Source organism: Megalobrama amblycephala, linkage group LG22 (genome assembly GCF_018812025.1).
Source record: "Megalobrama amblycephala isolate DHTTF-2021 linkage group LG22, ASM1881202v1, whole genome shotgun sequence".
NCBI classification, from domain to species: Eukaryota; Metazoa; Chordata; class Actinopteri; order Cypriniformes; family Xenocyprididae; genus Megalobrama; species Megalobrama amblycephala.
The window spans coordinates 31440702-31512790 of record NC_063065.1 but is presented as its reverse complement, the minus strand read 5'-3'; the positions used below and the strand labels follow the sequence as shown (position 1 = coordinate 31512790).

At 36.4% G+C, this 72089-nt stretch overlaps 2 protein-coding genes across 2 annotated transcripts in view; both read left to right on the top strand.

Moving 5' to 3' along the window:
• The window catches only part of tgfbr1b (transforming growth factor, beta receptor 1 b), a 75148-nt gene extending 72660 nt beyond the window's left edge, over positions 1-2488 (top strand). The window contains exon 9 of the mRNA XM_048174144.1: positions 1-2488. This exon is cut by the window's left edge and continues 1013 nt beyond it. The gene's annotated coding sequence lies outside the window, so the exon portion shown is untranslated.
• Positions 2489-30299: 27811 nt separating this feature from the next.
• On the top strand, positions 30300-70460 carry lancl2 (LanC lantibiotic synthetase component C-like 2 (bacterial)). The gene is made up of 10 exons (XM_048174699.1): positions 30300-30495; positions 33237-33558; positions 46595-46712; positions 47053-47260; positions 48884-49031; positions 54715-54861; positions 62325-62507; positions 63751-63927; positions 65600-65672; positions 69797-70460. The coding sequence occupies exons 2-10, from the start codon at positions 33388-33390 to the stop codon at positions 69871-69873; spliced, it is 1302 nt and encodes a 433-aa protein (XP_048030656.1). The 5' UTR covers positions 30300-30495; positions 33237-33387; the 3' UTR covers positions 69874-70460.
• The last annotated feature ends 1629 nt before the right edge of the window (positions 70461-72089 follow it).

The window sequence follows — 72089 nt, the reverse complement described above, 5'->3', positions numbered from 1 at the left end:
ACATTGTGCGTTTTCGCGGGACGCCCGTATGCTGGGAATCCAGTGTCTGAATCGTTGGTGCTGTGATCATATGCCCGCCTTCGGTCGGAGGAAACTTTACAAAGTTACAAAGGACTGAAGAAAATGTATAGCAGGCCAACGACTAGCTATGGACACAACTGAAAGCAAAATAATGAAAGTTGCCCAATGAAAACATATGATTACTTCGTTCTCGGTCCGTGAAGATGGCGAGGTAGATTAATATAGCAAATGGATATTTACTAAGCCATAGGTTTTCCAACATTTTGTGGCAACTTTTTCTAATAGAATGTAAATGAGGAAAAAAAAAAAATCAAGGACTGCTTTAAAAGAGCAAGCCTTAAGGGACCAATTGATTATGTCGAGGTTGTTTGTGTTTTGTTTGCGTTCGAACTGACTATAATAACGTGGTAGGATCAGTACTGTATGTAACTGAATACATAAATGTAGCAGTTGTGTGTCGGTGGATGTGAACCGTATCGCCACCCAAACAAGCTTTGCTGTCTCGAGTATCAAAGCTGCAGGATATTTGATCGCATTGTTTCCCATAGCTGTGCTCATGAATGAAGACTGAAACGGCACGCTGAACTTGGCTGAACAAGTTTCTGTTGACTATTTTCTCAAGGTATCAGTTTCTGGTGCTTATTTAAGCATGTAACTTCAGAGTTTTTTTTTTTTTTTTCTTTGGACACCTTTTATCATGGACAAACATCACCAGTGACTTTTCAGTGATCTTTATAGTCAGATTAGGCACCCTTCATTGAAGGAATATTACAGATTCAATGCAGGTTGAGCTCAATCAATTGATCAAACATTGATTACCATAAAAACTATAGATTTTTTCTCTTGTTTTCTTTAATAAAAGCAAAAATGGAGGTTAGGATGAGTTACTTGAAATGGAAGTGAATGTTTTGAGGATTTAAAAGCAAAAATATAAAGTTTAGAATTTTATAAAAGCACTTAGATGAATTCATCTGTACTATTTAAGTTGTTAATGGTTGTGCACTCTAAAAAATGCTGGGTTAAAAACAACCCAAGTTGGGTTGAAAATGGACAAACCCAGCGATTGTGTTAAATGTTTGATATTGAGCATGTTTACATTCACGCCAATACACTGACAATGACCAAAAATCAGGTTATTTAATAATGGGCGATCAGATTATGCTAAAGTGTTTATGACCTTATGCCAATAAAAGATTAGGGTTTATGCATATTAAGCATGATTGGTTTAAGAAGGCGCATGTAAACGCTTCATCGTCTTTTAATGTTTATGGATTGGCTTCATTCATTTCCATTGGTAGCGTCTCACGGTTTTTAAAGTGGGAAATTCATTTCTTGTGGTTATCATGCTGTCGATTGAGTGCAACTTGCATTGGATCTGGAATATTCCTTTTTAAAAAATGGAAATATGTTGATCTGTTCAGCAATAACTGCGGTTTTAGCATGTTGATTGCTCAGGCAATAGGGATTTCTCTCTTCTGATGGTCAAACGTCGCTGCTATGCATTACAAGTCTCTCTGCTGGAGCACGTAAAGGACACGGTAGTTATTAGTATCACATTTAGTGCCCGAATTACATTCTTAAGACTGGTTATGGCTGCTCCATAACATTTGCAGGCTGCCTGCTGAAGGGAAAGAACTATACGAAATATGACACATTCAACATTTCCTTTTAACCGGATTGATTTTTACAGTGTATTTTAAAATGATCAGTTATGCTGAGCTTGTTTGAGATGGCATTAGTGCAAGGAAACCGTGCCAGTCATTGGATGGACAGTAGAGTATTAATGAATGAATGAATGAATGAATGAATGAATCCTGCTACACGCTGAAATGCAAAATTTGTGTGTAGGAGCTCTATAAATAATGTGTAAATGTATATAAATATGTATGTATAATGTTAGTCCGGCTGATGTACAGTTTGTTAATGGAAAATCTGGAAGGAAAAAGTGTAAATTAAACCCAAAAAAGCAATGGAGAGTGCAGTCAGAGGAGGAGAAGAGCTCAAAGGGAATGATTGAGGGAAAGCTTTCTTCAACAAACTTAAAGGAATAGTTCAGCCAAAAATGAAAATGATCATCATTTATTCAATCTCATGTAGTTCCAAACCTGTATGACCTTGTAAGATGAATTCAGGGAATATTGCTGAAGGTAGATCTTTTACGTGCAATTCAAGTGATCCGGGATTGTAGCTTTCAAGAACTTTATTGTAAAAGCATCATGAAAGTCATTCGTACGAGACGTGCATACGGAGCCCCGCATGTGACATGCAGGAAAAAAATAGTAGGCTAAATCTTGCACACGATTTACTATTTCGTTCCCTTGAATTGCTAAATCATGTACACGCAATAGTAAATCATGCACACAAGTTAGCAATCCGATTAAACGAAATAGTAAATAGTGCACACAATTTAGCAAATCGAGAGAACTAAATAGTAAATAGTGCACACAATTTAGCAAATGGAGGGAACGAAAAAGTTAATAGTGCACACAATTTAGCAAATGGAGGGAACGAAGTAGTAAATAGTGCACACAATTTAGCAAATGGAGGGACCGAAATAGTAAATAGTGCACACAATTTGGCAAATGGAGGGACCGAAATAGTAAATAGTTCACACAATTTGGCAAATTGATGGAATGAAATAGTAAATAGTGCACACAATTTAGCAAATCGAGGGAACGAAGTAGTAAATAGTGCACACAATTTAGCAAATGGAGGGACCGAAATAGTAAATAGTTCACACAATTTGGCAAATTGATGGAATGAAATAGTAAATAGTGCACACAATTTGGCAAATCGAGGGAACGAAATAGTAAATAGTGCACACAATTTGGCAAATCGAGGGAACGAAATAGTAACTAGTGCACACAATTTAGCAAATGGAGGGAACGAAAAAGTAAATCGTGCACACAATTTAGCAAATCGAGGGAACGAAATAGTAAATAGTGCACACAATTTGGCAAATCGAGGGAACGAAATAGTAAATAGTGCACACAATTTGGCAAATCGAGGGAACGAAATAGTAACTAGTGCACACAATTTAGCAAATGGAGGGAACGAAAAAGTAAATTGTGCACACAATTTATCAAATCAAGGGAACGAAGTAGTAAATAGTGCACACAATTTGGCAAATCGAGGGAACGAAATAGTAAATAGTGCACACAATTTGGCAAATCGAGGGAATGAAATAGTAAATAGTGCACACAATTTGGCAAATCGAGGGAACGAAATAGTAAATAGTGCACACAATTTGGCAAATCGAGGGAACGAAATAGTAACTAGTGCACACAATTTGGCAAATTGATGGAATGAAATAGTAAATAGTGCACACAATTTAGCAAATCGAGGGAACGAAGTAGTAAATAGTGCACACAATTTAGCAAATGGAGGGACCGAAATAGTAAATAGTTCACACAATTTGGCAAATTGATGGAATGAAATAGTAAATAGTGCACACAATTTGGCAAATCGAGGGAACGAAATAGTAAATAGTGCACACAATTTGGCAAATCGAGGGAACGAAATAGTAACTAGTGCACACAATTTAGCAAATGGAGGGAACGAAAAAGTAAATCGTGCACACAATTTAGCAAATCGAGGGAACGAAATAGTAAATAGTGCACACAATTTGGCAAATCGAGGGAACGAAATAGTAAATAGTGCACACAATTTGGCAAATCGAGGGAACGAAATAGTAACTAGTGCACACAATTTAGCAAATGGAGGGAACGAAAAAGTAAATTGTGCACACAATTTATCAAATCAAGGGAACGAAGTAGTAAATAGTGCACACAATTTGGCAAATCGAGGGAACGAAATAGTAAATAGTGCACACAATTTGGCAAATCGAGGGAATGAAATAGTAAATAGTGCACACAATTTGGCAAATCGAGGGAACGAAATAGTAAATAGTGCACACAATTTGGCAAATCGAGGGAACGAAATAGTAACTAGTGCACACAATTTGGCAAATTGATGGAATGAAATAGTAAATAGTGCACACAATTTAGCAAATCGAGGGAACGAAGTAGTAAATAGTGCACACAATTTAGCAAATGGAGGGACCGAAATAGTAAATAGTTCACACAATTTGGCAAATTGATGGAATGAAATAGTAAATAGTGCACACAATTTGGCAAATCGAGGGAACGAAATAGTAAATAGTGCACACAATTTGGCAAATCGAGGGAACGAAATAGTAACTAGTGCACACAATTTAGCAAATGGAGGGAACGAAAAAGTAAATCGTGCACACAATTTAGCAAATCGAGGGAACGAAATAGTAAATAGTGCACACAATTTGGCAAATCGAGGGAACGAAATAGTAAATAGTGCACACAATTTGGCAAATCGAGGGAACGAAATAGTAACTAGTGCACACAATTTAGCAAATGGAGGGAACGAAAAAGTAAATTGTGCACACAATTTATCAAATCAAGGGAACGAAGTAGTAAATAGTGCACACAATTTAGCAAATCGAGGGAACGAAATAGTAAATAGTGCACACAATTTGGCAAATCGAGGGAATGAAATAGTAAATAGTGCACACAATTTGGCAAATCGAGGGAACGAAATAGTAACTAGTGCACACAATTTAGCAAATGGAGGGAACGAAAAAGTAAATCGTGCACACAATTTATCAAATCAAGGGAACAAAGTAGTAAATAGTGCACACAATTTGGCAAATCGAGGGAACGAAATAGTAAATAGTGCACACAATTTAGCAAATCGAGGGAACAAAATAGTAAATAGTGCACACAATTTAGCAAATCGAGGGAACGAAATAGTAAATAGTGCACACAATTTAGCAAATCGAGGGAACAAAATAGTAAATAGTGCACACAATTTGGCAAATCGAGGGAACGAAATAGTAAATAGTGCACACAATTTGGCAAATCGAGGGAACGAAATAGTAAATAGTGCACACAATTTGGCAAATCGAGGGAACAAAATAGTAAATAGTGCACACAATTTAGCAAATCGAGGGAACGAAATAGTAAATAGTGCACACAATTTGGCAAATCGAGGGAACGAAATAGTAACTAGTGCACACAATTTAGCAAATGGAGGGAACGAAAAAGTAAATCGTGCACACAATTTAGCAAATCGAGGGAACGAAATAGTAAATAGTGCACACAATTTGGCAAATCGAGGGAATGAAATAGTAAATAGTGCACACAATTTATCAAATCAAGGGAACGAAGTAGTAAATAGTGCACACAATTTAGCAAATGGAGGGACCGAAATAGTAAATAGTTCACACAATTTGGCAAATTGATGGAATGAAATAGTAAATAGTGCACACAATTTTTAGCAAATCGAGGGAACGAAATAGTAAATAGTGCACACAATTTGGCAAATCGAGGGAATGAAATAGTAAATAGTGCACACAATTTAGCAAATTGAGGGAACGAAAAAGTAAATAGTTCACACAATTTAGCAAATCGAGGGAATTAAATAGTAAATAGTGCTCACAATTTAGCAAATCGAGGCAACAAAATAGTAAATAGTGCACACAATTTAGCAAATCGAGGCAACAAAATTGTAAATAGTGCACACAATTTGGCAAATCGAGGGAATGAAATAGTAAATAGTGCACACAATTTAGCAAATTGAGGGAACGAAAAAGTAAATAGTTCACACAATTTAGCAAATCGAGGGAATTAAATAGTAAATAGTGCTCACAATTTAGCAAATCGAGGGAACGAAAAAGAAAATCGTGCACACAATTTGGCAAATCGAGGGAATGAAATAGTAAATAGTGCACACAATTTAGCAAATCGAGGGAACGAAGTAGTAAATAGTGCACACAATTTAGCAAATGGAGGGAATGAAATAGTAAATAGTGCACACAATTTGGCAAATCGAGGGAACGAAATAGTAAATAGTGCACACAATTTAGCAAATCGAGGGAACGAAATAGTAAATAGTGTACACAATTTGGCAAATCGAGGGAACGAAATAGTAACTAGTGCACACAATTTAGCAAATCGAGGGAACGAAATAGTAAATAGTGCACACAATTTGGCAAATCGAGGGAACGAAATAGTAAATAGTGCACACAATTTAGCAAATCGAGGGAACGAAATAGTAAATAGTGCACACAGTTTAGCAAATCGAGGGAACGAAATAGTAAATAGTGCACACAATTTGGCAAATCGAGGGAACGAAATAGTAAATAGTGCACACAATTTAGCAAATCGAGGGAACGAAATAGTAAATAGTGCACACAATTTAGCAAATCGAGGGAACGAAATAGTAAATAGTGCACACAATTTAGCAAATCGAGGGAACGAAATAGTAAATAGTGCACACAATTTGGCAAATCGAGGGAACGAAATAGTAAATAGTGCACACAATTTGGCAAATCGAGGGAACGAAATAGTAAATAGTGCACACAATTTAGCAAATCGAGGGAACGAAAAAGTAAATAGTGCACACAATTTAGCAAATCGAGGGAACGAAATAGTAAATAGTGCACACAATTTGGCAAATCGAGGGAACGAAATAGTAAATAGTGCACACAATTTAGCAAATCGAGGGAACGAAATAGTAAATAGTGCACACAATTTGGCAAATCGAGGGAACGAAATAGTAACTAGTGCACACAATTTAGCAAATCGAGGGAACGAAATAGTAAATAGTGCACACAATTTGGCAAATCGAGGGAACGAAATAGTAAATAGTGCACACAATTTAGCAAATCGAGGGAACGAAATAGTAAATAGTGCACACAATTTGGCAAATCGAGGGAACGAAATAGTAACTAGTGCACACAATTTAGCAAATGGAGGGAACGAAAAAGTAAATCGTGCACACAATTTATCAAATCAAGGGAACGAAGTAGTAAATAGTGCACACAATTTAGCAAATGGAGGGACCGAAATAGTAAATAGTTCACACAATTTGGCAAATTGATGGAATGAAATAGTAAATAGTGCACACAATTTTTAGCAAATCGAGGGAACGAAATAGTAAATAGTGCACTCAATTTAGCAAATCAAGGCAACAAAATTGTAAATAGTGCACACAATTTGGCAAATCGAGGGAATGAAATAGTAAATAGTGCACACAATTTAGCAAATTGAGGGAACGAAAAAGTAAATAGTTCACACAATTTAGCAAATCGAGGGAATTAAATAGTAAATAGTGCTCACAATTTAGCAAATCGAGGGAACGAAAAAGAAAATCGTGCACACAATTTGGCAAATCGAGGGAATGAAATAGTAAATAGTGCACACAATTTAGCAAATCGAGGGAACGAAAAAGTAAATAGTGCACACAATTTAGCAAATCGAGGGAACGAAAAAGTAAATAGTTCACACAATTTAGCAAATCGAGGGAATTAAATAGTAAATAGTGCTCACAATTTAGCAAATCGAGGGAACGAAAAAGAAAATCGTGCACACAATTTAGCAAATCGAGGGAACGAAAAAGTAAATAGTGCACACAATTTAGCAAATTGAGGGAACGAAAAAGTAAATAGTTCACACAATTTAGCAAATCGAGGGAATTAAATAGTAAATAGTGCTTACAATTTAGCAAATCGAGGGAACGAAAAAGTAAATCGTGCACACAATTTAGCAAATCGAGGGAACGAAATAGTAAATCGTGCACACAATTTAGCAAATCGAGGGAACGAAATAGTAAATAGTGCACACAATTTGGCAAATCGAGGGAACGAAGTAGTAAATAGTGCACACAATTTAGCAAATCGAGGGAACGAAATAGTAAATAGTTCACACAATTTAGCAAATCGAGGGAACGAAAAAGAAAATCGTGCACACAATTTAGCAAATCGAGGGAACGAAAAAGTAAATAGTGCACACAATTTAGCAAATCGAGGGAACGAAATAGTAAATCGTGCACACAATTTAGCAAATCGAGGGAACGAAGTAGTAAATAGTTCACACAATTTGGCAAATTGATGGAATGAAATAGTAAATAGTGCACACAATTTTTAGCAAATCGAGGGAACGAAATAGTAAATAGTGCACTCAATTTAGCAAATCGAGGCAACAAAATTGTAAATAGTGCACACAATTTGGCAAATCGAGGGAATGAAATAGTAAATAGTGCACACAATTTAGCAAATTGAGGGAACGAAAAAGTAAATAGTTCACACAATTTAGCAAATCGAGGGAATTAAATAGTAAATAGTGCTCACAATTTAGCAAATCGAGGGAACGAAAAAGAAAATCGTGCACACAATTTGGCAAATCGAGGGAATGAAATAGTAAATAGTGCACACAATTTAGCAAATCGAGGGAACGAAAAAGTAAATAGTGCACACAATTTAGCAAATCGAGGGAACGAAAAAGTAAATAGTTCACACAATTTAGCAAATCGAGGGAATTAAATAGTAAATAGTGCTCATAATTTAGCAAATCGAGGGAACGAAAAAGAAAATCGTGCACACAATTTAGCAAATCGAGGGAACGAAAAAGTAAATAGTGCACACAATTTAGCAAATTGAGGGAACGAAAAAGTAAATAGTTCACACAATTTAGCAAATCGAGGGAATTAAATAGTAAATAGTGCTCACAATTTAGCAAATCGAGGGAACGAAAAAGTAAATCGTGCACACAATTTAGCAAATCGAGGGAACGAAATAGTAAATCGTGCACACAATTTAGCAAATCGAGGGAACGAAATAGTAAATAGTGCACACAATTTGGCAAATCGAGGGAACGAAGTAGTAAATAGTGCACACAATTTAGCAAATCGAGGGAACGAAATAGTAAATAGTTCACACAATTTAGCAAATCGAGGGAACGAAAAAGAAAATCGTGCACACAATTTAGCAAATCGAGGGAACGAAAAAGTAAATAGTGCACACAATTTAGCAAATCGAGGGAACGAAATAGTAAATCGTGCACACAATTTAGCAAATCGAGGGAACGAAGTAGTAAATAGTTCACACAATTTGGCAAATTGATGGAATGAAATAGTAAATAGTGCACACAATTTTTAGCAAATCGAGGGAACGAAATAGTAAATAGTGCACTCAATTTAGCAAATCGAGGCAACAAAATTGTAAATAGTGCACACAATTTGGCAAATCGAGGGAATGAAATAGTAAATAGTGCACACAATTTAGCAAATTGAGGGAACGAAAAAGTAAATAGTTCACACAATTTAGCAAATCGAGGGAATTAAATAGTAAATAGTGCTCACAATTTAGCAAATCGAGGGAACGAAAAAGAAAATCGTGCACACAATTTGGCAAATCGAGGGAATGAAATAGTAAATAGTGCACACAATTTAGCAAATCGAGGGAACGAAAAAGTAAATAGTGCACACAATTTAGCAAATCGAGGGAACGAAAAAGTAAATAGTTCACACAATTTAGCAAATCGAGGGAATTAAATAGTAAATAGTGCTCACAATTTAGCAAATCGAGGGAACGAAAAAGAAAATCGTGCACACAATTTAGCAAATCGAGGGAACGAAAAAGTAAATAGTGCACACAATTTAGCAAATTGAGGGAACGAAAAAGTAAATAGTTCACACAATTTAGCAAATCGAGGGAATTAAATAGTAAATAGTGCTCACAATTTAGCAAATCGAGGGAACGAAAAAGTAAATAGTGCACACAATTTAGCAAATCGAGGGAACGAAATAGTAAATCGTGCACACAATTTAGCAAATCGAGGGAACGAAATAGTAAATAGTGCACACAATTTGGCAAATCGAGGGAACGAAGTAGTAAATAGTGCACACAATTTAGCAAATCGATGGAACGAAATAGTAAATAGTGCACACAATTTGGCAAATCGAGGGAACGAAGTAGTAAATAGTGCACACAATTTAGCAAATCGAGGGAACGAAAAAGTAAATAGTGCACACAATTTAGCAAATCGAGGGAACGAGATAGTAAATCGTGCACACAATTTAGCAAATCGAGGGAACGAAGTAGTAAATAGTGCACACAATTTAGCAAATCGAGGGAACAAAATAGTAAATTGTGCACACAATTTAGCAAATTCTTTTCTGTGTGTCCTGTGCGGGACTCGGTACGTGAACGATATTCCAAGTAGGATTTTTTTCTTTCAACAAACCCAAGCTTAGCTTGGAGAAGTAGTGATGCTCAGGGTTCCTACACAGTTTGGAAAAGTGTGGAATTTGATTTGTGTCATTTCCAGGTCTGGATAAGTATGGAAAATATTTGTGTTTCCAGACTATTGACCTTATTCAGTTTTCTAAAATATAAAATTAAGAATTTCTAATCATACCAGCAGAATGTTTTCATGGCAAAAGTTTAGTGATCCTTTCTTTCATCATGCAAGCGCATGTTATCACTTTGGGAAAACCAATAAAAAAAACCTGAGAATATTTACAGATGACTGTACTATATACCTAATGTATATAGGTATATAGAAATAAAATCTACAGCGAGGTATGCAAATTTCAGTATGGAAAAATATATTTGATCCAGTTCACAAAACTGGTGGTTAATCTGAGCGATTAGGTTCAGTTTCAGCAGTTCACTGGATCACTATAACTGCACAGAAAAGAGCAGCCGGCACATTCTCCAAAATATCTCTTTTTGGTTTGGAACAACCAGTGATCATTTCCATTACTGGCGAAACAGTTTTTACTCGCTCACGCCACGTCAGTTGTTACAGATGTCAGGTTTCGCATCTTAAATCACCAGCATTACGTTTCAGACTCACACATTTGCATCCAGGTGTTCCTTTAGTGACATGCAGGAATCCCGCTGGCCGCACCAGCGACAACTTGACATAAAAACCGTACCGTTGCACCTCTGGTTCCACACGGCAAGCGCCTCTCAAACGCTCCGCTCCCTTTCACTGTAGCTCAGAGTTTTCTATGTCAAATTCAGGAGCGAGCCGTTGGAGATGAATCTACGCAGCCGACATCCCTCTCCATGAACTTCTGTGCCTCCTCGATGGAGAGGCGTTCATTCAAGGAGATTTTAATTGACCGCGGCCATATTTCCAGCAGCCAGACGCTTGAAATGTTGTGCCCTTAAATGACCCAGACTTCAAAACCTGCGGCTTTTCTTTAATAAGCCTGTGATTCTTTAAAGGCAGATGCAGTTTCACACTATAATGCACACAATAATGTCAGTACATTTACTAATTAACGTAACCACGACAGCTTTTTATGTGATCCAGCTGAGGCCGTGGATGTACCTGTCTAAATGTGACGGATGTGAATGTTAATTTGCATAATTTCGCTAAAGGTCACCCTTACGCCATTTTTAAGGGGGTGTCATGAAAATACACGGGTCTTTTACTCATTTATGCAAATGTATTTGGTCACACAGACCTCAAGCTCTTCGCTAGCAATCGTTGTGCTGTTTAATTATACAGCTATTATACGGACACTGTGAAAAAGACCCATGAGGGACGGTGGCCCGGCAGCACCAAAAATCCTGGAGAATTCTGGGTGGTTTAAGGGCTGAAGAGTTGTTTCACCTGTATGGCTGCTGATTGTGAGGACGGTAGTGGAAAGCTTTATTGTGTTTTATTTGGTGCCTATGTTTGATTATATTTAGTTTTTTTTATTCCACTTAGAATGATGCACTGCATGGGACTTATTTCTAATGTTTGCATCACTTGCTTTTTTAAAAAACATATTAAATGAATTACAAAAAAAAAACAAAAAAAAAAACAATAACGAGTTTTGAAAAGGTCAAAAAGTCATGAGAAAAAATACCTCCTCCTCCTCCGAAGACCAATGTGTTTATACCTCACTGTATATATTTGATTTGTTTACTCCAAGTTTGCAGTTTCGTTTCTTTTGAAATGCTAAATGACATTTTATGTCGCTGGTACTTGTCAATGGCATTGTGTTATTGTATTATTGTCCAGACAGTATATTCCTTCTTTAAACCATTATTTGGTTTTGTTATTTTCTCTCTTTTTTTTTTTTTTTTTTGTTCTGTATGAATTACAAGTGCTTTACTGATGTCATACTGTCCTTTAATGCCTCCTCAGCTGTATAGAAATGCCTTGTACTGTTTCTTTTCCAAAAAAAAAAAAAAAAAAAAAAAAAAGAAAGAAGAAAAAAACAAAAAGAAATGAGAAGTGTGTGGGACGTCATCGATGCCCCGCTCCATTTCTAAAGCATTATGTATTGACTTTTTCTAGCGTGTACAGACGTACAGATGAACTGCATAGGATCATAGCAGAGTGAAGATCATGTTGCTTTCTAACATAGTGGATAGAGATGGGTGTGAATAAAACAAGATGTTGAAACTCTTATGTTTTTTTTTTGTCTTTATTTGCCTGTTTCTGAAAGACATGACAAATGTCTCAACCATATATGAGAGATCATCTTAGTCACAATATACAGCCATGGCAAGAATTATTGGTAAATATGATCAAAGGTGGCTGTTAAAATAGCAAAAAAATGATTCTTTCATTCAAAATATTTACAAAAATCTAATCTTTCATTGAAGTAAAAGTATTGAAAGTGGATGGAAGATCTCATTATGAAAATATAGCTGCAAGCAACAATTACGGGGTCAAGCCGAATAAGGGCAGGAAAAAGAAAATATTTGTGGACATCTGTGATCATGAGGTTAGGATAAAGCTGTTTAAATTACATCAGTTAAAGCACTTATAACATGATTTATAACTTCTGAGCAGTAGGTGGCGATATGACGAAACTCTGCATGCACCCTCAAGTCATGCCTGTGATCACATGTACCAAGTTTCTTGTCAATACACAAAACTTTTACAAACATATCCATTTTGGTGTGCTTGCAGTCAGATTTGTTGACGCAGTATAAAACAACGGTTAGGTCTATCAAAAATCTTTTAATATCTTTTTGTCATGAGTGTCTGTAGATGCTACATACCAAATTTCGTAGGAGGAGTTCGAAAAAGTAGGTTTTGAATAAAATTCAATATGGCGGACAGTATGTATGGCAGAATATGGCAAGTTTGGTATCGTAGGACTCGGCATAAACCAACAAATCTAATGATGTAAGTTAAATGACAATATGTTGAATTGTTCATAAGTTATAAGCATATTCATAAATTTCATTATATCTCTTGACCACTGACATAAAATTTTACAGGTCCTCTCAGAACATGGCCTTGATGAATCGTACTGAGTTTTGTAACGATACATTAATGCATTGATAAAACACAGCATTTTATGACAAAACACCCAAAATTGTATATCCTTCAACTCGGCATGCCTTCAGGAATCTAAGGAGACCATCTTCATCCTTTAGGACAAGGCATTCAAAAGTTATAAGCAAAAATACCCATTTTCATATCTCGGCACCATTAGGTGGCACTGTGACGATATTGTGCATGTACCCCCAAGTCATGCCTGTAATGACATGTACCAAGTTTGGTGTCAATACACCAAATCATTGTGAAGATACAGCATCAAATCCATTTTTGCGTGCTCTCCATCAAATTCATTGACGCGCTATACGAGAACAGATTGGCAGATCAAAAATTATTTAATAACTTTTTGCCTGGAGTCTGAGTAGATGCTACGTACCAAATTTCGTGCACATTGGACAAATGCTCTAGGAGGAGTTTGAAAAAGTAGGTTTTTCGGAAAATTCAAAATGGCAGAAAAATGTTCATTTTGCATTCGATCAGCATGAACCATGGAATCAGAGGAAAAAATTATTTTATTTCTAGGGCTTGCGCATCAAAGGTTATGAGCATAAACATGAGTGAATCTTTGAACTGTCGGTGGTGCTAGAGGGTTTGAGGTAGAGACTCCAAATTTGCTATGGTAACATTTCAGACTGTCCTCTATCTGTGTGCTAAACTTTTTCCCATACGGTTTTATAGACTGCCATAGACTCGAGCGGAAGAAGAATTGTAAGAAAACTAATGATTTCAATAAGGGGTCTTCGGCACTCCGGGGCTTGACCCCTAATGAATGTTTTTTGCTATTTCACATTGGCCACAATTATTGGCACCCAATTATTACAACCTCCTTTTCCCAAGATAACAGTCTTCCTCTATAATGCCTGATGAGTTTGGAGATCAGAGATCATTCCTCCATACAGAATCATTCCAGATCCTTCAGATTCCAGCTCCATGTTAATGCTTCTTCTCTTCAGTTTTCTTTAGGGTTCAGGTCAGGGGACTAGGACGGTCATGGCAGAAGCTTCATTTTGTGCTCAGAGACACATTTTAGTTTTGATTTTGATGTTTATTTTGGATCATTATACTGTTAGAAGATCCAAACCTGATTTCTACCAGAGAAGGTCAGGTTTTGATTTTTTTATCTGTTGGTATTTGACAGAATCCATGATACCATGTATCTAAATAAGATATCCAGAACCTCCGGCAGAAAAATAGGCCCACAACATTAAAGATCCAGCAGTATATTTAACCGTGGACATGGGCTACTTTTTATCCATGTGTGCACCACACCCATCTGGTGGGTTTGCTGCCAAAAAATTATTTTTTTAGTTTTATCTGACCAAAAAACCCAGTCCTGTTTAATTCCAGACATGTCTGACAGCTGAATATGTTGGAGATTGTTTATGGATGAGGGAAGAGGATTTTTCTTGAAACTCTCCCAAACAACTTGTGGGGATGTAGGTGCTGTTTGATTTTTTAGGCTTTCTGACCCAGAGACTCAACAAATCTCTGCAATTCTCCAGCTGTGATCCTCAGAGAGTCTTTGGCCACTCAAACTCTCCTCCTCACTGCGCATTAGGATGATTTAGACACATGTCCTCTTCCAGGCAGATTCATAACATCTTTAGTTGATTTTAGCTTCTTAATTATTGCCCTGATAGTGGAAATGGGGATTTTCAATGCTTTAGCTCTTTTCTTACAGCCATTTTCTATTTTGTGAAGCTCGACAATCTTTCGCTGCACATCAGAACTATATTCTTTGGTTTTGCTCTTTGTAATGGATGATTAAGGGGGTTTAGCCTTTATGTTTCCTCATATTTATATTCCTTTGAAACAGAATTAAAAGATGTGTTGTGCTAGTTGTGCTTTTACAAATGTTGGCCTTTCACATTTTTAATGTCAGTACTCTCTAGAAATGGGCACCAAACATAAGAAGAAGTCAAGTGAGGACACTAATGATTCATTGTATCTCAGAGATAAAATATTCATTAATTGCTCTCTGATTGGAAAGCTTGTTTAGCCCTTTGGTATTGACATCTCAAGCATAAACTCTCTCCCTTCCTCCAGTTTCTAATTTATGGGGCAATTGATCATGAAGTGTTTTAGGAATGGCTCTGAAAGGCCAGCAGCTCCGATCGATGCTTGTGACTCTGCCAGATACACTTCAGCAAACTCAAACGATGAAAATGTTTTATTTCTCTCTCCCTCCAACTCTTTTAAAGGTTTCCTTGTAACCATTTCCTTCATTTAGAGAAAATTAGACACACACCGGCATGCTTGATCAGGACAGCCGTTAACAAACACGCTTCAGAAATACACAGACCAGATTCAGATGAATCTCTTTCACTACATTCTCAGCCTAACTCTCGTCTCTTTGATGGCATTACACGGACATGCAACTGACAAACAACTGCAGTTTTGGTTTATTAAAATAAAATGTTATTCAATTGCTCTTTAATTGGTTAGTGAGAATGATCACTGTGTGATGAGTTCATGCAAAAATGTCCTACCCTGAAAGCATCTCATATATAGATATGGATACAGAATTCAAATTCATAAGTTTCTGCATCAGAGTCAAAACAAAAGTTATGAGAATTTTATATCTTACAGTTGTGACTATATTTCACAACTGTGATATTTCTTTATATCTGACAATGTGAATTCATTTCTCATAACTGACTTAATATTTCACAACTGTGACTTTATTTCTCATAATTGAGACTTTATTTTTCAGAACTGTGACTTTATTTCTCATAATTGTGACTTTCACAACTATGACTATTTCTCGTAATTGTGACTTTATATTTCACAACTGTGACTTTATATTTCATATTTCATAACTGTGACGTGAAACAGGTGCATCGTAATCAGGCCAGGTATGTGGGCACTTGGGATTTGTAGTCCAGTTAGTACTCGGGAGAGTGAGACCTCCGGTGGCCGATCGAGGGAGCTTCGCTGGCATTCGTGACATTATTTCTCGTAATTGCAATTTTATATTTCACAACTGTGACTTTATTTCTCATAATTGCAACTTTATTTTTTTATTGGGACTTTTTATTTCACAATTGTGACTTTATTTTTCATAATTTTAACTTTGTATTTCACAACTGTGACTTTATTTCTCGTAATTGCAATTTTATATTTTACAACTGTGACTTTATTTCTCATAATTGCAACTTTATTTTTTCATTGCGACTTTATATTTCACAATTGTGACTTTATTTTTCATAATTTTAACTTTATATTTCACAACTGTGACTTTCTCATAATTGCAACTTTATATTTGACAACTGTGACTTTATTTCTGATAATTGCAACTTTATATTTCACAACTGTAACTGTATTTCTCATAATTGCAACTTTATATTTTACAACTGTGACTTTATTTCTCATAATTGCAACTTTATATTTTACAACTGTGACTTTATTTCTCATAATTGTGACTTTCACAACTGACTATTTCTCGTAATTGTGACTTTATATTTTACAACTGACTTTATTTCTGATAATTGCGACTTTGTATTTCACAACTGTGACTTTATTTCTCATAATTGCAACTTTATATTTCACAACTGTGACTTTATTTCTCATAATTACAACTTTATATTTCACAACTGTGACTTTATTTTTCAAAATTGCAAACTTTATATTTCACAACTGTGACTTTATTTCTGATAATTGCAACTTTATATTTCACAACTGTGACTTTATTTCTTTATATCTGACAATATGAAATTACTTCTCATAATTTTATTTCTCATAATTGTGACTATATCTCACAATGGGACTTTATTTCTTTTAATTGTGACCTTATATTTCACATTGGGACTATTTCTCATAATTGCAACCTTATGTTTTACATTGTGACATTGTTTCTTGTAATTGCATCATATTTGTGTTATTTTAAACCTCAGCTCCTAGCCCCTCTTTTTTTTTTTTTTAACTGTGAGACAGAAAGGGTCTTCCATAGCAACCAGACCTGTTTTTCACTATTGCCCAGTCTATGACATTTCATTCGATCAACAGACACATCAGATCCTCGGGTATTCCTGTGAATAGCTGATGTAACTTAGACCAGTTATTGTATTTGAATCAGAGTTGAAATATGCCTTGTAAAACCAATGGAAATGGCTTGCAATGTTTATTATGTAGGAAACTTTTCTGCTCGTCACAAATGTGAATGTCTTGTTTTCTTCTGTTGAATAGAATGTTATTTAAAAAGTTACAATAATGTTACTACAACTTGATTTTTTTTTTATTTTTTTTTTTACTCACAATAAAACATTCTTTCAATGTTTATTTGTAACATTCCAAGACAGTTATACAGATACAAATAACATCATAAAAATGTTCAGAGAATGTTCAGATAAAAACGTTATAAAGACGTTGTTCTAAGAACATTTCTCTCAACGTAATGACATCAGATATTAATAATGTTATAAACATGTTCTATAAATGTTATTTTAAGAACATTTTTATCTTAACATTTACAAAAAACTTCATGAAAGTTGTGAGAGTTTTTTCTGTTAGCTTTGGAGCAATTGTTTAATGTATTGAATTAAAGCTGACAGGCTTTTCAAAGGAAGGAAGCAATAACAATAAATGCAATAGACTATATTTATAAGCTATAAATGTCATAGTGCCTTGAGTGGGTGTGATAGACGCTTTATAGAAGTTTATTTGCCATGTTAGCTGTCAGCTGGAAGCCAGAAATAGCTCGCGCCCGCTCGCGTCCAGCTGCTGCTGACAGTGATGCATCTCTCCTCTGTTTGCTTTTCTCTCCAAACGCAGGAGTTTGTTGAAAAAGCTGCTGACGAACAGAATATGCAATTGCGTGGAGGAATTGATTTTGGGTGCTTTTGTGATTTAAAGGTCAGTCACCAAGCTTTTTTGGGGTTGCAGAATGATTTCTCAGGCACTTGATATTTTTGTAGAAATGTAAGCACTGAAAGCTCTTCAGAGAAACTTCACTGGATGATTTCAGTGTCAAGCCAAAGGAACACAGACACAGATTCCTCCAGCAGGGGACACTGTTACCTTTCAAATCTCATCGGCTTTTAAGCTGCATATGCTTTTGAGGCTCAGACGGTTAATATTTAATGCATTTTGAGATTTCATTTTTACATGCATTTGTAATATGATGGATGGGTTTCGTGAGTTACTGCAGCATCATATCATATATGCAGTGGCATCCAAAATCTGAGACCACACTGAAAATCTGGGATTTTTAAATCCAATTTAAAACCTGGAAAAATATTTTAGTGTCCTGCTTTTACATTTAAAAACAAAGGAATGTTATGATGTAAAAAATAATAAATATTCAAGACTTTGCACCTGAAAATAACCAGACAAATTCTTCTGACACCAAAACAAATTCCTTGTGTGTGCAAACATACTCTTTCAGATTTAAATTTGCATTGTTTTTTTTTTTTTTTTTTTTTTTTTTTTTTTTTTTTTTCATTACATATTACATCTGAAAGGTGTAGTTATTATTCCTTCTGTCTGGGAATTTGAATACAGAACAGAATCCGAGTTTTGCCACTATCTGTAAAAGCCAATAATTGGATGTTTGAAGAGCCGTTTCTCATCACTGTTTCTCTGAAGTGCTGTTGTGAGATTAGATATTGGAAATGAATTAAGAAAGCAATTACCTGCATGTTTCATTTCTTCAGGATACAGTATGTGGTGTATGTCTGGTTCTTCACTTAAATAATGACCTTTACCTCTTTTGAACTTGCATTGTCTAAGCATGCAGATTGAGCACTTGCACTTAAAACAGGCTGACCATTTACTAAAATACATCTGTAGCCTCATATTGATGTTATATATTTATACACAAATGCCAGTTCTCACCCTATATGCTATATTCTAAGTCTTCTATGTGATTCCACACTGAAATTCAAGTTGTTGTATGTGAACTGACATTTTCTCATCCACAGAGATTGACTTCATAAGAGATATTTGGATGTATAATTCAGCTGTATTTTGGGAGATGTCCTGGGCCTTGTTTACATAATCTCTGAAACTGCCAGTTTAATCAAATTCAGTCTAATTAACAGCCCACTCTTTGAATTATACTTAACAAAGTGCATTGAGTTAAACAGAATACATTAAGTCTCCAAAACCCAGTTATGATAATGTGAATCTCCATGTTTCCCCACCGCGACTCTTCGCCTTTTTATACCCCGTTAATTAAACGAAGACAAGATCAAGAGCGGGGTCGCACATCTGGATTTTAACATGCTTTAGTTTCAGCCAGCATGCAATGAGAAATGTATGAATCTGTCATCAGACAAGTTTAAATTAAATTGCATGTAACAGTGCAATTTTAATTTTGTGTACACTTACTGAAATCACTGTTTATGGGTAGTGGCTGTATAATTAATGGAGTTTAAAGCAAGCATCACTATTATTATATTATGGAAAATGTAAATAAATGTGTGTGTGTATATAAACCCGATTCCAAAAAAGTTGGGACACTTTACAATGTGAATAAAAAAGGAATGCAATAATTTACAAATCTCATAAACTTATATTTTATTCACAATAGAATATAGATAACATATCAAATGTTGAAAGTGAGACATTTTGAAATGTCATGCCAAATATTGGCTCATTTTGGATTTCATGAGAGCTACACATTCCAAAAAAGTTGGGACAGGTAGCAATAAGAGGCCGGAAAAGTTAAATGTACATATAAGGAACAGCTGGAGGACCAATTTGCAACTTATTAGGTCAATTGGCAACATGATTGGGTATAAAAAGAGCCTCTCAGAGTGGCAGTGTCTCTCAGAAGTCAAGATGGGCAGAGGATCACCAATTCCCCCAATGCTGCGGCGAAAAATAGTGAAGCAATATCAGAAAGGAGTTTCTCAGAGAAAAACTGCAAAGAGTTTGAAGTTATCTTCATCTACAGTGCATAATATCATCCAAAGTTTCAGAGAATCTGGAACAATCTCTGTGCGTAAGGGTCAAGGCCAGAAAACCATACTGGATGCCCGTGATCTTCGGGCCCTTAGACGGCACTGCATCACATACAGGAATGCTACTGTAATGGAAATCACAACATGGGCTCAGGAAAACGCGCAGGCATTTTCTCTGGGCCAAGGCTCATTTAAAATGGACTGTGACAAAGTGGAAAACTGTTCTGTGGTCAGACGAATCAAAATTTGAAGTTCTTTTTGGAAAACCGGGACGCCATGTCATCCGGACTAAAGAGGACAAGGACAATCCAAGTTGTTATCAGCGCTCAGTTCAGAAGCCTGCATCTCTGATGGTATGGGGTTGCATGAGTGCGTGTGGCATGGGCAGCTTACACATCTGGAAAGGCACCATCAATGCTGAAAGGTATATCCAAGTTCTAGAACAACATATGCTCCCATCCAGACGTCGTCTCTTTCAGGGAAGACCTTGCATTTTCCAACATGACAATGCATCAATTACAACATCATGGCTGCGTAGAAGAAGGATCCGGGTACTGAAATGGCCGACCTGCAGTCCAGATCTTTCACCCATAGAAAACATTTGGCGCATCATAAAGAGGAAGATGCGACAAAGAAGACCTAAGACAGTTGAGCAACTAGAAGCCTGTATTAGACAAGAATGGGACAACATTCCTATTCCTAAACTTGAGCAACTTGTCTCCTCAGTCCCCAGACGTTTGCGGACTGTTATAAAAAGAAGAGCGGATGCCACACAGTGGTAAACATGGCCTTGTCCCAACTTTTTTGAGATGTGCTAATGCCATGAAATTTAAAATCAACTTATTTTTCCCTTAAAATTATACATTTTCTCAGTTTAAACATTTGATATGTCATCTATGTTGTATTCTGAATAAAATATTGAAATTTGAAACTTCCACATCATTGCATTATATATGAATAATGAATAAATATGAATAATAAGAAAATTAATATTAATTGTTAATTCCACTTTAAGTCTGATCAGAAAGCACAATTTTAACACTTTAGGCTTATATATCTAACAACCTGAATCCATTTTAGAGTTTTTATATAAAGCAAATTAAAAACCTTTTTTTATTGCTATTTTATAGGGGGTTTTTTTCTTTTCTTTTTTTTTTAACTTGCTACTCAGCATGAAAATAACCAAGGAAGCTTATCAACCACCAACCATACTCTAATGGTAGTAAAAAGCAAATATTTAGTTATATAGATATATATATAGAATATATAACGGCTTTATATTTTAGGAACAGGGAATCATCATATCTGCAAGTCCGTGGAATCAGAAACTTTGAAACCCCAGTTTTAGACAAATATATACATCATCAAAATGCCATCTTCCAGCGCAGTGCATCAGATCCCTCAGAATCACAACTGTTGACTTTCTGTTTGGACTCGAGCCCAAATGAAGCCATTTTCGGGGCACTTGGAGCCGTGCCACTGATTTGATCATATGCTGAATGCTGCTTCTTGATTAATGGCTTTTGTTCACTGTCTGGCTGTTGTCCCATAATCCTCTCCTGCAGGAGCTATTACATTTCTCTGCTGATTCTTTCATCCTAAAGGCCACCCTGTTTACACAGATAATCTCTGCTATCAGCTTTGACATGCACACTGTGTGTAAATGGCACTTTCATGACATATGCCATTTCCTTGTGGATTTCTACTGCACACTGAGCTATAAGGAGGATTTGAACAAACCCCTAACCCCTATTATTAATCTTTAATATATGTCACCATGCTTATTATACAGACATGAACCACTAGAACTGGTTTTCCTGCTTGAATGTTTGTTGATTATTTTCCTCATATTCTCCATTGTTGCAGCTCCTCTCTTCCCAGTCTGTCAGTAACGCTCTGTTTAGTTCCTGTCTCTATGAAGCCCCTCCTTCTGAAAAGCACAATGTGCTCTGATTGGTCGGCTGGAGCAGTGTGTTGTGATTGGTGTTTGGGAAATGTCCCGCCCCTTACCATAACCGCCAGTTTCAACACACTACTAACTAACTCAACCAGGCCCCGCCCCTTTATTCTGCGTATGAATTATTTAAATGAGGAATATTGTGACGCGTTCATTCCCAGAAGAAATTGATACTGATGATGTTCTTGAGGCCTTGATCACCATTAATAGCAACAGGATTCATTAATCAAACTAAATTCAGCCCCCTGGTGTTTTGCAAATGAACGTGCCGTTCAAGAGCTGTGCTGGAATTAATGGCAGTGCCCTTTAAGAGCCTCTGGCCAATCAGCAGCAGAGCTGAAGTCTGTGTTCATGATCATGTCACTGGTGTATTGGAGCAAAGCAACCAATCTATATAATGACGTGCTGTTCCTGCCCCACTTAAAGGCACAGTTCACCCAAAAACATTCCCATTTACTCATCCTCATGTTGTTACAAACCTGTCTGACTTTCTTTCTTCTGTGGAACTGGAAAGAAGACATTTTGAGAAATCTCTCAGTAACATCTAATCCTCATGACAGCATCACTAATGGGAGATAATGATTTATGTGGCATATTATGGATGCAGATGGAAAAAAACACTCCAGCTTGAGGAGGTAGAGTCGATAGAGGATATTAATGGAAGCCATAAATAGCAGTGTTATTAAAAACCACATAACTGAGAAATCATCATGGTCCTGCGTGGCTGAGATTTCTCTTTTTGAATTTTCTTTTCTCAGTATATTTATATTTAAAGATAAAAGGTAAATGAAAATAAATGAAAGGTTTTGTTTTTTTACAAAGAACTGCAAAATGTTTGTTTTCAAACAGTTTTCCTGAACATTCCCCCTGCCTGCCATTGGTCAGTCAAATGGATAACCCCTCCCCCACAATCACTCCATTGGATGAGCTGTTGCTGTGCTAACTGAAAGAAATCAAGTAAACAAAAATATTTAATCCAATATTTGGTGATAATATAGCAAAATGACAGATTTTGAATGACAATTCTGAATTGTGTGATATAAACTTGCAATTGCAAGATATAGTCAGAATTGCGAGACATAAAGTCTGAATTGCGAGACATAAAGTCTGAATTGCGAGACATAAAGTCTGAATTGTGAGATATAAAGTCTGAATTGCGAGATATAAAGTCAGAATTGCGAGACATAAAGTCTGAATTGTGAGATATAAAGTCTGAATTGAGAGACATAAAGTCAGAATTGCGAGATATAAAGTCAGAATTGCGAGTTATAAAGTCAGAATTGCGAGATATAAAGTCAGAATTGCGAGATATAGTCTGAATTGCGAGATATAAAGTCAGAATTGTGAGTTATAAAGTCAGAATTGTGAGTTATAAAGTCAGAATTGCGATTTATAAAGTCAGAATTGCGAGATATAAAGTCAGAATTGCGAGATATAAAGTCAGAATTGCGAGATATAAAGTCAGAATTGCGAGATATAAAGTCAGAATTGAGAGATATAAAGTCAGAATTGCGAGATATAAAGTCAGAATTGCGAGTTATAAAGTCAGAATTGCGAGATATAAAGTCAGAATTGCGAGATATAGTCTGAATTGCGAGATATAAAGTCTGAATTGAGAGATATAAAGTCAGAATTGCGAGATATAAAGTCAGAATTGCGTGATATAAAGTCAGAATTGCGAGATATAAAGTCAGAATTGCGAGTTATAAAGTCAGAATTGCGAGATATAAAGTCAGAATTGCGAGATATAGTCTGAATTGCGAGATATAAAGTCTGAATTGAGAGATATAAAGTCAGAATTGAGAGATATAAAGTCAGAATTGAGAGATATAAAGTCAGAATTGCGAGTTATAAAGTCAGAATTGCGAGATATAAAGTCAGAATTGCGAGATATAGTCTGAATTGCGAGATATAAAGTCAGAATTGCGAGTTATAAAGTCAGAATTGTGAGTTATAAAGTCAGAATTGCAAGATATAAAGTCTGAATTGCGAGATATAAAGTCAGAATTGCGAGATATAAAGTCAGAATTGCGAGATATAGTCTGAATTGCGAGATATAAAGTCAGAATTGTGAGTTATAAAGTCAGAATTGTGAGTTATAAAGTCAGAATTGCGAGATATAAAGTCAGAATTGCGAGATATAGTCTGAATTGCGAGATATAAAGTCAGAATTGTGAGTTATAAAGTCAGAATTGTGAGTTATAAAGTCAGAATTGTGAGTTATAAAGTCAGAATTGTGAGTTATAAAGTCAGAATTGTGAGTTATAAAGTCAGAATTGTGAGTTATAAAGTCTGAATTGCGAGATATAAAGTCAGAATTGTGAGTTATAAAGTCTGAATTGTGAGTTATAAAGTCAGAATTGCGAGATATAAAGTCTGAATTGCGAGATATAAAGTCAGAATTGTGAGATATAAAGTCTGAATTGAGAGATATAAAGTCAGAATTGCGAGATATAAAGTCAGAATTGCGAGTTATAAAGTCAGAATTGTGAGATATAAAGTCTGAATTGAGAGATATAAAGTCAGAATTGCGAGATATAAAGTCAGAATTGTGAGATATAAAGTCAGAATTGCGAGATATAAAGTCTGAATTGAGAGATATAAAGTCAGAATTGAGAGATATAAAATCAGAATTGCGAGATATAAAGTCTGAATTGTGAGTTATAAAGTCAGAATTGCGAGATATAAAGTCTGAATTGCGAGATATAAAGTCAGAATTGTGAGATATAAAGTCTGAATTGAGAGATATAAAGTCAGAATTGCGAGATATAAAGTCAGAATTGTGAGTTATAAAGTCAGAATTGTGAGTTATAAAGTCAGAATTGTGAGTTATAAAGTCAGAATTGCGAGATATAGTCTGAATTGCGAGATATAAAGTCAGAATTGTGAGTTATAAAGTCTGAATTGTGAGTTATAAAGTCAGAATTGCGAGATATAAAGTCTGAATTGCGAGATATAAAGTCAGAATTGTGAGATATAAAGTCTGAATTGAGAGATATAAAGTCTGAATTGCGAGATATAAAGTCAGAATTGTGAGTTATAAAGTCAGAATTGTGAGTTATAAAGTCAGAATTGTGAGTTATAAAGTCAGAATTGCGAGATATAGTCTGAATTGCGAGATATAAAGTCAGAATTGTGAGTTATAAAGTCTGAATTGTGAGTTATAAAGTCAGAATTGCGAGATATAAAGTCTGAATTGCGAGATATAAAGTCAGAATTGTGAGATATAAAGTCTGAATTGAGAGATATAAAGTCAGAATTGCGAGATATAAAGTCAGAATTGCGAGTTATAAAGTCAGAATTGTGAGATATAAAGTCTGAATTGAGAGATATAAAGTCAGAATTGCGAGATATAAAGTCAGAATTGTGAGATATAAAGTCAGAATTGCGAGATATAAAGTCTGAATTGAGAGATATAAAGTCAGAATTGAGAGATATAAAGTCAGAATTGCGAGATATAAAGTCTGAATTGTGAGTTATAAAGTCAGAATTGCGAGATATAAAGTCTGAATTGCGAGATATAAAGTCAGAATTGTGAGATATAAAGTCTGAATTGAGAGATATAAAGTCAGAATTGCGAGATATAAAGTCAGAATTGCGAGATATAGTCTGAATTGCGAGATATAAAGTCTGAATTGAGAGATATAAAGTCAGAATTGAGAGATATAAAGTCAGAATTGAGAGATATAAAGTCAGAATTGCGAGTTATAAAGTCAGAATTGCGAGATATAAAGTCAGAATTGCGAGATATAGTCTGAATTGCGAGATATAAAGTCAGAATTGTGAGTTATAAAGTCAGAATTGTGAGTTATAAAGTCAGAATTGCGATTTATAAAGTCAGAATTGCGAGATATAAAGTCAGAATTGCGAGATATAAAGTCAGAATTGCGAGATATAAAGTCAGAGTTGCAATTTATAAAGTCATACTTATCTGACTGTTATCAGTTTGTAGTAGTAAATGAAGAGATGTCATATCGATCACAAGTTCAGTATGGAGTACCGCAAGGCTCAGTACTAGGACTGTTGCTTTTCACTCTGTACATGCTACCCTTGGGAGATATCATTAGGAAGCATGGCGTTAGTTTTCACTGTTACGCTGATTATACTCAGCTCTATATTTCTTCACAAAATTAACGGAATGCATAGCTAATATAAAAAATTGGATGACTAGCAATTTCCTGCTACTTAATTATTAAATCAGAATTGCGAGAAATAAACTTACAATTGTGAGTTATAGAGTCAGAATTGTGAGAAAAAAGTCACAATTTCTTTTATTTTTTTTATTCTGTGGTGGAAACAAGCTTCCATAGTTTCCAGCACTGCAAACTGAAAAAAAAAAGAAGAAGAAAAACAAAAACATTTGAATACATTCTATGACTGATTACCATCCTTTCTCCAGTTTTCTTCCAGTAATCATACATGCTTAAACACAAGTATGGCAAGGTTTCAAGGTCACTGAGTTAAAGCTGCCATCTGCACCTCTTAGTCATCACACTGTATGCCAATGCCAGTCTTTTCTACTGTATTAATTCCACTTTGGCACTAACTCATCGCTCACAAAAAGCAGGGTTGTCAGCATTGGCTTGTTCTGTTAACTAGGTTTTACTGATTATACCGAAGGTGCTAGTTTATCACACTACACACAGCCAGCTGGAACACTGATGCAATGCGCAACATGAGCACCAACAAAACGATCCAAAGAGTTGGTCCTGCAGCTAGATTCATGTTTATTACTTAGACTTTCTCTCTCTCCTGTATATTGTGCGTTTGGAAGATAGTAAGACCAAAGCATGTAATATGGACTCAAACTGGACGTGTCAAAGCAATCGTTCTTTCAGTCTTTCATTTGTCGGCAGATGTCAGAAATTGAACATCTGTATACTGTATCAGTGTAGACAGCATCAGTCATTATAATGACTTCTATTTGCTTTTGACGTGACGCTCACATCCAGTGTAGACAAATGACAACTGTTATGTCAGCCATTAAGCAATTTAATGCAAATGGGCGTGGCCTATGATAAATGTGGGCGGGGCCTGTTGTGCGATGATGTAAAACTATTAGTTGATGTCTTGCTCTGGAGGCGGGCATATGCAAATGTATTTGCCAGTGTGACGTCACAGATCCCACAATATCAAAACAAAACATTTTGGAGCTTGATTAAATAAATGCTTTGTTTATAATCAGGAGGACATTATAAGATATGAAACTTACAGGATGTTTTAATGGTACAAAGACCTCTTATGTGTCAAAAGATTAAAGCAAATTTGATTTCTCATGTCAGGACCCCTTTAAATCTCTTACACTCTCAATGATCTGACTTGACAGCCATATATCTCATTTACTAATTTGGTCTTTAAAGTGTATATATAACCCAAAAACGTGACACACCTGCACCATGAGATTCCATGGATAACCCATTAGTATCCAGCGGTATGAAAGAGTTCTTTGTCACACACTCACAGTGCAATGCATGTGGTCCTGTCTGCAAACACTCACACATGTGTGCCATCCATCATACATGTGTGAGCATCTGTTGCATGTGCTGCCACTCCTTCCCTTCATGATTAATTAAACAGGATTTCATGTTCAATCATCCATCCAGAAACCAGACGTTTACTGTCCCTCATTCCGGAATACATCAAATGGAGATGTCAAGAATTCATATTTTGTAAAGACAGACAGCTGACCTTTGAGGTAAGGTCAATTCCCCAGTGCTGCAGTACGCCGTTTCTGTCTACCACTTTTAGGTTTGTACTTAGGAAGCTTTTCACATAACATCAGATACTAATCCAACGCTTAAAAGGAAATAAACAGCAGAAGCTCCACTGAGGATGTCTTGCTAAGAAGCACAGATGGAGTCTATATTTAGGAGCCTATATTCACTGTTAATTTGGCCAAAACAGAAGCAGCCTGTGTATAAGGTCTCAATGCAAACTCTTTCATCTCTTTAAAAGGCTTACAGTACAAGACTAATGAGTTTTTCCCTCCTGGTGATGGAATTTGACAGCAGAATGAGATTCTTGAAATTTTCACTTGTGCTTCATGTTTTTACAATATTATCCATCGGCAATGCATTAATGCAGTTGACCAGTGTCACTTTGTTTATGGATTTATTTAAGCCTCTTTTTAAAAGATATCACAAGATATCAGTAAAAATATTGATAGCACCTGCAATGGAAATGGGCTACACAGTAAAATCTCCAGAGTTAAATCAGCTCTGCTCAGAGTACATATGGTCCCTCTCTATATAGTGTTAAAGTAACACTGAAGCAGAGTTAAAGTTAATGAGATAATTAAGCAATTAATAAGGCTGTGACTGAAGTCAGTTGTAGTTCTTGTGTTTCTCTTTTCTTCAGTGATTCTGCTTGTTAACAGCAGGCGTTCATCACTAATGCACAATCATCATTTAATTAATTGCTTAATTATCTCATTAACTTTAACTCTGCTTTAGTGTTATTTTAACACTATTTAGAGAGGGACCATATGTACTCTGAGCAGAACTGATTTAACTTTGGAGATTTTGCTGTGTATATATGCTTAAATAAAAGATCCCATCAGTATGCTGATAGGATTATTTCAATTTTTTTTTTTTTTTACAGTTTTTTTATTAAAGGTAAAATTATGGTTACCATGGTACATTTTTGTAGGGGGGACAATATTGTCCAGCAAAAGTGGGAGAAATATGTTGGCAATCAGAAGACAATAAAATATAGCCCAGTCATTAATAATTGTCTTTTACATTGTGAAAATATTTTAATTTGCCTGACATCCTCATAATATCATCATGTCACCAAGCAAATCCAGGCTGCGTTCCACTCCAAATTTTTATGCCCTTCGTTCGGAAACTTCCCTCCGTCTGATGTGCGTCGTTGCCCACTACTGGTGGACCTCATGCATAACGTTGAAATGAAACCCTTGATCAATTGGAATTCACTATAGAGCTGATTTATTATTTAAACCCCCTTTTTTACTTATTGTCGGAAAAATCCTATAGGTATATATGAGCTGTTGGAGAAAAATATATCAATAGTATAAACTTTGACTGTGAACATAAGCTAGCTACAAGTATTATGCAACTAAATCTCAACATGATTAATATATTATACACCATTATGCGATTAATTCTCAAAATAATTAATACACTTCGGTTAAGCGCGACCTGCTGTGTCACAATAGAGTTGAATTGTGGGATATAGAGCTACTTGAAGTGTACATCAGAGTAGACTCGCTCCCTCAGTCGAAATCGAGGGGACGAGGGTCTGTCCATATAAACTTCCCTCGTCCACTTCATGAAGTGGAACACACTTCAAAATGGCGTTGAGGATTCCCCTGAGGGGATGCATGTCTAAAAAGTGGAGTGGAACGCCGCCATAGGCCCTGTCCCAAATGGCACACTTTATGACACTTTTGGTCTTGTGGACCTACAATGGTTCCTGCGTGTGCGTGTCTGTTAAGTACCACGAGACCGTAGGGTGTCCCATTCATCATTTTAGGTTTCAGAATGGTGCTCGTGAGCGCCCCCTTTGCGGCCGCTATGCGCACTTCAGCTGAGCCCGCAACTTCGCACGCTACGCAGAGGATTTTACCCGGCAGTCAAAGTGGCATTACGTCACGAAAGTGCGGATTCAGAGGAAGACCGAGAGTGTTTAGGGTGCCATTTGGGACAGGGCCATAGTCTGGTCTGGTGTATAAAGATTTACCCTCATCAAAGGCGTAATCAATCGGCTTCAGCTCTGGTCCGAGTTTTCCTTTTACTGCTCCAAGTTAGTGAGAGAAACCCGCTGAGGAGCGAGAGAAACTGCACTTTTCTCCAAATAAAATGTCCGATACATGAAATGTCCCAGAGTATTGTTATATGTACACTCAATTTGAGGACTAATAGCCTAATTAATAATTTAGCCTATATTTGGGTTACACCCTCTCTAACAAACAAACAGACAGACAAACAAACACACAAAAAAGACTGATAGTATTAAGATTTGTATCAATGCTCAGTCACAAATCTCCACTTTTGCATAGTTCACTCTATGTAAACAATAAAATGTGTGTGTGTGTGTGTGTGAGCGCGCGCGCGAGAGGGTGCATGATGAGGCAGAAGGGCTTTATGGATTTGTTTGCTGTATAATCCTGGATGGTGGAGCGGAATCGCCATCTGTTTCCTCCTATGGCTCAAATGTGCTCACGATAGAGGCAGGGACATCACCACCATCACCATCATCATCTGCTCTGGTGTCACCCGCCGGATCTCCCGTCCACTCAGTGCGCGCGCGCGTGTGTGTGTGTGTGTGTGTGTGTGAAAAGAGAAAGTCAAAGCCCGGAAATGAGGAAGGAAAGGACTGGTAAATTTCATATGGGAATTGATGCTGCATCCAGACCGACTTTAATTGATCAGATCACATTGATCGCTTCTTCTAGAGGATGCTGAATGAAAAGTGAAGATATTCTTCAGGACTGAAGCTCTGCGTCCCTCCATGATGCTGCACTGGACGCCAATGTGAGAATGTAAGTGCTCGTTTGCCGTGAAACGTGTCCAGATCTCATGAATGAGAAGCTGTCGAATGAAGGTGGACTCTGTAGTGTGCATGAACATTTACTGCTGCTGTTTTACGACGACGCATCATTTGTGTGCGCGTGCCAGAACTTTACCATAAAAACACTGTGATGATGTTACGAGCATTTTGATATGCTTTACAGCTCATTAAATCATGCCATGTTAATTGTACTACCAACCAACCACAGCTATTAATATGTGTTTATTTCTGTATACAATGGGCTGAGCATGCGCCTATTCATGTATTATGAATATTTTACCCAAAAGTACAGATCGTCAAAAATGCTTTTATCATTACTTATGCCATAAGATATTTCTTTCCATCCATTTCCTTCTCAAAATACTTTCTGTTATTTATTTATTTTACCATATTATGAGTTTTTAAATTAATGTAGTTAGGAAAAAGTGCAATGGGGGATCACTGACAACTGTGCACTCTAATGCTGGGTTAAAAACACCCCAAGTTGGGTTGGAATGGACAGACCCAGGTATTGGGTTGTTTTAACCCAGCAGTTGGGTTAAATGTTTGACCAACCTGCTGGGTAGTTTTATTTAACTCAACTGTTGTTTTAAAAATTACTGTATTGTTGCTTAAAATGAACCCAAAATATGTTGGAAATTAACATTTATTAATAACTTTAATGAATAATAATTAAATGAGAAACATTTATTACATTGCTTATTAATAAATGTTCACCTTTTGATTGTTATTGTTGCCTCTAATAATTATGTGTCTGATTTTTAATTTCCAACATATTTTGGGTTATCATCCATGGGTTAAAACAGCCCATTCGCTGGGTTAAAACAACCTATTCGCTGGGTTAAAACAATCCATTCGCTGGGTTAAAACAGCCCATTCGCTGGGTTAAAACAACCCAATCGCTGGGTTAAAACAACCCATTCGCTGGGTTAAAACAGCTTATTCGCTGGGTTAAAACAATCCATCCGCTGGGTTAAAACAACCCATTCGCTGGGTTAAAACAGCCTATTCGCTGGGTTAAAACAACCCATTCGCTGGGTTAAAACAACCCATTCGCTGAGTTAAAACAACCCATTCGCTGGGTTAAAACAGCCTATTCGCTGGGTTAAAACAGCCTATTCGCTGGGTTAAAACAACCCATTCGTTGGGTTAAAACAACCCATTCGCTGGGTTAAAACAGCCTATTCGCTGGGTTAAAACAACCCATTCGCTGGGTTAAAACAACCCATTCGCTGAGTTAAAACAACCCATTCGCTGGGTTAAAACATCCCATTCGCTGGGTTAAAACAACCCATTCGCTGGGTTAAAACAGCCTATTCGCTGGGTTAAAACAGCCCATTCGCTGGGTTAAAACAACCCATTCGCTGAGTTAAAACAACCCATTCGCTGGGTTAAAACAGCCTATTCGCTGAGTTAAAACAACCCATTCGCTGGGTTAAAACAGCCTATTCGCTGGGTTAAAACAACCCATTCGCTGGGTTAAAACAACCCCTTCGCTGGGTTAAAACAACCCATTCGCTGAGTTAAAACAACCCATTCGCTGGGTTAAAACAACACATTCGCTGGGTTAAAACAGCCTATTCGCTGGGTTAAAACAACCCATTCGCTGGGTTAAAACAACCCATTCGCTGGGTTAAAACAACCCAATCGCTGGGTTAAAACAACCCATTCGCTGGGTTAAAACAGCTTATTCGCTGGGTTAAAACAATCCATCCGCTGGGTTAAAACAACCCATTCGCTGGGTTAAAACAGCCTATTCGCTGGGTTAAAACAACCCATTCGCTGGGTTAAAACAACCCATTCGCTGAGTTAAAACAACCCATTCGCTGGGTTAAAACATCCCATTCGCTGGGTTAAAACAACCCATTCGCTGGGTTAAAACAGCCTATTCGCTGGGTTAAAACAGCCTATTCGCTGGGTTAAAACAGCCCATTCGCTGGGTTAAAACAACCCATTCGCTGAGTTAAAACAACCCATTCGCTGGGTTAAAACAGCCTATTCGCTGAGTTAAAACAACCCATTCGCTGGGTTAAAACAGCCCATTCGCTGAGTTAAAACAACCCATTCGCTGGGTTAAAACAACCCCTTCGCTGGGTTAAAACAACACATTCGCTGGGTTAAAACAGCTTATTCGCTGGGTTAAAACAACACATTCGCTGGGTTAAAACAACCCTTCGCTGGGTTAAAACAACACATTCGCTGGGTTACAACAACCCAGTTTGTCCATTTTCAACCCAACTCGGGTTGTTTTTAAGTCAACATTTTTTAGAGTGTGATTAATAATATAATATAATATAATATAATATAATATAATATAATATAATATAATATAATATAATATAATATAATATAATATAACAGATAGGCTAACAAAGAACAGTTACAAAAGAGAAAACACACATGCAATAGACATGAACTAAACATAAACTGTAGTATAAAACACTGTTTATAACTGATAACAATAAAGTCACATTATATATAACTAACCAATAATTCCAAACAAATATGGTTCACATAGAAAAATATGTGAATGTCCCTTTATATTATATCATTTTAATTATATTTAACTATATTTTCCATATGTATCAGTTTTAAATATTTGCCTATTCAGATATGGCATGATTTCCTATACACAATTAAAGCCAGTTTGTACCTGTTGGATTCGGTGTTTATAACATCCTACACACTTTTTTGTATTATTTGATGCAAAAGGAATCGAGACTTCTGAGCTCCAGGAGCCTGAGCCAGCAGCAGCATCAGGACCAGCGTCAGGACCAGCGTCAGTCCTCATACGGAAAAAACTAAAACGCGTTTCTCCTCAAGCCAGCCGTAGTGAGTGTGTCCCTGGCGGGCCGCCGTCGCGATGGGCGAGAACATGTCGAAGAGGCTGAAGCTCGTGACGGGCTCAGAGTCAGAGATGGAGGAGCGCAGCTTCACAAACCCTTTCCCGGACTGGGATCAGGGATTGATGGTGTCCTCGACTGCAGGAGAAGACGACAGTAACCCTAACGAGCCGTTTGATGCGAACGGAAAGGTTTGTGATCGATTTATTCGCAACTTTATCGGTTGTTTGTCACAGTAACGGACCGTGTCAGAGCAGGTGTGTGTTTGTTTACAACAGATGCTCCGCTTGATAACCTCAGTAGATGCCCGAATTTAATCATGCACATGTTCAGATTCTGATCTCTATTATAGTCTGGCCCTGCAAGAAGCTAAAAATAATCTAACCCAAATACAGGTGGGCGTTTCCTCTTCTGCTGGACATTTAAAGGGTTAGTTCACCCAAAAGTGAAAGTTCTGTCATTAATTACTCTCCCTCATGTCGCTCCACACCCGTAAGACCTCCGTTCATCTTCAGAACACAAATTAAGATCTTTGTGATGAAATCGGAAATCCTTCCATTGACAGTCAACTACTACTTTCAAGACCAAGAAAGGTATAAATACGTCATAAAATAAATCTGTGTAACTCCAGTGGTTTGACGTCTATTTTATGAAGCGATGCGAGTGCTTTGTGTGCGCTAAAAAACATAATTTACTAAACACGCGTTTGTTTGTTTGTTTGTTTGTTTGTGCTAAAAAACATAATTTACCACTTTATTTACAAATTAGTAATCTCTAACGCACGTCCATGCAACAACGTCCACTCTGGCATCAACACATGTCACATGCGTCATGGTGCTCTTGTGAACGCGTTTTTTTTGTGCAAAAATACATAATTTTGTTCGCTCTAAAAAACATAATTTACCACTTTTATTTACAAAATATTAATCTCTAACGCATGTCCATGCAACAACATCTGCTCTCGCGTCAACACAACACACATGCGTCGTGGTGCTCTCGTAAATGCGCGTTTGTTTGCACTAAAAACATAATTTTGTTTGCGTTAAAAACATAATTTACCACTTTATTTATGAAATATTAATCTCCAAAGCATGTCCATGCAACAACATCCACTCTCGCGTCAACACAATGTGCATGCGTCGTGGTGCTCTTGTAAACGTGCGTTTGTTTGTTTGTTTGTTTGCACTGAAAAACATAATTTTGTTTGCGCTAAAAACAAAATTTACCACTTCATTTACAAAATATTAATCTCTAACACACGTCCATGCAACAACGTCCACTCTGGTGTCAACGCGTTGCATGCGTCATGGTGCTCTAGAGAACGCGTTTGTTTGTTTTTTTGTGCAAAAATACATAATTTTGTTTGCTCTAAAAACCTAATTTACCACTTTATTTACAAAATATTAATCTCTAATGCATGTCCATGCAACAACATCTGCTCTCGCGTCAACACAACACACATGCGTCGTGGTGCTCTCGTAAATGCGCGTTTGGGCTAAAAACATAATTTTGTTTGTGCTAAAAGCATAATTTACCACTTTATTTACAAAATATTAATCTCTAATGCACGTCCATGCAACAACATCCACTCTGGCATCAACACATGTCGCATGCGTAGTGGTGCTCTTGTGAACGCGTTTGTTTGTTTTTTTGTGCAAAAATACATAATTTTGTTTGCGTTAAAACCATAATTTACCACTTTATTTACAAAATATTAATCTCTAACGCATGTCCATGCAACAACGTCCGCTCTCGCATCAACACAACACACATGCGTCGTGGTGCTCTCGTAAATGCGCGTTTGTTTGCACTAAAAACATAATTTTGTTTGCGTTAAAAACATAATTTACCACTTTATTTATGAAATATTAATCTCCAAAGCACGTCCATGCAACAACATCCACTCTCGCGTCAACACAATGTGCATGCGTCGTGGTGCTCTTGTAAACGTGCGTTTGTTTGTTTGTTTGTTTGCACTGAAAAACATAATTTTGTTTGCGCTAAAAACAAAATTTACCACTTCATTTACAAAATATTAATCTCTAACACACGTCCATGCAACAACGTCCACTCTGGTGTCAACGCGTTGCATGCGTCATGGTGCTCTTGTGAACGCGTTTGTTTGTTTTTTTGTGCAAAAATACATAATTTTGTTTGCGTTAAAAACATAATTTACCACTTTATTTACAAAATATTAATCTCTAACGCATGTCCATGCAACAACGTCCGCTCTCGCATCAACACAACACACATGCGTTGTAGTGCTCTCGTAAATGCGCGTTTGTTTGCACTAAAAACATAATTTTGTTTGCGTTAAAAACATAATTTACCACTTTATTTACAAAATATTAATCTCTAACGCATGTCCATGCAACAACGTCCGCTCTCGCATCAACACAACACACATGCGTTGTAGTGCTCTCGTAAATGCGCGTTTGTTTGCACTAAAAACATAATTTTGTTTGCGTTAAAAACATAATTTACCACTTTATTTACAAAATATTAATCTCTAAAACACATCCATGCAACAACGTCCACTCTCGCGTCAACACGCATGCGTCATAGTGCTCCAGAGAACGTGTTTGTTTGTTTGCGCTGAAAAACATAATTTTGTTTGTGCTAAAAAACATAATTTACCACTTTATTTACAAAATATTAATCTCTAACGCATGTCCATGCAACAACATCCGCTCTCGCATCAACACAACACACATGCGTCGTGGTGCTCTCGTAAATGCGCGTTTGGGCTAAAAACATAATTTACCACTTTATTTATGAAATATTAATCTCCAAAGCACATCCATGCAACAACATCCACTCTCGCGTCAACACAATGTGCATGCGTCGTGGTGCTCTTGTAAACGTGCGTTTGTTTGTTTGTTTGTTTGCACTGAAAAACATAATTTTGTTTGCGCTAAAAACAAAATTTACCACTTCATTTACAAAATATTAATCTCTAACACACGTCCATGCAACAACGTCCACTCTGGCATCAACACGTCGCATGCGTCATGGTGCTCTTGTGAACGCGTTTGTTTGTTTTTTTTGTGCAAAAATACATAATTTTGTTTGCGTTAAAAACATAATTTACCACTTTTATTTACAAAATATTAATCTCTAACGCATGTCCATGCAACAACATCTGCTCTCGCGTCAACACAACACAACACACATGCGTCGTGGTGCTCTCGTAAATGCGCGTTTGGGCTAAAAACATAATTTTGTTTGTGCTAAAAGCATAATTTACCACTTTATTTACAAAATATTAATCTCTAATGCACGTCCATGCAACAACGTCCACTCTGGCATCAACACATGTCGCATGCGTAGTGGTGCTCTTGTGAACGCGTTTTTTTTTTTTTTTTTTTGTGCAAAAATACATAATTTTGTTTGCGTTAAAAACATAATTTACCACTTTTATTTACAAAATATTAATCTCTAACGCATGTCCATGCAACAACATCTGCTCTCGCGTCAACACAACACAACACACATGCGTCGTGGTGCTCTCGTAAATGCGCGTTTGGGCTAAAAACATAATTTTGTTTGTGCTAAAAGCATAATTTACCACTTTATTTACAAAATATTAATCTCTAATGCACGTCCATGCAACAACGTCCACTCTGGCATCAACACATGTCGCATGCGTAGTGGTGCTCTTGTGAACGCGTTTTTTTTTTTTTTTTTTGTGCAAAAATACATAATTTTGTTTGCGTTAAAAACATAATTTACCACTTTATTTACAAAATATTAATCTCTAACGCATGTCCATGCAACAACATCTGCTCTCGCGTCAACACGCATGCGTCATAGTGCTCTAGAGAACGTGTTTGTTTGTTTGTTTGTGCTGAAAAACATAATTTTGTTTGTGCTAAAAAACATAATTTACCACTTTATTTACAAAATATTAATCTCTAAAACACCATGCAACAACGCCCACTCTCGCGTCAACACGCATGCGTCATGGTGCTCTTGTGAACGCGTTTGTTTGTTTTTTTTGTGCAAAAATACATAATTTTGTTTGCGTTGAAAACATAATTTACCACTTTATTTACAAAATATTAATCTCTAACGCATGTCCATGCAACAACATCCGCTCTCACGTCAACACAACACACATGCGTTGTAGTGCTCTCGTAAATGTGCGTTTGTGTGGGCTAAAAACTATTTTGTTTGCGCTACAAAACATAATTTGCCACTTTATTTACAAAATATTAATCTCTAAAGCACATCCATGCAACAACATCTGCTCTCGCATCAACACATGCATGCGTCGTGTTCTCTCGTAAACAGGTGTTTGTTTGTTTGTGTTAAAAAAACATAATTTACTTTATTTACAAAATATGAATCTGTAGTGCACGTCCATGCAACAACATCCGCTCTCGCATCAACACAAAACGCATGCGTCGTGGTGCTCTCGTGAATGAGCGTTTGTTTGTTTGTTTGCACTAAGAAACATAATTTTATTTGTGCTAAAAACAAAATTTACCACTTTATTTACAAAATATTAATCTCCAAAGCACGTCCATGCAACAAGGTCTGCTCTCAAGAAATAATCACGTCGGATATTAATATTTGTAAATAAAGTGGTAAATTATGTTTGTTTGTTTTTTTGTGCAAACAAAGCACTCATAATTAAAAAAAAAAAAAAAGATTATGGATTTTCATATTTGTTGAGGAAAAAGATGCAGCATGGATGCAGCTGTCTAAGCTTTGACTCACATTACTTGTACTACTGGTCAAAAGTTTGCGGTCAGTAAGGTTTAGAAAAAAAAAACCCAGAAATTAATACCTATAGGAAGGATGCATGACCAAAAGTGACATTTATAGACATTTATAATGTTACAAAAGATTATATTTCAAGTAAATGTTGTTCTTTTGAGCTTTTTATTTATCAAATAATCCTGAAAAATGAAATGTATGACGATTTCCACAAAAATATGAAGCTGTTTATAACACTGATAATAATCATAAATGTTTCTTAAGCAGCAAATCATCATATCAGAATGATTTCTGAAGGATCATGTGACACTGAAGACTGGAGTAATGATGCTGAAAATTCAGCTTTGATCACAAATTATAATAAATTACACTTTAATAATAAAATAAATTTAAAAATAAAAATAAATTACACTTTACTATATATTCACATAGAAAACAGCTGATTTACACTGGAATAATATTTCACTGTTTTACTGTATTCTTGATCAAATAAATAAACGTAGCCTTGGTGAGCAGAAGAAACTTCTTTGAGAAACATTAACTGATGCCAGTGTACATTGCTAGTCTGCAAGTGCACATCATCGAGTGTGTCATTTGGACGGGGTCCGACTTAACTTCTTGAAAGCATCGTCACGAAACCTTTTCATTTTGATGCTCTCCTCTCCTGTTCAAATCAGTGTGCTGGTTTCACGTCTTGGCTCATCAAACAAAAGCCACCTCCGGTCGTGCCTGTTTCTTCACTGCAAACGGAGGAAGGCTTTATCTGCTTCAAACACTCATTCCCTGAGCAGGCGGCTGTGTTGCGTTTCAGAGCAAACGGAGGAGGCCGCTTCACTGCTTTTAAAGCTCAACGTGGGACTGATTAGATCTGGTGTTTTTGGGACATACCATGGTCAGGGCTCCAAACTAATATACTGTATGAGAGCAGTGGCACCGTTGTCAACAAGATCTACAGAAGGTGGCGTTGGGCGGGGGTTTAATCATAAAGGTAATTTAATCATGTTAATCACGTTTTGCATTAATAAGTGCAATTACTAATAATATTACACATTTATTTATGGGAAATGTGACAGTAAAGCACTGAGCTTGAATTGAGATGTAGATAAAATTAACTTTTATTGATGACAGTAACATGCAAAAACCTAATTTTTATAGGGAAAAATGTAAATTATTATACTCCTATGAAATGTACCATCCTGAACTGCGTCTTACATGAATGAACCGAAACTCAGCGCATAGGCTGCTTGCCTCAGAGACATGAGAAATATCTCTATAGAAAGCATGAAATATCTACTTTAACGAAAACGAAATAATTCAAAACGAAAAGAAATAGGCTACTCTGTTTATGTAGAATAAACTGAATGAATTGTGCATTCTCTCTCTAAGTGCGTCCATGAGGAGATGAGGGGAGTCAATGTCAACTTCATCTTTGCCGCCAACACTGATTCAGAAAACATTACTTTATTAATAAACAATTAAAATGTCTCCTTGCTGTTTTGGTCACATTCATAAGACCAATATCGATTCGTAAATCCCTGGCTATATGCCTTTTTCAGTTGACAAATAAACAGTGCATAGTGCGCCTCCCACCCAATAAATCGCAATAGGCTGGAAGCTTTGTGTTGCTTTTGATATGGAACAAAGTCTCAGATTTAAAATTCTGTCCATTTCATTAAGAAATTCAAGCAATAAATACCGTTTTGGCGCTCTTTAATGTGGCGTCATATATCGTTGTAGTTTCTGGGTACTCGCCTGTGCGTTATCAAACGCATAGCAAAAGATTCGTGCCAGTTTCATTTTTGTTCTGGATCCAGTGCTCTGCTGCTACATTGGAGCGCACCAATCACCCTCAGTGTAATCTGTCAACGTGACGGACGGCCTTAAGATTTTTCCATCAATGTTAATGTTAATGACGGATAATTTTCGGTTAACGCGACCTCATATATATATATATATATATATATATATATATATATATATATATATATATATATATATATATATATATATATATATATATCAATTTATAAATAAGAAAACCATATAAACAAAACACACAATACATTTCATCATTGACCATATGCTAGTTCAAAAAGGTAAGTTTTTAACCTAGATTTAAAAACAGATATGGAAGGAGCAAATCTAATCTACTTTTCCCCATATATTAGGGAGTGGAAATGGCTAATACTCCAATAAGTGCTCCTCTGCCACCATCTACTGGTTATACTTGTACTTTCATGTCTTTTTAAAGGTGCCATCGAACGTTTTTTTTTACAAGATGTAATATAAGTCTAAGGTGTCCCCTGAATGTGTCTGTGAAGTTTCAGCTCAAAATACCCCATAGATTTTTTTTTAATTAATTTTTTTAACTGCCTATTTTGGGGCATCATTAAATATGAGCCAATTTATGCTGTGCGGCTCCTTTAAATCTTGTGCTCTCCGCCCATGGAGCTCGCGCTTGCCTTAAACAGTGCCTAAACAAAGTTCACACAGCTAATATAACCCTCAAATGGATCTTTACAAAGTGTTCGTCATGCATGCGGCGGATTACGTGAGTATTGTATACTGTTATATTGTTTACATTTGATTCTGAATGAGTTTGAGGCTGTCCTCCGTGGCTAACGGCTAACATTACTACACTGTTAGGAGAGATTTATAAAGAATGAAGTTGTGTTTATGAATTATACAGACTGCAAGTGTTTAAAAATGAAAATAGCGACGGCTCTTGTCTCCGTGAATACAGTTAAGAAACGATGGTAACTTTAACCACATTTAACAGTACATTAGCAACATGCTAACGAAACATTTAGAAAGACAGTTTACAAATATCACTAAAAATATCATGATATCATGGATCATGTCAGTTATTATTGCTCCATCTGCCATTTTTCACTATTGTTCTTGCTTGCTTACCTAGTCTGATGATTCAGCTGTGCACAGATCCAGACGTTAATACTGGCTGCCCTTGTGTAATGCCTTGAACATGAGGCTGGCATATGCAAATATTGGGTCGTACATATTAATGATCCCGACTGTTACGTCACAGTCGGTGTTATGTTGAGATTCGCCTGTTCTTCAGAGGTCTTTTAAACAAATGAGATTTATATAAGAAAGAGGAAACAATGGAGTTTGAGACTCACTGTATGTCATTTCCATGTACTGAACTCTTGTTATTTAACTATGCCAAGGTAAATTCAATTTTTAATCCTAGGGCACTTAAAAATTTAATTTACCTTGGCATAGTTGAATAACAAGAGGATCTCTTGCATTGATGTCAAGAAGAAGACAAGCAAGAACAACAGCAAAAAATGGCAGATGGAGCAATAATAACTGACATGATCCATGATATCATGATATTTTTAGTGATATTTGTGAATTGTCTTTCTAAATGTTTTGTTAGCATGTTGCTAATGTACTGTTAAATGAGGTTAAAGTTACCATCGTTTCTTACTGTATTCACAGAGACGAGCCGTCGCTATTTTCATTTTTAAACACTTGCAGTCTGTATAATTCATAAACACAACTTCATTCTTTATAAATCTCTCTAACAGTGTGTAATGTTAGCTTTAGCCACGGAGCACTATCAAACTCATTCAGAATCAAATGTAAACATCCAAATAAATACTATACTCACATGATCCGACATGCTGCATGACGAACACTTTGTAAAGATCCATTTGAGGGTTATATTAGCTGTGTGAACTTTGTTTATGCTGGTTAAGGCAAGCGCGAGCTCGGGGGGGGCAGGGAGCACGAGAATTTAAAGGGGACGCGCGCTGAATCTGCGCATATTTAATGATGCTCCAAAATAGGCATTTAAAAAATGAATTAAAAAAAATCCATGGGGTATTTTGAGCTGAAACTTCACAGACACATTCCTTAGACTTATATTACATCTTTTAAAAAGACATTCTACAGCACCTTTAAATAAAAGTTTGTTTGCCACAAAGTGTTTCACTTTCGTCTTTCAGTTTACAAATCATCACATTAACAATAACATTCAAATTGAATTATATTTAGAGATTTCAAGTGCTGGTGTGAAGCATTTTAAAAAGTCCTTGAAAATTGCTTGAATTTCACTCCCAAAAAATTGCATCATCGCTAAAATGAATAACGTAAACACATTCGACTATTTCTGTGACCATGGTTGCAGTTAGCATTCATTCATGGCTCAATATTTCTCCTGGTTTCCACGTTAGCGCTGTTTGATCTGATGCCTGTAGTTTATAACAGAGAATACTTTGCCAAATTTAAATGCTTCTCACTAGATCTTGCTGGGATGTTATTAATTCTGCTGAGAATTCGCCACTTTTTCAGTGCTCTGTATCAGCAGTGTCGTGTGATCTAGTGAAACTTCTGAGCTCACGCTGCGTTACGCACATAGGTTGAGCTGTTTATTATTGTCCGAGCTGATAAACCTTCTGAAGCTCAAACGAATAATGCAATGCAAACATACCCAGCCATGCATGTGATGTAAAAGAAAACGTGATTCATCACACCAGGCCACCTTCTTCCATTGCTCCGTGGTCCAGTTCTGATGCTCACGTGTCCACTGTTGGCTCTTTCGGCAGTGGACAGGGGTCACCCTTGGCCACCCATGACCCATGATGGTAGTACCAGAGTATTTTTGTAATGCTGTGTTCACACCAAACGCGAATAGAGCGTCTGGCGCGAATGATTTCAATGTTAAGTCAATGTAAAGACGCGTTTACGCGCGTCTGGAGGTCTCGCGGCGCGAATGAGGCGTTTAGAGCAGTGCGGAAGACGCGAATTCGCCTCATTCGCGCGTCTAGTTCGCGCGAATGACGCGAATTGAGCGTTTCGCGCGAATTACAGTGTTTTTTGTGCATTTATGCGTTTGACGCGAATTCGCGTCTGACGCCCAAGTTGAAAAATGTGAACTTTGGCGTAAATTCACGCTGCGTTAACCAATCAGGAGCCTGCTTGCTGCTGTGGCGGCAGGCCCGCCCCGAGTCACTCATTCAAAATGGAGGAACGACTGATATTATCAGTGAGCAGTCACCCAGAGATTTATGACACAAGTTCATACTTCTATGGAGACAGGAATAAAAAGGACGTCGCTTGGAAGAGTGTCGGTGAGGAGACTGGGCAACCTGGTAAGTTGTAAATACACATTTCACTTTTGAGTCACATACACGTTTATCGACCTGCGAATACAAAGCGGTAGCTCTCTCGATGAATGCATGATCAACATCAGCCATCTTGCAAACAGACAACCGCCTAGCACTTGCCCCTCCCACAAGAAGCGGATTTCACCTCGGACTCCGCCTTTTTTACGCGCGTCTATTTCGCTCTAGATGCGCGAATGCATTCAAAATGTTCAAGCGGCAAACTAGACGCGGTAGACGCAAATTTGACGCTCTATTCGCGCTTGGTGTGAACGCAGCATAAGGGTTTTAGCTTCAGAGCATTGCTACTCTGAGAAGTCCTTTAGATTCAAACCATCCAACACACATGATCTTTATATCTACATCTCTGTTTTCCCCATTGTGGAGGAAAGATCAGAAGGTTTTTCTATCCCACCATGCCTTGTGCTGATTTTCCCTTTGTATTCTCCGCAGAGGTTCATGGTTCGCTTCACATGTCTTCTGGTTCAGCAGGGTCTCTTGTTTCCGTCCCCTCAGCTGTCAGTCATCTCTCTGCAGAAAAAACATGTTCATTATTAGATTTGGTTCAGACTGCAGCAGGGCTCTATAGTCAGCCAAGTTACTGCATCACTCGTTCTCTCTTGCAGTACGCTTATAAAATGGCATAGCAGGAAGACAAGAAAATGTTCTCATTCAACTAACAATGTCAACTTAAAATTGTTTGTGCACTTTTTAATAATGAAAACTACATTTGTCAAGCTCAGCCATGGGAAATATACATCTTTTTGCAATGTTGGCAAAATACAGCTTGAAATATCTACCCCTAGAGGACATTTTTGGGATTATTTCATCCACAACTCCTTAGGTACTACCGTATTTACTTTGACATAAATTAAGATTGCACATGTCAGTGTGTGTAGGTGAGAGTCCTGTGTTATAGGTGAGGTTCGTTCCTCATTAGGATTCGGCTCACAGACTCACTGCTGCAGCAGAGAAATAACTCTGGATTCGATCCACCTTCACTCTTCCATGCCCAAGGTTTCCAAGCTATTGAACTCAAGACTTTCAGAAATAGCAATGCGCATTATGCATTTCCCCCTGTGGCAGAAAACAGAACCTTTTTTCTGTGTTAAAATGTGCTCTTTGTATCAGGGCGACCACCAAGATCCTGGGGTGCCACATTCCCCTTTGTACCATTGTCAGCTTGTCACAGGTGACATTTGAGTCGAGATACAATTCACGATTGATCATTAAAAGATCGCAATATTATTCCTCAATTACAATGATTCGGTTCAGCGAACATTCAGATCTGTGTTCTGATCCAGAGAGAGCCGTTGTCATGTATAGCTATGAAACAGCTTCACAAGCAGTTTTTCGAACCACACAGTGTAATTATTTTTGTCTTACAATAATTCAAATGATCACAGAAGTACTGGGATAAAAGTTTATAATTCAGATATAAACACTGATGTCTACGGTGGCGATCAAAATAGAGCAAATCACCTTTTGAAAAGAACTTGTCTCTTCAAATTAAGATTGTAATACATCATTACACCAGTAGGTGGTGTCAAGTGACTGTATTTGTCATTGAATCAAGAGATTCATTCAAAAACGCTGATTCATTCAATAATAAAACAAGTGTGAGTCATTGAATCATTCATTCAACAGATTTTTTTTTTTTTTTAATAATTCAAATGAATTCAAAAAAATTTTAAATAGACTGCAGCAATTAACATCTAGTAAATTGTTATTTTTTTAGTTTGTGATCTGTGTTTTAAACAAAAAATTGTGATTCTCAGTTTATTCAGAATCATGCAGCTCTAACAATTAGCTATTCTCTTTTAGTCTCTTTCTGACTTTATTCAATGTCAAACGTTTGCAAATATTGTTTACAAAAGATGTTGCATTGCAAGGCCATGAAGTCTCTGAGGTACAGTTTACTTTTAAGGGTTAGAAGTGTGTCTATGACGTGGATATGCATATATTTCAAGTAGTGATTTGTTGAATTTATGATGGAGATTCCACAAGGCTCTGTATTTGGTCCGCAAAATTTTCTAACACTGTGTTCGGTCTAATGCTGTACAGTGCTCAGTGCTAGGGTTGCAAAATTCCGGGAATTTTCAAAGCTGGAAAGTTTCCATGGGAATTAACGGGAATATATGGGAATTAACGGGAATTAATGGGAATAAACAGGGAATTTGCAAAATTACAGGTTAGCCTATAACAGGGTACTTAAATGTAGTTGAACATCTTGCAGCATAATTTTAGTTAAAATAACCATATTTAATGCAATTTTAGTTGAATTTTTACCCTGACATTCAGACAGCACTGCTTACTGCAGGGCTATTGAGGCCACACCCCCTGCATGCACTGTGCATTCTCCCAGTCCATAACATGCTCATTTGATCAAAAATACAGAAAAAAGCAGTAATATTGTGAAACATAACTACAATTTAAAATAATGGCTTTCTATTTTAATATACATAAAAATATAATTTATTCCTGTGATCAAAGCTGAATTTTCAGCATCATTTCTCCAGTCTTCAGTGTCACATGATCCTTCAGAAATCATTCTAATATGCTGATTTGATGCTCCGTTATCAATGTTGGAAACAGTTGTGCTGCTTAATTCTTTTATAACCTGTGATACTTTTTTTAGGATTCTTTGATGAATACAAATTTAAAGAACAGCATTCATTTAAAATATAAATCTTTTGTAACAATATACACTACCGTTCAAAATTTGGGGGTCAGTAATTTTTTTTTCTTTTTTTGAAAGAAATGAACACTTTTATTCAGCAAGGATGTGTGAAATTGTTAAATAAAAGTGATATTAAAGTGATATTGTTAGAAAAGATTTCTATTTTGAATAAATTCTATTCCTTTTAACTTTTTATTAATAAGTGAATCCTGAAAATAGTATTACAGGTTCCAAAAAATATTCAGCAGCACAACTGTTTCTAACAATGATAATAACTGATATCAAATCAGCATATTAGAATGATTTTTGAAGGATCATGTGACACTGAAATAAATAACACATAACAATTGTTGCAATAAAAATATATTTATTTTACTAAATTAGAATTAATTGAATGTGAAAAATAAAATAACTGTTATTTTATGTTATGACTAAACAAAATGATTATATTTGTTTTTATATGATACTTTTTATGTAAATATTTTACATTTATATAAATTTCCCAACATTTCCAATTAATTCCCATAAATTCCCGTAAATTCCCCAGGTTAAGTTCTCGTGGAAAGTTTCCGGAAATTTACCGGAAACTTTCCACCCCTTTGCAACCCTACTCAGTGCCAGTGTCCCTTAATATCAGCTAATTAGTAAAACAGCTGTTTGCCAAATTAATCTTTTTTCCCCCTTCTCTGGAAATAGATCAGCGATGCTTTCCAGAAGAAAGTGCAGAGCAAAATCAAAGACCTTCTCCAACAAATGGAGGAGGGCCTCAAGACTGCAGATCCACATGATTTTTCCACTTATACAGGCTGGACAGGTGAGTACCAAACAGTGCATGCCATGGACTTTAGGACACTTTCAATGAATAAAGTACAAATTGGTGTCCCGTTACCTTTATTTTTGTGCAGAAAGGCACAAATTACAATGTTCATTCATGAAACGCTCACTGTTACTGTGCGTTTTTCCCCATTAAAAAGAAAAACGTTTCATTAAATTCTTGAATTTGGATTCTACAGTGACACAAATCAGGATTTTAGACTGTATGCAGATAGTTTTTCCAAATGTGCCGAGAAAATTTCAAACCTAATATAAAATAAATGCAAATGTTTTAAAATTGCTGGAGTCCCAATGCTTTGAAAGCTGATTGTCATTCCCAGGCATAGCCCTGCTGTACCTGCAGCTTTACCGTGTGACGCAGGAAGCCTCGCATTTGCAGCGCGCTCTGGATTACGTCAAACGCACACTGAGGAACCTAAACGGACGGCGTGTCACCTTCTTGTGCGGAGACGCCGGGCCTCTAGCCGTAGGCGCGGTTGTTCACCACCACTTGAAAAACCAGGCCGACTCCCAGGAGTGTCTCACTAAGTAAGAACCATTTCAAACTTTCTTTTTGTCTCTTTTCTCTTCAGCTTTCTCTGCTTGCTCTCAGTAAGTGTGGTTTGGAGATTTTGCACAAAAGATGGTGTGTAAAGGGGGAAAAATCCCTTGTTTTACAAACAAAATAACTTTTAATGTGTTACTTAGAAAAATAATTAAATACATTAAATTAATCCATTTTAATTAATAATAAGTGCCCCTGTTATGCTATTTTAAGGGGTCCTACAACAGGTTCACATGCATCCAAGGTCAAAAAACACTTTAATTTTATCATAATATCCACTGCAGCATCAGCTCTTCTGAAACGGTTTGTTTGAAGATTCAGTCTGTCTAAACCCCGCCTCTCTGAGAGCTGCTCTGCTCTGATTGGCTCAGTCTGTTGTGATTGGTCAGAAACCAAACGTTCATTATCATATCTGAATCAGCTCTTGATTCACAGTGATACGAACAGTAACGATGGCGTCGGTTTTACCGTATCAATCTCATCAAAGTGGAGAAAACAGCGTCTTCTCGACATGAACAACACGAACCAAACTCTTCCAGTCTCAGATACAACTACAGTGATTGAGGGCGGGGCAAAGCAGCCAATGGGCGGATATTATGCAAATTAGTCACAAACCTGCATAGGAAGTAAAACGACTAATTTCTGGCAGTTCAGAATCACTTCTTTCTTTTAGGAGACAATAACTCTATTCTTTAAAACTTTGCAGACCTTTAACTTTCACAAACAGCTTTATTACAACCAATTAGCTGTCATTAATTTGTATTATAGCCACTATGATTTCTAGAAATTGGCATCGGCCATTGAAAAACTAGAGTTTATTCTGCTCTCAGATTTCTATACACTTCATCTCTTAGAATAGTAGTGAGGAGAGCATTGATTTGGATTTGATTGAAGAGATGGAGGTAGAAATTGCTTTTGCTCCTGTGAGGCGTTTCTGTATGCGAGAAAACAAATGCTTGTGTTGTAGTGAACGCCGCTCGCTCTCACTCATCCGTCTGCGGGGAGCGTGTTATTCAGCGGCCACATGCGGTGCTCTCTGTACTCATTCGTCTGCTAGACTGCAGCTCTCCACATGAGTCTGATTATATATCCTGTGAGCCCTGGGCCAAAATTACGCTTATTTTGCTCACAATTCATTGTGATTTTCATACACATGTTTCAGTTAAACAACAGCACAAGAAGACATGCTACACAATGTTCTAATTATATTAAAGGAGATCTATTATGCTCCTTTCACAAGATGTAATATCAGTCTCCAGAATGTCTCTGTGAAGTTTCAGCTCAAAATCCCCCACAGATCATTTATTATAGCTTGTCAAATTTGCCCCTATTTGGGTGTGAGCAAAAACACGCCGTTTTTGTGTGTGTCCCTTTAAATGCAAATGAGCTGCTGCTCCAGAAGAGGGTGGAGCTTTAACAGCTCAACAACAACAAAGCTGGAGAATCTCACGCAGCCAAAATGACGACGGTGTTCAGCCTTACATTGTTCAAACCGGAGTCGACACTGATGGAGAGACTCAGGAAGAAGTTACAACTTTTAGAACTGTTTGGCTGCAGATAGAGTTGTACAATGATTTAACTAATTTCCATTTCTTCATTTCTTTCAGATTGCTCCAGCTCCAGCGTTCAGTGCTCAGCCCAGACTCCGACGTTCCTGATGAACTTCTGTACGGACGAGCCGGCTACCTTTACGCCCTGCTTTACGTCAATAAAGAAATCGGGCCGGGCACGGTGGATGAGACCACCATCGCCAAGGTGATTGTCAAATTTTACGCTATTCATAATCAAAATTCATTCATGCATAAACGTGGAGCATTGATAAAAATGCATTACAATTGATAAAAAATGTGCATTTTATTGTGTCTCTGGAGTGCATTTGAATGTTTGTTGCTCACCAGATGCATTAAACCCGCTGACCCTCACTGTAAATGTTTAGCCTCTCGTGGGCTGCTTTAGTGTACATCATACATTAATGTCTTGTGCGTTGGCCACTGTCCAGTTTTACAGCGCATGTGGGCAGAACTGATGAGGATGCAGCCAGAAAAGTGGTGAAGAAAGATGAAGGCGGTTAATGCGTTTGTTGGCACTTCATATAAATTTTGTGTGGCATTTTTGCCACAGTAATTATGTAACATTAAAGCTGCCGTTGAGTTGGATCCGGCATGTGGAGAATTTATGGTTATTAAAGTTGGAAGTCTGGTGCAGTTAAAAGAGTCATGACATGAGAAATCAAATTTGCCTTGATCTTTTGCCACGTCCTCCTGATTATAAACAAGCTCCAAAAACGGCTTGTTCTGATATTGCAGGATTTTTGATGCAAATGCATTTGCATATGACTGCCTCTGGAGCAAGCATTGACCAATAGTTATACATCATTGCATCATAAGCCCCGCCCACTGGCATTCAGTCAATTAACGGTTGACATTTGTCTACACTGGATGTGAGCGTTGCATCAAAAGCAAATGCAAGTCATTATAATCACTGATGCTGTCTACACTGATACAGCATACAGATGCGTTTTCAGTTTCTGACATCTGTCGACATCAGGACAAATGGAAGAGTGAAAGAACATTTGCTTTGACACGTTCAGTTTAAACAGCTGGTTTACGACTTCAGAAGGATCTCGGCATCAGAAACAAGTGGATGGTTTATTTTAATGGTGTCCCGGATTGCATCTGAGGATTATATGTTTGTTCGGAGCATTTGACTGAGGCACAGTGTAATGGAATGGAGAGTTCGCAAAGAAACTTTTGTTGACAGATGAAGCAGTCGACTATATTGGATCTTTGCAGTAGCTGCATCACAAACTGGAAGTGAATGATTTCATAATGCTTTGTCTGTAAATGACGATTTTATATGGATAATGTTTTCAAAACACTTTGGCACGTGCATAAAAGTGGCCGTTTACTGACAAACCTTAAAGGAGCGGATCATTTCAGACAGAGGCTCAGAATAAGGGTTGAAATATAATCTTTTGTGCCTGAATAGTCAAATACATGCACACACAGATGTCATAATGCCCATCGTGTGGAGTATCTCGTGTGAATACAGTCGGTTATGGCTTAAGTGGACATAAACAGGTGGGTAATAACTGGATATGTGTCAGTATATTACGTTCATGCATTCAGCAGCCCAATTAAATACCTGTCTGTCATTAATGTTAATCAAACAACAAAAGATATTAAATAAATGTATACATTAATTAGTTAAATAAACCTACTGTATCTGAAAAAAGATTTTTTTCACTGTTTCTGCCCTGCGCGACACCTTGTGTGTGTCTGTTTGTGTACGATTGTTGTTTTTGAACAGGCAGGAGAAAAGGAATCTGGCAGTAATGTAAAATCTGTGCTCTGCAGTCACGAAAATAATACACACGTTCTCCTGCTTATATCCATCTCCGGCTATTTTTAGAGAAGGTCTGAGCGCTGACCAGGTTCACTCGCAGCTGAGCTTAGACAAATAACTGAGACCGGGTTTCTGTGTTATAAAACTATGGAATCTGTGGAAGCCTGTTTCTGCCACGGATTTTTATTTTTTTTTTAAAAGGGGATATAAAAATATAAGACTGCAAAGCTAGTTTCTGTCAGAGAATTAAAAATAAAAAAGGTAATTGCGACTTTTTCTCACACAATTCTGACTATTTTTCTTTCAGTTGTGAGATATAAACTCGAAATTGCAAGACAAAAAACAAATACGCTATCAAATAAACAAGCATAATTATATTTATTTAAAAACAAGTAGGCTTGTACAAAATATTATTGATTTTTTTTTTTTTTTTTTTTTTTTTTTTCTTTCCAGATTGTGGAAAAAGGTATAGAGGCTGTTGATTTATTGATATTTAATACAAACCACTTAAATTTGACAGTTACATGTATTTATTCATTATATAATTATACTAAATGAATATATATATATATATATATATATCTTAATAAAGTATATTAAATTGTTTATTATATTCCCTACATATTTATTACAACAACACTCGTTCTTTTGTTTTATTGTTTATATAACATCTAGATGAAAAATAACCCCTCTGAAACATTTAATAAATGTGGTTTTATTGTCTTTATTGTTCAAGCAGACTCCGGAGGACACGTACAGTAATAGTATTTCTGTTCTCTGCAGTCATTTTGTGGTTGAAAGCGTCTGAAAATAGATCTGTTTGATGATCTTCTGCAGTGAATCCATTGACATCTCAGTTCATCTGGAGTATCGCTGCTCTCCTCTGCTTTTTATGAATCATCAGTTTGTCCTTTCTTTGACAGCTCTGATCTGAAGGAATTATACTTCATCTAAAGTATTTGAGTGATTACTTTATAAAATCATTCAGTGACTATTTCTGAATTATTTTATTTATTTAGTTAGTTAGTTTTCTCAGTAAAAATACCTCTGGCTTTGAGGTTGAGACAAAAGGTTTATTATGTGATTTGTTTTAACATTGGAGCTTATAAAGGAGATTAAGCTGTGCTCCCACAAAGCCTGACAATATAACTTTTATTTATTTATAAGATTTGGGCTTTTGATTTATGGGTTTGTCTGTTTTTGTTTTCTGCTGAGTTTTTGTTTTGTTTTTATTGGGTTTTAGGTTTTTGTTTTTTGTTTTGTTGTTTTTTTTGTTTGTTTTGTTGCATTTTTGATGTAAGGGTTTGTTTTAGATTTTTGGGTGTTTTTTATTTTTTATTTTTTGGGGTGTTTTTTTTTTTATTTGATTTTTTTTGTTGGGTTTTTTATTTGTTTTGTTTGTTCTTTTTTTGTTTTTTTTTGTGGGGTTTTTGATTTGATTTAAGGATTTTGTTTTGTTGGGATTTTGCTTTTTTTAGTTGTTTTGTTGGTTTTTGTTTTTTGTTTTGTTTTTTTTGTTTTTTGTTTTTGTTTTGTTGCATTTTTGATTTAAGGGTTTGTTTTTGATTTTTGGGTGTTTTTGATTTTTTTTTTTTTGTGGTTTGTTTTTATTTGATTTTTTTATTTTTCACTTATATCGTTTTTAACTGATTTTTTTATGAGCTATATCTCACAGTTATCACTATCTGTATATTGCAGTTATTATCTCATCATTTGTCTCTCTATAATGTTCCTGTGCTGAATTATACACAGTGTAATAGCTGTGATTTGTTTTAACATTGGAGCTTATAAAGGAGATTAAGCTGTGCTCCCACAAAGCCTGACAATATAACTTTTATTTATTTATAAGATTTGGGCTTTTGATTTATGGGTTTGTTTGTTTTTGTTTTCTGCTGAGTTTTTGTTTTGTTTTTATTGGGTTTTAGGTTTTTGTTTTTTGTTTTGTTGGTTTTTTTGTTTGTTTTGTTGCATTTTTGATGTAAGGGTTTGTTTTTGATTTTTGGGTGTTTTTTATTTTTTTGGGTGTTTTTTTTTATTAGATTTTTTTGTTGGGTTTTTTATTTGTTTTGTTTTGTTTGTTCTTTTTTTGTTTTTTTGTTGGGATTTTGCTTTTTTAGTTTTGTTGTTGTTTTGTTTTTTTTTTGTTGGTTTTTTTTTGGTTTTGTTTTGTTGCATTTTTGATTTAAGGGTTTGTTTTTGATTTTTGGGTGTTTTTGATTTTTTTTTTTTGTGGTTTGTTTTTATTTGATTTTTTTGTTGGGTTTTTTATTATTTTTTGTTTTGTTGGTTTTTTTTTTGTTTTGTTTGTTTTTGTTGGTTTTTTGTTTTTTTGTGGGGTTTTTGACTTAAGGATTTTGTTTTGTTGGGATTTTTTTTTTTTTTAGTTTTTTTAGTTGGGTTTTTGTTTTTTTTGTTGTGGTTTTGAATTTTTGGTGTGTTTTTTGTTTTGTTTGTTTTTGTTGGGATTTAGTTTTTTTTTAGTTGGGATTTTGTTTTGTTTGGTTTTGGATTTTTTTGTTTTGTTGGGTGTTTTTTTTTTGTCGGGTTTTTGAATTTTTTGTTTTTTGTTTTGTTGGTTTTTGTTTTGTTGTTTTTTATTATTATTTTTTGTTGGGCTTTTGTTTTTTGTTTTGTTTTGTTGGGTTTTTGATTTTGGGATTTTGTTTTGTTATTTTTGTTGGATTTTTGTTCTTTTATTTTGGTTTTTTATGGTTTTTTTGGGGGGGGGGTTGATTTAAGGGTTTTTGTTTAGTTTTGAGGATTTATTTATTTTTCACTTATATCATTTTTAACTGATTTTTTTATGAGCTATATCTCACAGTTATCACTATCTGTATATTGCAGTTATTATCTCATCATTTGTCTCTCTATAATGTTCCTGTGCTGAATTATACACAGTGTAATAGCTGTGGGGAAGGTTACAGGGCATCATGGGCACAGATGGTTTTGTGACGGCACCCTCTGTGTTTGTACATCAGGTCAGCCTGGCTCTGTTTGGACACATTTTATTATTCGCAGTGACTCGGACATGATGCTATTGTTTGGTACATGTTAGTATAGCGTGAGCTGGCAAATGCAGAGCCGAGTTACCTGTAGTGGTCGTGTCGGAGCTGTAATTAGGACAAAGATCTGAATCTGCACTATTGACTTTCTGTACAGAAGGCACAGGGAATCTCTCCGGCTGCGTGCTGCAGTGGTTTTGGTGACAGGGCAGTTTCAGAGAAAGAAAGAGAGATGCCACCTCATCTTTGCTGACCAGAGGTCATTCTTATCCCAGGGTAAATCTAAAGCTTGTGCTGAATGCTCACTGCTCCATTGCCTGAAATAGCCTCAGCGTCATTAACTTCAGATGCAATTTGATCCGTTTTTTTTTTTTTTACTACTTGTAACTGCCTGCATTTATCCTCTCTATTGCAGTTTTCTCCCTCTATTACTTCCTAGTTTATCCATCTTCTTCTGCTTCATGACTAGGCACACGTGTTTGGTTCATCTGTCGCTGCAGCTCCCCAGATGACACGGCTCTTTTACGGGTTAATCTCTCACTGCCGCCATCTAGAGTCTCAAGAGACCCGTGTGTTGTGGAAGTGTCAAGTCTGATGCCATCAGTAGTGAGCAGTGCATGGGGTCTCTCTCTTTGAACTGTAGAGAATGAGATTTCATTTATACTTTCAACTTGGTTTTGACACAGTCAAACATTTTAAGGTGTATGTTTGTTTCTGGTGTGTGTGTGTGTGTGGGTTGGGTTGATATAGAGATTTGTATTTGTTTTGTTGTGTTTTTATGTTGTTATTGAGAGGAAAGCACAGCACATGTTTACATATTCATTTAAACGTCGCTCTCAGTAGCCTCTGGATATTCATTAACATTATATCTCTGAAAAGTAACAGTAAAATAAAATAGTTAAAGATAGTTCTCTGGCTCAGTTCACAGTGGCATTGCTGCAGTGCAGTCGTTTGGATACTTTGCATTTGCTGATAAAGTGTTTTAATCAGTTCTTTTACCTTTGCTAAAGCACTGTGCCTGGAAATTGACTGATACTTTGATCCATAACAAGACTGTTATCTCATCCCGCTGTGCTCTCTGTTGTTCCAAGGTGGTGACGGCTATTTTGGAGTCGGGGAAGAACTTATCTAAAGAGGAGAAGAAAAGCGAGCGATGCCCCCTGCTGTACGAGTGGCATAAGAAACAGTATGTAGGAGCTGCTCACGGTCTGGCAGGCATTTACTACATGCTCATGCAGGTAAGAGACGCTGTGTGTGTGATTTAATGTTATATACACAGTCTTGATTCTCCAGTACAGTGGTTCCCAAACTTTTTAGCATGCAGTACCCCCTGAAGGGATTTCCATCCTTCTGCATACCCCCTCTCTTCCACTTCGACTGCAATCACACCTTTACCATTAAGAGACAATATTTGTCCCCTAAATTGATTTTCCAGTGCATTTTTTTTTTACCTTTAACTTTATAAAATAAATAATGTTTTAAATAAAAATGTTTAATAGAGAAATATGCAATGATGGAAGTCAAACTTTTAAATATTAAACTAAAACTGCCAGTAGGTGGCAGCAAGTCACTGTTTATATGAGTGAGTCATCGAGTCATTCATTCAGTAACGAAGCAAGTGGCTGTGAATAAATCATTGAATCACTGACACTCACGATTCGTTTGTGTGTTGTAGTTCTGCTGTGGTTTTCGTTAGAACTATTATTTCATTGCAAAATAGAGTAAATACTGACAGTACTGTGTTTAAAATGTACGTTTTGTTTTTTGACCTGTTGTATAATAATGTCACATTTGCAGTCATGTGGATATTTGGGAACAATTGCATTCTTGCTCGTTATCATTAAATACAAGAACTCACAAGGTATGTTTTTGTATCGGAGAAAGTTTGAGTCTTAAATCGAAATTAATCCATTATCTGTTTGTATATTTGTTCTTCATGCGAGTAAGTGTAAATCCCCACTTTTACAAAGGTGCATTGTCGAGAACGGCAGTAATTTAGCGTGATTTAAGGCAGCAGATTCGGCACGCAATATATCATATGCTGCTTCTGTGGATACAGTCATTTTTGACTGCAAATGATGAGGTAATTTGATTAAATGTACTGGATTTATGGCATTTTGGCAGTTAGAAATACGTCCTCGATTTTAATATTACTTTAAGGTAGAATTAAATGAACTACTCAGCATTTTGTTTGCGTACCTCCTCTTGTCACCTCACGTACCCCCAGGGATACACACACCCCAGTTTGTGAACCACTGCTCTACTAGAACAGGTTTTTCTTCTTGAATGTTGATTATTCTCCTCATATTCTCCATTGTTCAGCTGCTCTCTTCCCAGTCTGTCAGTAACGCTCTGTTTAGTTCCTGTCTCTATGAAGCCCCTCCTTCTGAAAAGCACAGTGTGCTCTGATTGGTTGGCTGGATCAGTGTGTTGTGATTGGTCCCGCCCCTTACCCAAAGTAATTAGAGTTAATAAGAGTCAGTGGCAAATTCCCGAAGCACTGGCTGAGATGAAGCTGTTCTCAGCGGGTACACGAGCACTGAACGACCGCTGACGGCCTGGAGCTCACATCTGCGAAAGCATCAAAACAAATTGTAAAATAGGCACTATTATTATATATGAGTTTCATATTTGAGGTCTAAAAAACTACTTTCTCACCTAAAAAAAACTCTTTAAACTACAATTCATGACACAACAGCAGTAGTATTTTTAACAAATACAGTGGATTTGCTCGACCACCGTGACAGTCGGCGCAAGCGGAGTGATACAAACGGTGAAACAGTTCCAGTGCTGATACTGGGGGAATATCGCACGGCTCTAGTTTTTGCGTTGTGTTCCACACATCGCCTCGAGTCGGACTCACGGCGGCAGGAGTTCACCTGATTCAGCGTGTTAAATCGGTGTTGGGCCGTCAGTGAGAGAGAGAAATAAGGCCAAAAAAAGTATATTAAATCTGTGTTCACAAGACTTTTGGGTATTGGAGGTTGTAGACTGGAGTTTTTGCTTCAGAATTATGTAAAAATTATGCTGCCTACTCCTTCATATAAAACAATATATTGATTTAGTTTTTGTAAGACACTTTTTGTCAAGAAACACAGTATGCATGGAGGCGTGAATCTGCATGAATAATTGAATGGATTCTTATATATTTATGTCAATTTTCTATACTGAGAAGTAATATTTATTGTCATCACTATGAGTGCTGGATACTGTTTTTTCAATTCATACTTGCAGCCGGAGGGCGCTCTCTGTGCACATTTAGTCCACAAATTATTCTAAAGAAGAAGAGGACATTTCAGGAATGGTGTTTTCAATTCATACTTGCAGCCGGAGGGCGCTCTCTGTACACCTTTAGGCCACAAATTCATATAAAGAAGAAAAGGAACTAGGAACTAACGGCATGTCTTCTGGAGATCGCTAACCATTGCTTTACCATCCAAATAAACACTTTTCAAGACAATAAATACATGATTGAGACGATGAATGCATGTATTGCGTCTGAATAGCGCTGGCTCCGTGGGCGTGGCCGCATTAGCGGATAATGAGCTGAATCACAGACTTCTGACATGGCTCTCTTTTCATACAGATTACATAAACACAGAATGTTTGTTTTCGATTTGACTTGCACGATTTAAAACCTGACATTTCAACGTTTCTTTAGATGTAAGTGTCATTTTTTTGTCATTAGTATTCATAAGTTACAGTTCATTTTCTGAGAACTATCAGATTGGACTTCGTTCAGAGGGAGAGAAGAGATCACGCATCATGTTAGTTTTCTTTATTTTACAAAAAGCACAACATTGTGTTTTTACTCTGAGTGTACACAAATAAAAGACATTCTATAGTTTCAATTGATATATTACTTATGTCTCTATGACAAGAAATGACGGAGTATTTTAAGTCTGTTTTGCTGCAATATGAAAAAAATCCTGCAAAACGCGCCGGCGCGTTTTCAGACCTCAGGGAGTTAATGAGCAATATAGACTATTGATACCTGCTGATATAGACAGTTATTTCCTCTCACGCTGACACAGAGCGCATGTGCTAGTCAATGTTAATTTTGACAGCAAATTTTGATTTAGTTTTAGTCATATTTTAGTCATCGGAAATTGTTTTATTTTTAGTTTAGTTTTAATCAACTAAAAATCATAAGATTTTAGACTAAAATCTAATTACAATTGAAATAAAAGCATTAAGTAAGCATTTCTCTAACAATACACAGATCCAATACACTGATACTGATATAAATACACTGATATACATCTGATATTCTCCAAACTGTTTATGTTCACTTAAGACAACCCACTATACTTTACTCGCCATAGCAAGTTTAGTTAAAAGTTTTAGTAATTTTTGGTGTTTATGTCTTTTAGTTTTTGCTTTTTAATGTCTATATATGTCTATTTTTTTATTATTATTATTATTATTATTATTATTATTATTTCTATTTTAGTTAGTTTAATACATCAGGTTAAGTTAAAGCTTGGAAATTAGATGAAAGAAAATAAGTTTACATTTTTATATATATTTATTATTTATTTCAGTTAACGTTTATTTCAAGTAATGACAATTTTTTATGATTTTAGGTTTAGTTAACTATAATAACCCTTATACTTGTAAAATATATTGAATAATGTGTCAAATAATGTTCTAAGTCTTTCTTTCCTGTGACAGAAGATACAGTAGTTTACTATGAATTAAATAGAAATTAAATTAAATACAGTTTATTGTGTAGCTAAACAAAATAACAATAATGACCAGGAAAATATAATAATAATTATAAACCATCTCAAAATACACTGTGACTCTTATTCTGAAATGTCTACAGTCTGCACTGTAGCAGGCTGTTAATTTAAGTTCAGACGAGGAGATAAAATATGCATTCTTACAACCGTCTAAAACACATTAACATATAAACACTGTGTGGTAAACATTGTCATAATTCATCAATATTAGCTTATAAGCAATCTCTTGGCATAAATGTGCGCTATTCATTAATTACGAAGCAGTCTGAAGTGCTGCTGGCGAGCCTGTAGAGGGCGCAACAGCGCTGCGTTTCCGTGGTTAGATCAGCACGTTACACTTCAAATGTGCGCATCTTCCACAGAGGACAGCAGTCCTGACTGGATATCTTCCCAAATCCTATCATTTTCATCTCGTTTTTATTCATTGACAAAAATTAGAGTAGATTTTAGTCATAGTTTTAGTCACATTTTTATTTTGTCGTCATCTCGTTTTCGTCCGTGAAAAAATGTCGTAGACAAAAATGATGACAAATTATTCGTCAACGAAATTAACACTGGTGCTAGTCGCCTTTAGTCCTTGCCTTGTGTTCGAGTGCAGCTTTTTGACCGAGACGCGGCCGACGAGAGGCGAAAACACAGTTGGCTTTTGTCGCCGCTAGTTCTTTGACACGGTTTGGTGTGTCACGGCCTTAAAGTGCATGCATCAGTGAGCCTTGATTTTGCCTTGAACAAGAACAGACAGCCATTAGAGCCAGGCATGATCCAAACACACCTCCGTTAATGATGCAGAGCTCAAACCGTCTGACCTTTCTGGAAAACATGCCAATGTTGTCTTTTTGTTCCATTAATTTATATTCTTTAGAGTAGCTGATTGTGCAGCTGTGGATTACAGTGCACACAAACGTTTTGTTTTTCTCAGCCACTTTGCTTTTCATTTTGTCACATACAACAAATTTGTAATTAAATTGGATGTTCAATCATCTATTCAAGCATAACCGACTGCGTTCCTTTTCGTTCCTTCCTACTCTCTTTTCTTATACTAGCTAAATTTAGCAGCAGTCAACTGTAAGATTGATTAGAGGTCCGCAGAGGTGATGAATAATTTATCCTGAACTTTAAGATGTTGATTTGTAAACAAAATGAGTGACGACGAGGTCGATTGCTCGGACAGATTTAGCCGGCATTTTAATGTATCGGTGAACGTTTTTAATGCAGAGTCAGCACTTCTGCCTCTGAGACACATAACACCGCTTGATTGAAGTTAATTAAGTTTTAATATCAAACTGCTTTAGTGGAGTCTTAATCACATCAGTGTTTAAAGATGCAGATCTGAAATGAAATGAAACCCCAAGCAAAGAGTTAAAAACTTTTATTCAAGTTCAGACGAGGGAGATAAAATATGCATTCTTACAACTGTCTAAAACACATTACCATATAAACACTGTGTAGTAAACATTGTCATAATTCATCAATATTAGCTTATAAGCAATCTCTTGGCATAAATGTGAAGAGGCAGAAGTGACATTTATGATGATTTCTGTCTTAAATGAATGCTGTTCTTTTGAATTTTCTATTCATCGAAGAATCCTGAAAAATAAAACGTGTGACACTTTCCACAAAAACCTGTTTTCAACATTGATAATAATCATAAATGTTTCTTGAGCAGCAAATGATTTCTGAAGGATCATGTGACACTGAAGACTGGAGTAATGATGCTGAAAATTCAGCTTTGATCACAGGAATAAATTACACTTTACTATATATTCACATAGAAAACAGCTGATTTACATTGGAATAATATTTCACTATTTTTACTGTATTTTTTACTAACATTTATTAACAAGGTCAATGCATAATCATTATTTAATAATAATTTATTAAATTGCTTATTAATAATTGTTCACCTTTTGATTATAATTGTTGCCTCTATTTTTAATTTCCAACATATTTTGGGTTCATTTTAAGCCAGACATATAGTCATTTTTTAACAATAGTCGAGTTAAATAAAACATTTAACCCAAAAACCTTAAATCAGTCCAATCGCTGGGTTTGTCCATTTTAACTATGTCCATTTCATTATTATGTGATTCTTTTGTCTTCTCAGGTATAAATGACCCATTATTCATGATGATTCACGCCTCCACGCATACTGTGTTTCTTGACAAAAAGTGTCTTACAAAAACTAAATCAATATATTGTTTTAAATGAACAAGTAGGCATTATAATTTTTACATAATTTTGAAGCAAAAACTCTAGCCTACAACCCCCAATACCCAGAAGTCTTGTAAACACAGATTTAATATATATTTTTGGCTTTATTTCAGTGACTTAAGTTTTTTTGTTTTTTCAATAACCACACATAAACATTATTCCTTCAAAAATACAAACATGTGCATACATGTTCCTCACATATTATGGTAGCCTAGTTTGTGCTGAATACAGTGTAATGACACCTTTGTCATTTATATGTTTATGAACAACTGAAAAAAGCACAAATGTCAGGGCATGTCAAAACTTCTCCAGGCCCCAAATCAGCCTCAGACTCCACCCAACTTGGGTTGTTTATAACCAAGCATTTTTGAGAGTGTAGTTTATTATTTTAAATTGATTTAGGCAAAATAGTATAGAATTCTAACATCAGACCATAGCATGAAAATAATCATCAGCTTTTTGATGTTGATTTTAATACTGGTGCATCTTTAATCTCTTTCGAGTCTGATTCATTTCCGTCTGTGTCAAGATCGCTTTTTTTTTTGTTTTGTTTTGTTATGCATTAAATATTTCAGATTCACTTGGTTGCAGTAGAAGTTTGACTGAAAAATAAATCACCATTTTAAGCCATTCCAGAGCAGGTGCATAGATATTGAAATGTTTGGACTTGACTGAGCATCCCAGGATGCAACATCATGTCTCGCAGCATCAGCTTACATCTTTTCTCCTTCCATTGCCGCCTCCTCTAATGGGTTTCCCCGGAGCCCCATAAGACCCCGTACGCAGTCGGCTCCGATGTAAGCTACGTCTTTATGGACCATTTCCATGCTTTACAGCGAAAAGCCGAGGCGAGAAGCACTAAAATGCTTCATTTTTCATCCCATGTAATAAAGGCACATGGGAGAGCGAACGCACCGTTAGGAAACGATCCGCTCTGCTTCATGACAGCCGCGCTAACAGAGACGTAGCACTGCGGTTTCTGAATGACAGCTGGCTGTTTAGAATCGAACCCGGGAGGATTGTGATGTAATTTGATGTAACAGAGTTCAGGTTATAACTAGCTCAGTGCTTATGTTCAACAGAACGCAGTAACATACACTGAATAATGGAGCAGTTTCTGAGGAGAAGGTTTGTTTTGGTGCAGTGAGAGAATATCCCTTTTGTGTTGGCAGAAGGAGCAAATGAGTGAAGAGGAAGGCAGTTCTTTGTGCTTTTAGTTTATTTTCACATCCTGTTTGATTCGGGTGTCTGTCTGAAGTCTAGCAGTTAACACTGATTATAATATAACAGCAACATAAAGACTAGTAATGAGCTCTTCTCCAGTCCCAGATTCAGAATTGTGTGTTACAGCGAGCTGATTGGCTGTGGCGTGCTCGCGGTCGGCAAGGTAACATGAACATGCGTCATGGTGACGGCAGCGGTCCAGCACTGCTGCTCTCAAACAAAAGTAAAGTAATACTTGTGTAGGCGTGATGATGCTGCGTTTGTTTAATTGGCTGAAACTAAATAAGCAAACTGTGGCGCTGTGAACAGACCAATCACGTGTGAGATCAGCAAACTAGCTGCACTTTCACATCATACAAGCACTGAACCTGCAGTAATGTGAGGATTTGCATGGTCGATTTAATATCTGGGCTGTTGCATCAACTTTATGCACCTCAATAATTATAATTAAAGTTTTTTTATGTAATGCATTCATTTCTTTTAGAACTGAAGAGTTAAAAATAATTTCTCTTTCTTCACAGCCGAGTGCTAAAGTACACCAGGACGTTCTGAACGAGCTCGTCCGGCCCAGCGTCGATTACCTGCGGCACAAGAAGTTCCGGTCCGGCAATTACCCATCATCCCTCAGCAACGAGACGGACAGACTGGTGCACTGGTGTCACGGAGCTCCCGGAGTCGTGCATATGCTCATCATGGCTCATAAAGTGAGTCACAAACACACCATCATCGTCTCAATGCACAAGAATATAAGAAAATACTCTGTTTACATTCATTCTGCCAGAATATTCTTATGTCACTGATGTGGAAATGAGCTGCTCATTCTCTCTGTGGAGAGAGAGACATCTGTCAGTCAAATCAGACAGCATCCGTCAGCCTCTCATCCATCTGTCTTTCATTCATAAGGTCATGTTCTTGAGTCTCTTTCTTCTCTCTCAACATACAGCAGCCAACAGTGACATCTAGTGGTCACTTTTTTTTTTTTTTTACCATAATAACTCTATTTTTATCAATGAAACTGGCTTCATAGTGATATTTAAAATTGTTATGCCATTACCATCTAATGTATTAAAAGTTTGATTTGTTTTTTTTATTGCATAATTAAATGTATAGAGTCTGAAAAAGATTGTGTAAAAGATTTAATGAGTTGATATTTCTCCCTCCATCTCTGTAGCTTGAACATATTGGTGCTCTCTCTCTCTCTGTGTTGGTCTGTCTCTTTATCTCTGAGTCGCCTGAAGGATGAAAAGGAAAATTGAGCTTGTGTTATATTTGGAAAGTGGATTTTTCTTCCAGCAACTTTTACACTAGAGCTCTGACAAATGAAGACAGACGACAGAACCTGCTTTTGCATGAACACACACTCTCACATTCACACGCACACACACTCTCACACACACACTCACACACACACACACTCTCACACACACACTCACACACACACACACTCTCACACACACATTCACACACACTCACACACACACTCTCACTCACACACATTCACACACACTCTCACACACACACTCACACACTCAATATTTGAAATTGAAATAGAATCTTTTGTAACATTATAATGTAACAATTTAATGTGTCCTTGATGAATTAAAAGTATTGATTTCTTTAAAAAAAATCATATTGACCTCAAACTTTGGATCGCTGGAGTTTTCTTCTAAACTGAGTGTGAATAAAGTTCTGCATTTTGCCCAGATCTGATCATGAATAGCTTGTTATTATGCAGTGCACACACACACACACACACACACTCAGGGTTATGACAGTAAACACACACCAGGCACAGTCTGCAGGCCTGCAATCATTGGATTTGACTGTAATGATGTAATTACTGTAATTAAAACATAATAAGTATGATTTGTCATCATAATCAGGCGCGTCTGCAGCAGAGAGCTGCTGATTGTGGGTCTGTGATCAGTGTGCGGTTTTGTTTTTCAGGTCTTTAAGGATGAGAAGTACCTGAGAGACGCAGTGGAGTGTGGAGAGGTGATCTGGCAGAGAGGGCTGCTGAGGAAGGGTTACGGCATCTGTCACGGCACCGCCGGCAACGGATACGCCTTCCTCTCGCTTTACCACGTCACACAGGACAAGAAGTACCTGTATCGTGCCTGCAAGGTGTGTGTGTGTGTGTGTGTGTGTGTGACTGCATGGGAACTGTTGACAAAAGGTTTTCTTCACTCCAGTGATAGGTTAGTGAAGCTGTGCACACACTCGCTTCATCACCGTATCTCTGTGCACGCGCTGCTCACAGCCAATGAGACGCATTATTAAACTGACGTCATGGAAACAGTCCAGTCACATGACCACTGCACTGCATGAGTCCTTCTAGATATACAGGTTTATCTGTTTAAACATGGTGTTTTGTGCTTAGATCACATTGTGATGGTTTTAATCACTATTTGATTATAGTGATTCTTATTTTTGGTGTAAAAAAAGTCAATAAAACGGCATTCCAGAAAAAAAAAAGAAACTTGAAAATGGCAAAAAAAAAAAAAGATAGTCAGGTCACATGAATTCTTAAATTAAAATAGTTTTTATTTGTTATTTAAATTGTAGAAAATTAACATGTTCTATGTTTTAAATTTTATATAAAATTTTGTTGTCAGTAAGATTCATTTAATGCTTTTTAATTTAATGTTTTTTTTAAGTCTCTTCTGCTCACCAAGGCTGAATTTATTTGATCAAAATATGTATATATATATATATATATATATATATATATATATATATATATATATATATATATATATATATATATATATGATGGAAATTTGGTGGAAATTAATGATTAGGATGTATTATATTGATCAAAATCATAGTAAATACATTTATGATGTTCCAAACATTGATAATAATCATAAATGTTTCTTGATCATCAAATCATCATATCAGAATGATTTCTGAAGGATCATGTGACACTGAAGACTGGAGTAATGATGCTGAAAATTCAGCTTTGATCAGAGAAATAAATTATATTTTACTATATATTCACATAGAAAACAGCTGATTTAAATGTAAATAATATTTCAGATTTTTTACTGTATTTTTGATCAAATATTTGCAGCCTTGGTGAGCAGAAGAGACTTAAATCATTAAATTAAAAAACATTAAATTAATCTTACTGACTGCAAAGATTTGCATGTATATGTATGTATATATATATATATATATATATATATATATATATATATATATATATATATATATATATATATATATATATATATATATATACTTTATAAAACTGTATATTGTCTATTCTAAAGTGTTTCTACAGCTCACTTCTCATTTTATCCATTATTAACTAGTAGGATTTCTGATCCCAGATCAGCTCTCGATCAGCAGCTCGCTCTGAATGATTGATGTTTGTTGGGATCGCCGTCCATTTCCCGTCAACTCGCCGATAATTGCCCATTCTGGCAAACCTGCTGGAGTAATGGAAGCGTAATGTTCTCGGCCGTTCTCATGTTATCACGCTCACCTTCACAGCCGCAGTCGTTTTCCTGAGCAAATGAACCAGCGCCGCCAGACACAAGCTCTCGTTCTGCCCTCTGTGACTGAAGTGCCTCCACTGCCTTTGTGCAACAGTGAATAACTAAAAACACCTGAGCGGCTCGAGTGAAAAGCTTTCTGATGCTTTTATGAAAATTGCCCATGATTCGTGTCCTTCATGTTTTTGGATGATGAGAAACTGGCTTCGGGGATTTGCTGAGGCAGATCATTTTAAAAGTTTTCTCGTAAACTGTTTATTTTGTGTGTTTTTCTCATCTGTATTTTCTGTTTGCAGTTTGCTGAATGGTGTCTCGACTACGGAAAACACGGCTGCCGCATTCCTGACCGGCCGTATTCCCTTTTTGAAGGTAAAATGATGATCGTGTCTCGCTCATAAAACATCCTCAGATTTACTCAAAAGCTCCTCGCATAATAGATTTCAACTTCATTCAGTAAATCAATGAAATGAGCATCTGTGCTGAAGCTCGGGTCTAACAAGGCTTATTTTGTCTCTAACAAAGGCCAATTATGTCCATCTTTAACGTACTGTACCGCTTTCTACAGTAGACATACTTTCTGTGGGCTAACGAGACGCTGTGGTCCTTTTATATAGTACAGTTTATATAGTATAAATAGTTTTCGTTCAAAAGTTTGGGGTCATTATTTCTTACCTTCTGAGGTCTATTATTCTCACCAAAGCTGCTTTATTTGATCAAAATACAGTAAAAACTGTGAAATATTATTACCGTTTAAAGCAGCTGTTTTCTATGAGAATATATGGGCCATTCTATAGAAGTCAGAGTTGGAAACGTCTTGAAAAAATCTGCACATGATCTAATTCCTTAATGACAACGATTCGCCCGTGTATACTAAACCTTTGACAAAAATAAAATCACGACATTCAAATCTGCGTTCGCGCTGCCGCTGATCTAGAGAGAGTTGTCGTGTAGATATAAACAGCTTCACAAACAAACACTATCATTATTTCAAATATTCCAGTTATAACAGAAGTATACAAATGTTTACTATTCAGATAGAAACACTGATGTTTATGTATAATAAATGACCTGTTCTGAAAGTAACGACTGTATCGATTGCACTGTTACGCCACTAGGTGGCAACAAATTTACTGTTAAAAATGTGTCTATCGCTGAATCATTCTTTCAGAAACAAGTCTTACAAAAATATTCTGTTTCACCTGTCTGGATCTTACATGTGTGTTCATGCATCTTATCTAATTCATGGTAACGCTTTACATCAAGGTTCATTTATGAACTGACCATGAGTGATGCATGCGTTACTGTATTTGTTCATGTTAGTCAATAAAAATACAGCCAATCATAGTTTGTTCATGTTACTTCACTGTGCATTGACTAATGTTAATTGATTTTAATAATGTATTAGTTAATTAACATTAACAAAGATTAATAAATGCTGTAGAGGTGCAGTTCATTATTAGTTCATGTTAGTTAACTAATGATCCTTACTGTAAAGTGTTAGTGAGATTAACAGTCTGTTAAATTCATTTTACAAGAATAATAAACACAAAAAGTGGAGTATTGTGCATTTTTCCCTTACTACTATTTTTTATTAGTTGTTTAATTATTTTAATGGAACCGGAATTGGAATTGTTAGGCAGAACCGGAATCGGAACCGGAATTGGAACCGGAAAATTTCTCACAATTCCCAACCCTGTGGTTAACACAGTTCTGAACAGTTTTACACACATAGAAACTACATTTTATGGAATAACACCCAAAAAAGTTAACTTAAATGCAGAAAAAGGTGTTTGTTAGTGACGTTCCTTAAAGTTGCACACAGATTTTCAGACTTCTGAACACGTTTAACTCAGAATGATGATCTATCTGCTGTGAAAGAGAGGCTGTGAGAGGAGGAACACAGGAATATTGCCTGATCAGAAATGTAGAAGTGTGTTAAAATCAGTCTCAGACAATGACTCAAACACACACTGTTCCGGTACTGACATGAACATGAGGGGTTTCATGATTTAAAAATAAAATATAAAATAAATATTTTTTTTAACATCACTTTAAAAAAATAAATAAAATAAAAATATATTTTTAAAAACAACAATGGAAAAAATTGCAAAAAAATATTTCAATATCATTTTCACAAGTTGAAGTTTAGGGGTCAGGGTTCAGGACAGACTCCTCCCAACTGAAAGTACCCAATAAATGATGATTTTATATATATATTAAGCTTACTGATATTTTAAATATTATTGTGGGATTCAACAGATAATAGAAGGATCTTAGTAAACATCTAAAATTTGAATACTTAAATGCTTTTTAAATGTGTTTTTGGTCGTGCGACAGCAGTTTGCACCAGTTCTGTAGAATGGACCACATATATAACAGTGTAATTTATTCCTGTGATCAAAGCTGAATTTTCAGCATCATTACTCCAGTCTTCAGTGTCACATGATCCTTCAGAAATCATTTGCTGCTCAAGAAACATTTATGATTATTATCAATGTTGAAAACAGCTTAATTTTTCAGGATTCTTTGATGAATAGAAAGTTCAAAAGAACAGCATTTATTTGAAATAGAATCTTTTGAACGATTGATGAATGAAAGTATTAAGACTGGAATGTTGTTTGCTAGTTGCAGCTAAAACTTTAAAGCATTTTTAAAAACATTTCTTCATTAAAGATTTATTTAAGCCATGTTGAACGTCCTGCTTCTTCAAACAGTTCTCCAGTAAACAAGGCAAAGGGCCAGAAACATTCAGCTCATGTGGGCAACACAAGTTCTAATCCAGCTTGCAACATTCCCTGATTCGTCTCTCTCGCTTCATAATCTCTCTTCTGCTCTCTATCCGGAATAAAAAGTGTCAAAACAGCAGAAAGCCCAAATCCATTTATTTCCTCATTTTGATGGCATTCAAGTAACTCTACTCGAATTAGCGCTTGACGTCTGTCCAATCATCTGAGTCCATATCCTCCACCAGCCTCAGCGAGTTGGCATCTATAGTGATCTATCTGCTGCTTTACCTTGCTGTTGTCATGGTAACCCACTTCCTGCACTCCAAGTCTCATTAAAAGTCACACTCTGATTGGTCGCTCGGAGTCTCCCGCCGCTTTCTCTGTAGTTGGCGGTCAGACTCCACCTCCCACGCAGAACACTGTCCAGCTCAGCCCGAGACTTCACACACACAGGAAGTGCAGGATTGTTGTGTGTTAATTAGCAAAATGTCTTAAAAATTGTACTTGTGCGACCTTATGGACATTTTTGTCTTTTTCAGTTTAGTTTTTTTGATCATTTCGCCTGTGTTAATGCCAACTACATAAAATTTGGTACAGGTGTGTATTTTTATTGGAATTTTACTATTTCACCCTCATTTCCTTTAATAAATCTATTCTGCACCAGTAACACAAAATAGTTCCTCTAAGGACCTTGAGGACAAAAATGTCCCCATTGAAACCCATTAAAACTGCAATTTATAACCCCAGGGCCATTTAACTATAAAATGATGCAATCTTTGTTAACAGGCTTTCATTCTGTTGGCAAGGCTTCGAAATGAACATTTTTACTATTTTTTTTTTTTTATCAAATTGTGCCATTTTCTCAGGTTTTGCCTATAAAGAAAATACTCACTTTATTCCTGTTTTCTGCATATTATAGAGCAAATTTGATCTATTATGCAGCTATAATTGTGTGTGTGTTGGTGTGGGTGTCAGATGTGTGTATTAAAAAGAAAAGTGTGTGTGCTTGTAATATTTGAGAGAGAAAAACTCAAACACAAATCAAACCACTGGCATCTATTGGGGAACATGTGGTACTGCGCCCAAACTAAATCTTACTGAAGGTCAGATATATCAACCTCAAATTTGAAACACTTGTTTAGATTTATTGCTTTGATTTTCTAGCAGTTTTAGAGTGCAATGTGTTTTATACAATATATATTTTACATAAAATAATGTTCATAAACTTAACCCTCTAAAAGAGATCTCTGAAACTAATTCTCTTTTTGATTTCACTTTTTAAACATTTTTATACTTCAACAATAATCTGTGTTCTTTAAAATGAGACCAAACAAAGTCTGTTCTCCCAATCTACACATTTTTATGACAGTTTATTGATGCACAAGGGTTAAAGTCACCATTAAAACAAATTGGACAATTCTTATTTTTTAATGTAATATATTTTGCATTATGATTTATCGTTGCACATCATCATTATTGTGTTAAATTCATGTTCCTCACCTTGAATCAGAATATCTTCCTCTTGCAGCATCTCTTCTCTGATGACGAGGGCGGGGCAACCTGTCACTCACATGAGATCCACCAATAGCAAACCACAACCATCCAATCAAAATCAAGCCCCGCCCTACATTTGTTCTTGTTTGAGAAGCGTTTCACTCTGATATACGACACAATAGAGAAGAAAACACTAGAGTAACTTCTGACTGTATGCACATGAAATCTGATAGTCTTGATATGAAGAATATCTTGTTTTTGTCTCGTCTGTAGGAATGGCTGGAGCCGTCCATTATCTCTCGGATGTCGTCCAGCCCGAGGGTTCCAGCTTCCCTGCTTTTGAACTTTGACCTGTGCGTCTGGATTCATAGACTTTTACTCCCTTTACATGCTTTTACGGCATACATTTGATGGTACAGTAATGCGTACGTCGCCCTGGATGGACCCTTTAAAATGGACGCAAAAAAAAACAACCTTCAGCCTATAATTTCAAACAGCGCCACCTTGAGTTCGTAGCTTCTACCCTTTATCAGTGTATTGCTGTTTTTTTTTTTATTATTATTATTTTTTAAGCTTATATATGATTCAGTTCTTACAGCACATCACCGTTTGCATGCATGTCGGTTAATCGCAGTGCCTCGATACGACTGTCTGTCGCGCGCTGGAGCGTTCGTCCGTCTCCACGTGAAAAGCGTCTGTGTTGTGTTTGTCTTTGCATGAGGATGGAAACATGTCGGAATGTGTTTGTGTGCCTTTAGGTAAACCTATCCAGTATCCAGCATAGTGTGCTTGTCAAGTATGTACCGTGTTTCGTTCCAGTCGCCGTCGGTCAATGTCTTGATGAAAGAAAGTATTCATTATACCTGAAAGAATGTAAATATTGTTTCCTCAGGCAAAATGTGTTATGAATGTCACAATAAATTGGGCTTTTTCTGAACTTGTCAAAATGTCTGATTCTAATGAACAGGAGAAAAGGTCTGTAAGGTTTAGATCTAACATCACAACAGACTCGCGCTTAGGACTGCACATGCGCATTGAGCCTGAAAAATCAGCTTTTTTAACTCTTTAACCACATTTATCTCAGATTTTAGGGCTGATTTGAAATCAGTTCATTAATTGTGAGTTCACCATGCAGTTTTTGAGATTTCAGGATTCCCCCATTCAGATAGACAGGACTTGGTCTTGGATGTCTGGAATATCTGTCCGGAGGTGTTGCAAATATGGCCGCCGAGTGAACAGACTTCCCTTGAAAGGGACTTTGGCTGCGTTAATGATGTAATTACCATAATTACAATATGGCAAGACATGAAGTTCTTGGACTGGGAATGTCTTTCTATAGCAAAACCATCAACGCCTGAATGAATCTGCACTGGTGTAGTGACACTAAATTCTAAATTGGTTCAAATGGCTTTTAATAGGTTCTCTCTTTAGTGACTGTTTACAATTCCTACAAAATCATGTAATGATAAATGCTGTTTCAACTACATTATAATGAACATTTATGTCTATATTAGTTAGCTTATGTACTAACATAGCATACAGATACACGATTACCCTGATAACGCATTTGCACTTACACTATAATCATCTTTAATGTAATTGTGTTAAAGGGTTAGTTCACCCCAAAATGAAAATTGTGTCATTAATTACTCACCCTCATGTCGTTCCACACCCATAAGACCTTTGTTAATCTTTGGAACGCAAATTAAGATATTTTTGATGAAATCCGATGGCTCAGTGAGGCCTGAGCAATGACATTTCCTCTCTCAAGATCCATTAATGTACTAAAAACATATTTAAATCAGTTCATGTGAGTACAGTGGTTCGATATTAATATTATAAAGCCACGAGAATATTTTTGGTGCGCCAAAAAAAACCCAAAATAACGACTTATATAGTGATGGCCGATTTCAAAACACTGCTTCAGGAAGCTTCGGAGCGTTATGAATCTTTTGTGTCGAATCATGATTCGGATCGCGTGTCAAAACGCCAAACTGCTGAAATCACGTGACTTTGGCGCTCTGAACCGCAGATTCAACACAAAAGATTCATAAAAATTCATTGAAATCGGCCATCACTATATAAGTCGTTATTTTGTTTTTTTGGCGCTCCAAAAATATTCTCGTGGCTTTATAATATTAATATTGAACCACTGTACTCACATGAACTGATTTAAACATGTTTTTAGTACATTAATGGATCTTGAGAGAGGAAATGTCATTGCTGGCTATGCAGGCCTCACGGAGCCATCGGATTTCATCAAAAATCTTAAATCTTAAGATTCTTAATTTAAAATCTTAATTTGTGTTCTGAAGATGAACGAAGGTCTTACAGGTGTGGAACGACACAAGGGTGAGTAATTAATGACATTATTTTCATTTTTGGGTGAACTAACCCTTTAAATTAAGTGTTAAATGTCCACATATATTTCAATTATAAACAAAAATGAATGATGTTCAATTATTCACCTAATTATAACAGCCAATTAACAGTTAATAAAGAGTAAACTATGTTCAGTTGGTTTTATTATGCAGTAATTTGTTTTCTTAAGCACTATATAGTAAGC

What these genes read in the sequence shown, in the direction of transcription:
- lancl2 (XM_048174699.1), top strand. Translation starts at nt 33,388, where the DNA reads ATGGGCGAGAACATGTCGAAGAGGCTGAAGCTCGTGACGGGCTCAGAG. An exon ending in CGTTTGATGCGAACGGAAAG is followed by an intron (nt 33,559 to 46,594) that starts GTTTGTGATCGA and finishes CTCTGGAAATAG; the next exon opens with ATCAGCGATGCTTTCCAGAA. An exon ending in TGCTCATCATGGCTCATAAA is followed by an intron (nt 62,508 to 63,750) that starts GTGAGTCACAAA and finishes TTTGTTTTTCAG; the next exon opens with GTCTTTAAGGATGAGAAGTA.